The following is a 72,089-nucleotide window of genomic DNA, read 5'->3' as shown; positions in this document are numbered from 1 at the left end:
CAAAAAGTAAATTGTGCGATCCAATTAGTCTTGTACGATCCAGACGACTTGTGCGATCCGGTTGGGTTGTGCCTGGATATTGGGCTTTAAGGCCCAACAGTCCGATTGTTTGTGTGTGGCCCAAGCCTTGTGCGATCGGCACTGCCTTGTGCGATCCACAAGGTCTTGTGCGATCATGCATAAGCTGATTGTACACGGTGCTTAGAGTGACTATACCCAGCTTGTGCGACTGCACTTGTGCATCTGGCACTCGTGCGACTGGGTAACTTGTGCGATTAGTTTAATTATTTCTAAAATCTTGCAATCAGTTTCGTGGTTTCCATTTAGGGAATTATCAATCAACAACCAATCAGTTTTAGATCATGCAAATTCTCGATCAAACAAAGCAATTGCCCTTTAATTCATATGAACCCTAATATCATAGACATGAACAACATTCAACCATTCAATCCGGATCATCAAATTTATGAACTTTTGTATCAATAAGCAAACCCTAACCATCATACAACCACCTCGACAATTAAATCACAACAGCCGATTATCAAGCACTCGGATCTGGATCTATAGTATGCAAATCCGATTAATATGAACATATTCCAGTATACACATACGAGCCGATTTCATGAACACTAAGAATTAACATCATAATCAATCATGCTAACAAGAACCCTAGATCATCATGCAAGATTATTATAGCACCCACATCACAACATCATCAAACATGTAATCAGTAAACACAAACACTAACCGATTAGAGAAGAGGATGATCCGAATCAAAAGCTTCGAGAGAGATGGGGGTGTTCGCCGTCGGCTTCTAGAGAGAAGGAAAAGAATAGGGTTTGTGTGTGTTGTGTGTTTTGCAACTAATGAGGAGTATACCCCTCCTCCTAAGGTTATGCGTGCAAAGGAAGTGGGCCGAACCCATCATGGGTTGCCCATTGGTTTCGGTTTCAAAGAAAAGAGTGTAGGCCGAGAGTAATAAGGGACCAAAGCCTAAAGGCATGTGCGATCGAGTTGTTGTGCGATCAGTTTGTTTTGTGTAATCCAACTACATACATACATGCACATATCGTAACGGCATAACATCTCATTAATCATCATAGTTCACATAATCATATAGGGTCCATATACGTTACATTAAACACAAAAATGGGTTCTGAAATACGAGTTGTCACATTATCCCCAAGTTGAAAGAAATTTCGTCCCGAAATTTGGTACGTACTCACTGAGGAAGCTAGTTAAGTTGCATGGTTTTCCTAGGGTGTCACACGTTGTTCTTTGGGATAGGCTATATTAACGCGTTGGATTCTTGGGTTTGAACATATTGTTACACCGTTTCAGCATATTTGTAACTTGCATATGGTTATTCACGTTGGATATGAGCCGTTAAACAATTTTAATCTATATTATGCTATGTATGAAAACTTGTATACTCGCCAACTTTGATTGACTGTATTTTAATACATTTTGTAGGTTTGATAGACAAGATGATGCTAAGTGAAGAAACAAGATTTAGGTGGACTTAGAAACACACTTAGATTAATTTATTTGTCAATGTATGTTTGAAATAATGTAGTTTACGTTTGATTCTTGTATGACATTTTTAGCAATTTATGTAATTCAATTTAATTTACATTGTCACATAGTGTTATGAAGTTTTGAGCAATTTGTTCGTCTCATCCCGATGTTTCCACCATCGGTTGGGGTGTGACATCAAGTCCATAGTTACCATCTCCCACTTCCATGTGGGAATTTCAAGCTGTTGTAGCACTCCTGACGGCTTTTGATGTTCGGCTTTAACCTGTGAACACGTCAGACACTTAGTTACATTGGTGGCTATGGATTTCTTCATACCCATCCACCAATAGTTCCTTTTTAGATCTTGGTACATCTTGTCACATCTAGGGTGAACTGAATATTTGGAATTATACGCTTCCTGGAAATTAGATCTCTAAGTCCTCCAAAGTTCGGAACCCAGATTCGACCATTGAATCTGAGGATTCCATCATTCCCAGGTGACAATTGATCAACAGTTCCACCTAATCCTCCACTGGGAAGGTTTGCCTCTAACAGGGCTTGTTTCTGTGTATCTAACAGCTTCTCATTCAAGCTGTTTCTGAGCTTAATGCTCTTGGCGTTAATCCTTATAGGTTTAACCCTTTCCTTGCGACTAAGCGTATCAACGACTACATTCTCTTTGCCAAGATGATAGTGAATCTCGCAATCATAATCATTTAGGGGCTGTTTGTTTACCTCTTAATGAGGCTCTTAATGGTTCAGACCTCTTACTGGTTCAACATTTAATGGTTCAGACTGTTTGTTTCATGAGCAGATATCTGAATCGTTCAGACATTTGCCTCTGAATGGTTAAGCATTATACTAAGTCTGAATGGTTAAGACCTCTAATCTGAATTGGTCAGACATTTGCCTCTAAACGGTTAAGCATTATATTGGCTCTTAATGATTCAGACCTCTTACGGATTCAACACTTAATGGTTCAGACCTCTTATTGATTCAGCACTTAACCATTCAGAAGTTGCTAAACAGCCCCTTAGTGTTTCCATCCAACGGCGTTGTCTCATATTTAGATCTTTCTGATTGAACAGATGCTGGAGACTCTTGTGATCAGTGTATATAATACACTTCGTTCCATAAAGGTAGTGTCTCCACAGTTTCAGTGCAAATACAACGACACCTAGCTCCAAGTCATGGGTGGTGTAATTCCTTTCTTGCACTTTCAGTTGTCGCGATGCATAGTCAATTACTTTGCCTCTTTGCATAAGCACACAACCCTTGCCAGTGTGCGAAGCATCTCAGTAGACAACGAATTCCTCAATGCCCTTGGGCAGAGTTAGCACTGGAGCGTTGCTCAATTTGTGCTTAAGAATCTCAAAGGATTCTTCTTGTTTCGGACCCCAGTTGAACTTACCATTCTTACGGGTCAATGTAGCTAAAGGAATGGCTATCCTCGAAAAGTTCTCAATGAACCTCCTGTAATAACCTGCCAGTCCTAAGAAACTACGAATCTTAGAGGGTGTCTTAGGTGCTTCACAGTTCATAATAGCCTCAATCTTAGCGGGATCCACTTGGATACCACGCTCACTAACCACATGTCCAAGAAATTGGACTTCACGAAGCCAGAACTCGCATTTGGAGAATTTAGCATAAAGTTTCTCCTGCTGTAAAAGCTCAAGGATGCACCGAAGATGTTTCTCGTGATCGGATTGATTACGAGAATAGATAAGTATGTCGTCTATAAGACAATGACAAACTTATCTAGATACGGCTTGCAGACTCTGTTCATGAGATCCATGAATATTGCACGTGCATTTGTGAGCCCGAAAGGCATCACTAAAAACTCGTAGTTCCTGTATCTTGTTCTGAAGGCAGTTTTAGGAACATCTTCACTTCTAACCTTCAGCTGATTATATCCTGACCTCAAGTCGATCTTTGAGAAGAAACTTGCCCATTGCAGTTGGTCGAACAGATCATCGATCTTGGGCAAAGGATAACGGTTTTTGATCGTTACCTTGTTCAGCTCACGGTAATCAATGCACAGACGCATTGAACCGTTTTTCTTCATCACAAACAAAATTGGAGCTCCTTAAGGCGATGAGCTAGGCAGAATAAAGTCTTTCTCCAACAACTCGTCCATTTAGGTTCTCAATTTTTTCATCTCGGTTGGTGCCAAACGATAAGGAGCTCTTGCAACTGGTGCAGCCCCAGGTAGGATGTCGATTCTGAACTCCTTGTTACACCCTCATATTTATTCTAGAATTTAATAACTATTTTATACCAAAAGCCGATAGTTGATACATAAGTTTCAAAACTTTTACTAGTTAGCCTACTAAAAGCAAAAGTAGAACGTAATATTGTTGTTTAAGACTTTGATTACAACAAAAGAAACACTGTTTAACAAGTTCAACATAGCGGAAGCTTCGAAGTGGAGTGTTCGGTTCATTCATCTTGTCGCTTGATCGCCATCCTTGACTTCTAATTACCTAAGAATCAACAATTAGATCGTTAGCTCTTGATGTTTAAGAATGATAAGGTTTAAAGACTTAACTCCCCATTAAAAAGAATAAGAATATAAAAGTGTTCCAGGCTCCACCGTAATTTACGGTACCACCGTAAATTACGGTGAGTGCTGGAAATTCCTGGTTGCACCGTAACACAGGAGAAAACCACCGTAAATCAAAACCCTCTACCGTAAATTACGGTGACACCGTAATTTACGGTAGCACCTGGGAATTCATGCTTTTGTTTGATTTGAGCATTTCAACCAAAATTCCAACTTTCGGGTTTCAACATCCTGCATTATCAAAGTAGTAAAGGTCTAATATTTCTAGTACATCATACTATAGCCACTACATACATCAATTTATCATATTCGGAATATAGATCATGTTTACTTGATTGTTTGACCCGTTTGGCTTGCCTATGGAATTTCCTTCCTTCATGGCAACTACCAACGAGCTAAATTCGTCATTCATACTAGTATTCAAATACGACAACGCCTTCGCTCCAATCCAATTTAACTAGAAACTTGATAAACAACTACAACGATCTAAATTTACATAATGTAACGAGGCAAGTTACATACCTTTCAAAGCGAGCCCTTCAAACGAGCGTCCACACCGGTTTGTCCACTAGATGCCCCGGCTTCTTTTCCTAAAGAGTTCAAGCACTTTATGTTTAGAACTCCATGTTTTACTCACATAACGCACGTTCGTGATACTTCGTATTTATGCGTTTAAACTTTACAATTCAGTTTTCTTTTAAAACCTTCTTTGAGGCATTTCAACGAACATTATGGAGGCAGAATTTCTATTTCATTTGTTTTCATGTTTATAAGTTGCTAACTAGCCAACTTAACTTCAATTAAGCTATCACATGTCATGTAAACATCACCTCTTTCCTGGAACTATCTTCTAAGGTCAATTTTACTAGATTAACCTCTAAGAACCCTAGAATTCATCATCACCTTGTAAAACCCACAACCCACCTTCAAGGTATTCATGGAGTTTTCTGAATTTAGTCATGATTTCACATGTAATTGGTTGAATTTAACTTCTAAACACCAAATTGATTCTAAATTAACCAAATAACACTCATGCAACAACAATTTTCCAGATTTCATAACATCATGAGAAATTCAAGCAAGAAATTAACACAAGTTTTTACATACCTTAGAATCCCTTCGTGATGAGGATCGCTAATCTATGTTTAGATTTCGTTTTAGAACAGATTTGGGCTTTCAATTTGAGGTTTTTGAGAGTTTAGGGTTTTGGAATGGGGTGTCGCCCCCTTCTTCTGTTCTGATCGACCAACACTCCAAAATTTGGGGTGTTTGGTTACTAATGGTGATTTAATTTTAGTTTTGACAATTCCAGCCCTTCAACTTTGTTCCACACTTTATTTAATAGGTTTTAACCTTTTATGAGTTATTTCTAGTCTATCAACTAACTAGGTTAAAGGTTCCTAGCTAGTAAATTCCCGTTTATTAATAATTTATAACTTTAACATAAAGTTTTATATTTTCGGGGTGTTACAAGTCCACCCCCCTTAAAAGGGTTTCGTCCCCGAAACCGAATTACATACCAAATAATGTAGGGTGGAGTCGCCGCATTTCTTCCTCGGACTCCCATGTAGTGTCTGACCCTTTTCTGTGCTCCCATTTTACTTTGACTTGACTTAATATCTTGTTCCTCAAACTTTTCTCCTTACGATCTAAAATCGCAATTGGTTTTACCGCATAGTTGAGGCTGTTATCCACCTCGATGTCATCGTAGTGGACATGAGCAGTTTCGTCGGCCAAACATTTTCGAAGATGTGATACGTGGAATGTGCTATGAATTCCACTCAACTCTTCAGGTAATTCAAGTCGATAAGCCACTTTACCGACCCGTTCAGTGATTCTAAATGGCCCAATAAATCTCGGGCTTAACTTCCCCCTTTTTCTGAATCTAATGATACCCTTCCATGGGGAAACCTTTAACATGACCATATCGCCAACCTGAAACTCAATTGGCCTTTTTCTTTTATCTGCGTATGCCTTTTGCCGGTCTTGAGCCGCTTTCAAGTGTGCCCGAACTATATCAATTTTCGCGTTTGTAGCTCGGATTATATCGGTTGGCGCTAGCCCCCGCGGACCCACTTCTCCCCAACATACCGGAGTCCGACACTTTCTCCCATATAATAGCTCATACGGGGCCATTTTAATGCTCGCGTGATAGCTATTGTTATATGCGAATTCGACCAAGGGTAAATGGACATCCCAACTACCCCCAAAGTCAATAATGCAAGCCCGCAGCATATCACCCAATGTTTGTATTGTTCTTTCGCTCTGCCCATCCGTTTGTGGATGGTAAGCAGTGCTAAGAAACAATTTAGTCCCCATCTGTTCTTGGAATTCACGCCAGAATTTCGAAGTAAATCGAGTATCTCTATCTGACACAATGGATATCGGTACCCCATGCCTTGCTATGATTTCATTGGTGTAAAACTCGGACATTTTCTCAGACGTATAAGTCTCGCGAATCGGAATAAAGTGAGCACTCTTAGTTAACCTATCCACGACTACCCAAATAGCATCAAAGCCACGACTTGTTTTGGGTAGTTTGGTCAATAGGTCCATCGTAATTTGCTCCCATTTCCAAACCGGGATTTCTAACGGTTGAAGTTTACCATATGGTTTTTGGTGTTCAGCCTTGACTTGTAGGCACGTCAAACATTTCTCCACGTACTTCACCGTGTCCCGCTTCATTCCGGGCCACCAATAGTTTTGCTTCAAGTCATGATACATCTTGGTCGCTCCCGGGTGAATGGAATAACGGGATTTATGAGCTTCATCGAGTAGAAGCTTTTTAACCCCACATGTGTTAGGGACCCAGATTCTATTAAAGCGAGTCTTCAGGCCGTGACTGCCCACCTCTAGGTCCTTAACTTGGCCGATAATTCTTTCCTTTTTCCAGTTTTCTGCCTTTACAGCTTCATCTTGTGCTTCTCGAATTTGTTCAAGCAAGCTTGAAGTCACAACCAGTTGCATTGATCGTACCCGTATTGGGGTATAATCCGATTTGCGGCTCAGCGCATCGGCCACTACATTAGCCTTTGATATCGTATTTCACAATCATAATCCTTCACCGTTTCTAGCCACCGCCTTTGTCACATATTTAACTCCTTCTGATCGAAGAAGTATTTCAAACTCTTGTGGTCGGTGAATATGGTGCACTTTACTCCGTACAAATAGTGCCTCCATATTTTTAATGCGAATACTACCGCCGCCAACTCGAGATCGTGCGTAGGATATTTCTGTTCGTGTATCTTTAATTGCCTCGAGGCATAGGCTATGACCTTGCCTCGTTGCATCAATACACATCCAAGTCCCGATATTGAAGCATCCGAATAAACCTCCATGTCATCAACTCCGTCCGGTAGTGTTAGTACCGGAGCTTGAGTTAATTTTTCTTTTAGCGTTTGAAACGCTTTCTCTTGTTCAACACCCCAGATGAATCTTTCTGTCTTTCGGGTCAGCTTGGTTAGTGGCGACGCAATCTTGGAGAAATCCTGAATAAATCTCCTATAGTATCCCGCAAGTCCCAAAAAGCTTCTAATTTCAGAAGGGTTCTTTGGGGAATTCCATTTTGACACCGCCTCGATCTTTGACGGATCCACCAGTACTCCGTCAGCACTTATAATGTGGCCAAGAAATTGTACCTCTCGTAACCAAAAGGCACATTTAGAGAATTTTGCGTATAGCTTCTCTCGTCTAAGGGCTTCTAACACTTCTTGTAGGTGATGTGCGTGTTCAGCTTCACTTTTCGAATATACCAATATGTCATCGATAAACACGATGACCGACTTATCCAGCATTGGTTTGCAAACCCGGTTCATGAGGTCCATGAAAGCCGCGGGTGCGTTTGTTAGCCCGAATGACATCACAAGGAATTCGTAATGTCCGTATCTCGTGCGGAAAGCCGTCTTCGGCACATCTTCTTCTTTGACCCTTAATTGGTGATACCCCGATCTAAGGTCAATTTTGGAAAACCAGTTCGCACCTTGTAACTGGTCGAATAAGTCGTCTATCCTCGGGAGCGGGTATCGATTCTTTACCGTGAGTTTGTTTAACTCCCGGTAATCGATACACATGCGCATACTCCCGTCTTTCTTCCTCACGAACAATACCGGTGCGCCCCAAGGAGACACACTCGGCCTTATGAATCCTTCGTCAAGCAGGTCTTGGATTTGGGACATCAATTCTTGCAATTCTGACGGCGCAAGTCGATACGGGGCCTTTGCTACGGGTTTCGCGCCCGGAATCAATTCGATCCCGAACTCTACTTCCCGTTCTGGCGGTATCCCCGGCAAATCTTCCGGAAAAACATCTTCATAATTTCGTACTACCGGTACATCTCCAATCTTTCGTAATTCTTTTTCGGGTTCATTTGCGTATATCATAAATGCTTTGCATCCTTGCTTCATTAGCTTGTGAGCTTTCAACATTGAGCATACAATGGGATTGCCTCCTTTTTCGCCATAGATGGTGACGTGTTTCCCGCTCGGAGATGTCAGTTTTATCTCTTTACGGAAACACACGACTTTTGCGTGGTATCGAGATAGCCAATCCATCCCAACGACGACTTGAAATTCTCCCATTGACATCGGGATTAGATGTATCAGATATTCTTCCTCGTCAATGCTCAGTTTGCAATTTTCACATACATTGCAAACAATAAAACTTTTATTATTACCTATCTCTACTTCTAAGGGCACAGGTAATTTAGTTAGAAAAAATGAAGGATGTCGAATAAATCCATATGAAACAAAGGATTTATTCGCACCCGTATCAAATAACACACGTGCAGGAATCGAGTTTACAGTAAATATACCTGAGACCACGTCAGGTTCAATCTTTGCTTCTGCGGCGGTTAGTTGAAAAGATCTTGCCTTTGCTTTATGGGCTTCACCCTTCTGTTCCTGCCCACCCTTCTTTTCAACTAACTCCGGGCACTCTGCTTTCTTATGACCCGTTCGATAACAATTGTAACAAACCGTTACCTTCTCCGGGCATGATAAGGCTATATGTCCCGTTTTCTTGCATATAGGACAAGGCTTATCCTTGTAATGACATTCGCCTTTATGGCCCTTCCCGCAAATTTTGCAACTCGGTGACCCGCCTTTCGTATCAGACTTCTTTGAGCTCTCACTTGTTCATGCCTTTTTAGTAGGGCTGGGATTTACATCAGGTGCCCTCCGTTCACCCCTTTCGATACTCTTTTTCAGCTCTATTTCCCTTTCCCGAGCAGCATTTATAATCTCGGTAAGGGTCTCGTATTTGGAAGGGGTGATAAACTCCCTATACTCGGCACTCAACATGTTATGATAATAATATATCCTTTGTTCTTCGTTTGTTACAAGATCATCACAAAACTTCATTTTATCCATAAACGTTGCCGTGATCTTGTCTATGGTCTCGTTTTTGTGCCTGAGCTGCATGAATTCTTGCTTGATTTTATTCATAACCGCTTTGGGGCTATGATGTTTCAGAAATGGCGTCTTGAATTCATCCCAAGTCATGATCTTAACAGCTTCAGCACCGATCTCTCTCTTCTTGTTATCCCACCAATCTTTTGCTTGATTTCTTAGTTGACCCGTACCATAGGCCACATAGTCATTTATATCACAATGGGTTCTCTCGAATACCCCTTCGATATCACTTAGCCATCTTTGGCACACTATTGGGTCAACCTCCCCATTGTATACCGGTGGTTTACAAGCCATGAATTCCTTGTATGAACAAGGTTTTCTTCCTCCCTGTTTTTCCTTTTCAAGTTTTGAGTCGTCTTCTAATTTCTTGATTCTATCTTCTACCATTGATAGATCTGTATTTTGAATTCTATCAATGAAGCCTGCCAGACTATTTTCGATTGCCTTTCCAACCTCTTCAGCAATCGCCTCCCTGACTTGTTCGGTGACTCTTGGCACCGTATCATCGTTACCTTTATCAGCCATCTTCGTTTCTGAAATGTTTACACAAATTGTTAAAACATTCCATTTATAACACATGCCGTTCTTGTTTGATTCTATCAAGTTCATAACTTGATTTAGTCATTCTTGCTGTTGATTCAATCAAGTTCACAACTTGATTTGATCGTTCTTGCTGTTGATTCAATCAAGTTCACAACTTGACTTGATTGTTCTTGCTGTTGATTCAATCAAGTTCACAACTTGATTTGATCGTTCTTGCTGTTGATTGAGCTTACTTGCTCATTTCATGCATGTGAGTTCATTTCTCATTCTTTACATAATATAAGGTTTATTAACTGAAATTAGTTCTTACCGGATGGTCGATCAAGCTTGAACCGAACACTTATTGACAACCGAGGCTCTGATTACCAACTTGTTACACCCTCATATTTATTCTAGAATTTAATAACTATTTTATACCAAAAGCCGATAGATGATACATAAGTTTCAAAACTTTTACTAGTTAGCCTACTAAAAGCAAAAGTAGAACGTAATATTGTTGTTTAAGACTTTGATTACAACAAAAGAAACACTGTTTAACAAGTTCAACATAGCGGAAGCTTCGAAGTGGAGTGTTCGGTTCATTCATCTTGTCACTTGATCGCCATCCTTGACTTCTAATTACCTAAGAATCAACAATTAGATCGTTAGCTCTTGATGTTTAAGAATGATAAGGTTTAAAGACTTAACTCCCCATTAAAAAGAATAAGAATATAAAAGTGTTCCAGGCTCCACCGTAATTTACGGTACCACCGTAAATTACGGTGAGTGCTGGAAATTCCTGGTTGCACCGTAACACAGGAGAAAACCACCGTAAATCAAAACCCTCTACCGTAAATTACGGTGACACCTTAATTTACGGTAGCACCTGGGAATTCATGCTTTTGTTTGATTTGAGCATTTCAACCAAAATTCCAACTTTCGGGTTTCAACATCCTGCATTATCAAAGTAGTAAAGGTCTAATATTTCTAGTACATCATACTATAGCCACTACATACATCAATTTATCATATTCGGAATATAGATCATGTTTACTTGATTGTTTGACCCGTTTGGCTTGCCTATGGAATTTCCTTCCTTCATGGCAACTACCAACGAGCTAAATTCGTCATTCATACTAGTATTCAAATACGACAACGCCTTCGCTCCAATCCAATTTAACTAGAAACTTGATAAACAACTACAACGATCTAAATTTACATAATGTAACGAGGCATGTTACATACCTTTCAAAGCGAGCCCTTCAAACGAGCGTCCACACCGGTTTGTCCACTAGATGCCACGGCTTCTTTTCCTAAAGAGTTCAAGCACTTTATGTTTAGAACTCCATGTTTTACTCACATAACGCACGTTCGTGATACTTCGTATTTATGCGTTTAAACTTTACAATTCAGTTTTCTTTTAAAACCTTCTTTGAGGCATTTCAACGAACATTATGGAGGCAGAATTTCTATTTCATTTGTTTTCATGTTTATAAGTTGCTAACTAGCCAACTTAACTTCAATTAAGCTATCACATGTCATGTAAACATCACCTCTTTCCTGGAACTATCTTCTAAGGTCAATTTTACTAGATTAACCTCTAAGAACCCTAGAATTCATCATCACATTGTAAAACCCACAACCCACCTTCAAGGTGTTCATGGAGTTTTCTGAATTTAGTCATGATTTCACATGTAATTGGTTGAATTTAACTTCTAAACACCAAATTGATTCTAAATTAACCAAATAACACTCATGCAACAACAATTTTCCAGATTTCATAACATCATGAGAAATTCAAGCAAGAAATTAACACAAGTTTTTACATACCTTAGAATCCCTTCGTGATGAGGATCGCTAATCTATGTTTAGATTTCGTTTTAGAACAGATTTGGGCTTTCAATTTGAGGTTTTTGAGAGTTTAGGGTTTTGGAATGGGGTGTCGCCCCCTTCTTCTGTTCTGATCGACCAACACTCCAAAATTTGGAGTGTTTGGTTACTAATGGTGATTTAATTTTAGTTTTGACAATTCCAGCCCTTCAACTTTGTTCCACACTTTATTTAATAAGTTTTAACCTTTTATGAGTTATTTCTAGTCTATCAACTAACTAGGTTAAAGGTTCCTAGCTAGTAAATTCCCGTTTATTAATAATTTATAACTTTAACATAAAGTTTTATATTTTCGGGGTGTTACACTCCACTTGCCTCTCAGGCGGTAAACCAGGTAGTTCATCAGGGAAAACATCTGGGTAATCAGAGATTACAGAAATATGTTCAATCTTAGGTTTCAGATCATCTACCGTCACATGTGCCATGTAGATGCCACATCCGCTCTTCAAACACTTGGATGCCTTAAGTATAGGCACTTGTTTAGGCAATCCATAGTGTATATCTCCTTGAATAGTGATCATCTCACCGGATGGGGTTTTAACTTCGATGAGTTTCTTATCGCAAGCGATATGAGCTTGGTTATGCAATAACCAATCCATGCCCAAAACGATATCGAACCCCGCCAATTTCATTGGCAGAAGAGAAAGGAATAGAATGATTCTTATTGGATAGAGAACATCCATCAAGAATGAAAGATGCGGTATCTAAAGTTCCGTCAGCAAGTTCTATCTCATACGTAATATCTAGAGTTCTTATGGGCAAGTTTAAAAGTTTACTAAACTTAAGATCTACAGATGATTTATCTGCACCTGAAACAAATAGAACTCTAGCATAGACATCATTGATCAAGAACGTACTCGTTATGACATTATTGTCATTCACGGCCTCTCTGGCGTTCATTTGGAATGCCCGTGCATTTCCTTTCTTAGCCTCTCCAGGCTTCTTGGCATTCTTAGGGCAATTGGTCTTAATGTGGCCCTTCTCACCACAACCATAACAGATGGCGTCCTTAAGATCCTTACAATCTATAGCCTTGTGACCCGTCTTCTTGTAGATGCCACAGGGTTTGGCCTGTTGATCTTGTCGACACTGTCCCCCGTGTTTTCGATTACAAGTCTTGCAGACAGGCCTATCATCAGACCCCTGGTGGTTCTTTTTATGGAACCCAAACTTTCCTTTCTTCTTCGACTTCTGAGAGTTTTCATCCTCCCTCTTTCTTTTTCCGTCAGTCTCAATTTTGGCTTACTTATTTCTCAACACATCCAGTGTGAGTGACAGAGATAGATCCACAGCGGATCTATAAGATGTAGGCTTTAAAGCCTTAACATGCCCTTTGATTTCCAGTGCCAAACCACCGATGAAACGCGCAATGCGTTTGGGCTCAGGAGTTATAAAATATGGTACCAACCTAGAAAGGGAGTTGAACTCGGTCACGTATGTCCGACAATCCATGTTTTTCATCATGAGAGTCAGAAATCTGACTCCACCTTTTCCACCTCGTGTTGAGGGCAGTAAGTCTCCTTTATCAGGTCCACGAACTTGGACCATTCCAGGTTGTAGAGGGGAATCTTTCCCGTGGATTGTATCATTGCTTTCCACCAAGTAAGGGCCTCACTCTTGAATGACTGTGATACAAACTTCACATTATCTTTATCAGCACAACCGCTGATATCAACCACTATCTCCATTTTATCGAGCCATCTCATGGCATCGATCGCCCCTTTTTTACCATTAAAGTCTCTAGGCTTGCAAGAGATGAAGTACTTATACGTACAACCGTTCGTAGAAGAACGGGGTTTCCATCAAACACTATTTTCTTTGGTTCACTCTTTGCAGTCGAAAAGTGAACAGAGCTCTCTTTGTGAGCTGATGAATGTGGCTTTGAATGGGACTTTGAGCGAGTAGCACTCGACTCTCTTAATTTTTCCATGATATTATCCATGGCTTTGCCGACTACTGCGTCAATTCAAGCTTGGAGATCATCTCCATCGGCATTTATATCTACAACATTATTATCGCTAGTATTGTTACGACAGCTGTGAGCTTCATCAGAATTTGCCATTTCAGGAGCTTTGGTACTAAACACCAAATAACAATTGCTTAGTTGCAATATAACAATTAGTCATCACATTGATGACTTAACAAGCCATGGTATCATTAAACCATATAGGCTATTTGGTTATAACATTTCTATCGAATGTTTTCTAAAAATAATTCAATATATTTAGCCTAGGTCACAAAAGAACCATCAATGGCATTGAAAATAGGACGTAGTCCATTACTTATTAGACAAGGGATCATAAAATCACAACTATCATTGTCGCACTAACAATATTAAATAGCTTAAAGGCTCATCTCAAAGGACATCAAAATACGGCACATAGGCCTGTCACGAAGGACAAATAGATACGGCACAAAAGGCCTTGTCACAAAGGACATTTAAATATGGTAAATAGGCCTGTCACGAAGGACATATAGATACGGCACAAAAGGCCTTGTCATAAGGACATCTATATATATATATACATATATATATATAAGTCACGATCTCATTCGATCAGGGGCTTTAAGGCTTGAACATAGTTCACTACCTTTGGACAGGGAGTCGTAGACCACAACTGTCGTTGTCATTAAAAGACGATATATTATGGCCCGTATGCAAATCAATTGACATCACAAAAGGATGTTAAAATAATAATCATCGCACTGATGATATTAGTCATGATCGCATTGATCATATAGACTATGAGGCTTGGGCATAGCCCACCACCTTAGACAGGGAATCGTAAAGATTACAACTGTCAACATCTCAAATGGACAATATAGTATAGCCCGTAGGCACTTCATCACTAAAGATGTTAATAATATGATCATCGCAGTGATGATACTAGCCATGATCTAACTCGATCATATAGGCTATAAGGCTTGGACGTAGTCCAAATACCTTGACAGCTAGTGTGGCTCCTCAAGTCACACTGCCAGGAGTATTAACATTACCTGAATGTTAACATAGAATAATTGTCTTAATGGTTAAACAATAAAACCATGGTCGCATTGACCATAAAGGTTTGGAAGCTTGAACATAGTTCACCACCTCTGGATAGAATGGATAATCTTCCTTAACTATCATGATAGAAGGGCTAGTCATCCTTAACTACCAAAAATTGCCAATTAATGTGGACTTGCCACTTGGCGGGGGTAAACCATTAAGAAGATCTTTTGGAATTATTTAGCGGATCGATAAAGTTCGATTTAAAATCAAGACGGTCGATTGAACAAAGGATGTAATAATATTTTCCATTGAATGACAGGAAATTACAATACGTGCCTTAAACAAGACTTTTAAGTAACTTAAACTAATTTATCCACGCAGGGACTAAAAGGAAAAACAAGTCCACGCAGGACCTAAAGGAAAGATATGTCCACATAGGGACTATAAGAAACAAATGTCCATGCAGGGACTAAACAGAAGTGACATGTCCACGTAGGGACTCAAAGGAAAATAAAATACAATGAAAGAAGGATTCTCCAATGCCTCCTTTGCTTCATTCCAGTTGTTTCTCTTCTAGGTTCACCGCACGCAGTACTGACACTGAAGGTTTCAGTGGATAATGTAAGTCTTCCAAATTGGGATCCGTTGTAGAAGTAGAATCCAAGGATTCAATCGTTAAAGAATGATATGGATCACGGATTGGGTTTTGACTAGAATGATCCAAGTTTGGGATTCCAAAACTTGGAGGTAGGAAACAAGGATCATCAGCATCCACTATTATCGACTTCAAAATTTGAGCCTCATGGACCTCCGGTATGGACTCTGAAGTCTGGTATGGTATCCTTTGGTTTGGTTTTGGGATAAGGTCCATAAAGGTCTTTCCTCCAAACCGATCGCACGCTTATCCTTGTCGTGGTACGAAGCTTCGCATTCCTTGGCTTCGGACGAGGAGAATTTCTATTAACGGCTTCTTTGCTTGGCGACATGTTCCTGAAATTCATAAAATCGAAAACAATGTATACTTAATAGGGATGAGAGCATTCCTATGTCACGTCTAGACTCAGGAAGTCTAAGGAATATAGTACTGTGTAATTTGAGATTAAACATAAAAGGCTAGTGTTTAATTCACTCAAACGTTGGCTCTGATACCAACCCGTCACACCCCGCTAATTCAACCACAATCTCGGTGGGCTCGGGTGGGGAGTATCGTGACGTAAGATTGGTATCATCATAGTCAAACAATCACATATAGCACAGCGGAAGTCTTGGAGTAAAAGTATTATTACAAACATAAGCGTCCAAAGTTCAAAAATAATTAAACAGACTTGTTTGTAATAAAATCCACAGGTGGATCTAACAAATGTACAAAGGCGAGATCAACAAACTAATAGGCTTATGCAAAGGAGTTGCAAATTCCTCTTCTAGCATTACCGAGCAGCTTCCAGCCTATTTACGTATTTGTACCTGTAACTTAGTCTTTTGAAAATACGTCAATTTTCACTGGTAAATACAATTAACCGACACATTTTGAAAACATTTCAAAATTGACTTAAGTGCACGAGGCACATGTTTTATAAATAACTTGGGACAATTCAAAATGATCATCTATACAGTTTTACATGCCTGTTAATACATATGGGGCCCAGTACTAAACACCGAGACATGATTAACCGACACACCACTTAAATCCACAAAGGGGTATCCCCTGATCAATGGGTACGAAAACATTTTTATATGCGCATTAGCATCTGACGGGTGTATGCCTACACCTCATGCTCAGTCGTGGCCATTATTAATTTAATGAGTCGTGGATATCCAGGACACGATCGCGTTAACCTCCAATGTTTAAGTTATCAGACAAAACGTATTAAAACGGGTTATGAAGATTTTGTAGCCACAATCTGGCATATCATACCATACCCGAACAAGCGGTAGTAATTTACCGTATCCCAAGCCCATATAGGGAAAATAGGTTAAGGTATTTACCTGAGCTAATACTTGTCTTATAAATGCAAGGTTTATAAATAACTCAGCCGTTTAATCAATTGATAAGTATAGGTAGCAATTTACTGAAAGGCTCTAGTCTAGAATGATGGTACAAATAACCAATTAGCATGCTAACGGGTCTTATTCAAGTCGTAGACTTAGACCCGCTAGCTTAAAATATAAAAAACGGTATGACCAGAATAGAGTGTAGTTTAAACCCAACAAGTACTAAGACTTGTATAATATGGGTAAACAAATAACATTCTGGAAATTGAGATAAAAAAGATAAGGTTAAACCCGTTTCGGTAAATTTATGTAAACTAGTTACATAAGCATAACTGTACACTTATTAGTGATAACGGGTAAACGGATGAGTCATGAACAAGTTCTTTATGCCAATATACTTTAAACAAGTTATAATATCAGTAAGATATCAACTTGTATACTCGTTAAGGTTTTAAAATCAAACTATTCTTCATAAGGGCGTTTTAATCATTTAGCGATGTATAAAAGGAACTTGCATATAAACTGATGTTATAAACATAATCATTCTGGAAAAATACTTTATTTGTGATATAATATCAGTAGGATATCAAACATATGTGTGTTTTATGATTTAAGACCAAACCACCGTATGGGCATTTTGGTCATTTCACACGTAGTTTGAGAACTTATTTGAGAATCTGAGTTATAAACATGTACCTACTGTAAAACATTTTAAATAAGTTATAAAATCAGTAGGTAACAAGTCTTGATTGATAAATATGGTTTAAAACCATATTATGCGCCAAAAGGGCGTTTAAGTCGTTAAATGACGATATTTCGATCTTATGTCAAAACAGAAGTTATGACCAGGTTTATACTGTTGATATATGTTATTTAATATAACATATCAGTAGGTAAAAGGTTTTGTATAAAAATTATCATTTAAAACCATTTTAAGTGCCAAAAGGGCATTTTCGTCATTTAAGGACATACTACAAGAACTTATACATAAACTCAGATTATAAACTGACTTGATATCCCAAATAATTCAAACTATGATATTATATCAGTAGGTAATGAGTTTTATATGAAAAATTATTGTTTAAAACTGTTCTATGTGCCGAAAGGGCATTTCGGTTACTTTAAAGCATAATTTACGACATTATATGAAAACTCAGTTTATGATCAGTTTAATAACATCATTATAAGTTAATTACTTTAACATATCAGTACATAAGTCATTTGCAAGTTCATTAGTGATTTGTTTTTAATGGCATAATAACGGAAACTTGCATAAAACTCAGATTACTAATATGATCATGTAATATAACCTCAGAGGGTTATGCTACATTATATTACGATCATAATGGAACCTTAAATCAGTAGCAAACTATTCTAAATCAGGTCAGAATCGAAAGTCAAAGCAGAAGTCAAACTTTGCGACTTTCGGTTGCAAACCGACCCTAAGACTGGAATTGACGAGCCAAACATGTTTACACATGTTCTAATAATTATTACCAAGTTGTTTAAGTGTTAAAACATATTTTAGAACACCTCTAAACTCAGATTATGATTATTTCAAAAACTGACCCGTTTGACTTTTTAATATTAGAACTTTGACCCGTCAATTGACCAAGCAAACGTGATTTTCAGGAGGTGCCCTTTTGTGGGATTAACACCTATCTAATTATGACCATGTAGCCATGTTCGTTGCGAACAATGGTTGGACTATTAAGGTCTAAACCGAAAGTCAAAGCGTTTATCGAAAACGCTTGACTTTTGGCTTTAAAAGCCTACAAAATGAAAAAAAAAGATGAGAAAGGAGCACTTACATGTGATCCAAGGGACTGATTAAAACTCAAAGGGAAGCTCCCAAATACTCAGGAACCTCCAGAGGAGAAGTATAGAGAGGAAACAAGAAAAGGTACAAGTTTCACAATGAACACAAGCACCTATTTATAGTTTTTGAGGATTAATCTGCTCATTTTAGGTGTTGAGAGGGCTTAGGAGATGATAACACATGTCCTAATACATGTATAATGCAGCCATAATGCCTATAGATTCGAAAATGGTGGTTTGGCAGCTTTGAGTGGGTTGCAAGGCCAAAATTCGCAGCTGTGTAGGGCTTACGAACCTTATGGTCCCAGCCCCTGCGGTCCGTATGGGTGTCCAGCCAGCTTCAATACATAAATGTATTATCATAAATGGCATACAAAGCCCTTCTTGGCCAATATTAGGCACACCCGAGAGTATGACCGAATATCATAAAGCTCCCGATTCGTTAAAGGTCACTCAGAGGTATATATTAACATGTTGACGCTTTTAACCCTCCAACTAACAAACTTTCAAACAATTTCCGCAAACGGTTCCTCTCGTCCAAAAAGTGGCTCATTTGAGAATACGGACACCGTATAAGGTCACTCAGAGGAATAGTTTCAGCATGTTGACACTTTTAGTCCCTCCACATTCATACTTTTCACATTTGGCAAATATAGTCCCTCCTAGCCAACATTAGGCATAATTAGGAATAAGGACACGTGTCATTACATTATTGGACAGGATTTTACGAGGTGTTACATTTCTTGATTAGAGCTCATTTCGTAGTCGAAAGTCAAACAGTTGACTTTTACTTTGACTTTCGATTCTGACCCATTTGGTCAAGTTTAGGACCTGATTAGGATTTATTATATGACTACAATATTGTAGGGAATAACCCTCTATGTTTATACCTTCTGGTCATGTCGTTTGATAGGTTTATTGACGAGCCAATATTATATACTTTTATAAATGTGAAAAATGCCCTTATGGTGTAAAAATGGTTTGACAAGGAGCCAAACAGCAAACATCTGTTTGTTTGCTGGTTTCCTATCCATGAATGAACCTTTAAAGTATCAAGATGCTCTTGAAAGTAATAGTTGGGTAGAAGCCATGTAACAAGAGTTTCTTCAATTTAAGAGGTAAGAAGTATGGGAACTAGTGGTGGAGATAAAGAGAACGATGAGTAGAAATATTAGGATTAAATCTGTAACTTATAAAGATTCCCATGAGTTTTGTAACTTTCCTTTCAAATGCGAAAGGATTGTGAATTCCATTAATTAACTTTTTTTTCAATGAATTACATTAGATGGTCTTGTTCACTAAAATGCCAAAATAACAAATTACAAATAAGTGGCAGGTAAACTGGTAACAAGTTGTGCCGCAACCCCCTTTTTGAATTGCAAAACCGATCCTACCAAAAACGAAGCGACCCTTAAGGGTTGAGATATTACTATTCACAACCCGCTGGACCCTGTTTAGGAATTCCACAGCCTTTGGGGCTAAGGAATCAAATGTATCAAAAGCAAATGGGATAAACACGTGTTGATTCTCTAAACAGGCCTTCTCGTGTTTAGTGACCTTGTATGATTTCGCCTTCAACGCGACATGGCCAGCAACAAACCTATTATCCCTGAGCCCTACAAGAGGGGACACTCTTGTAAGGTCTACACAAGCGTGTTTTCCCATGATCCACCCAAACACAAGAATATCAGCTGGTTGAAGAGTAGACTTCCCATCAAGCGGATCCATCAGAAAGTTCAGCAGAGCCTCTTTTTTTTACCGAAATCCCTGCCCGCTTTAGAACATCAAAAAGAGTATCCCTTACCAAATCATGCCTTTATTTAAAAACAGGTAACTCCTTACAATGGACCGCATGCTCGCCAAAAGTAACTAAACAAACCTTGCGGCAAATTGGGCAGGGCTCATAACCGGAAACAGGGGGATCAATAGCCGGTGCTTAGGAATTGCCCGGTATTCCACTACCGACATATGTTGGCCTAGTCCTTCAGTGGGGATGACTTTCAGGAAATCCTGAGCATGAGGATTCCGAAGACAATCAAACACGACTTTCTGACGAGGGGATAGACTAAACCTCTCTCCCAAACTCTGGAATTGAATTAAATATTCCATTTTCTTCTCTTGCCCAACCAAACATTCAAAGGAATGGAATTTAAATTCCAATTCCCATGGATTCTTATGAAATCTATCAACCAAACAACACCTTAGGGGGTGTTTGGTACACTGAATGTTTTGGAATTGGAATTGAAATTTGTATAGGAATTAGAATTTGAAGGAATTGGATTTGGAATTTAAACATTCAAATTGGAATTAGAATTGTTGGAATTGGAATCTCAATTCCATTTTTGATGTGTTTAATTGTCAAATGAATTGGAATCCATCACCCCAGCACCCACCACCCTCGGTTCGGGTTGAAACGGTATGGGTGGAAATAGTATAGGTCGAAATGGTTCGGGTGGAAACAGTGTGGGTTGAACGGTTCACGTTGAATGGTTCGGGTCGAAATGATTCTCGTTGAAACGGTTCGGGTCGAAACGAATCTCATCGAAACTGTTCGGGTAGAAACACTTCAGGTCGAAACAGTTGGAGTCAAAACGATACGCGTCGAAACGGTTCGTGTCGAAACGGTTCAAGTTGAAACAGTTCGGATTGAAACAGTGCGGGTCGATACCGTTCGGGTCGAAATAGTACAGGTCGAAACGGTTCGCGTCGAGACGGTACGGGTCGAAATGGTATGGGTCGAAACACTACGGGTCGAAATGGTTTGAGTTGAAACGGTTCCGGTTGAATGAAACGGTTCGAGACGAAACGGTTCGGATTGAAACGGTACAGGTCGTAACGGTTCAGATCGATACGATACGGTTCGAAACCGTTCGGGTCGAAATGGTGCGAGTTGAAATGGTCGAAGATTACAATGAATTAATTTTAATTCCTTTACATATAAGATGGATTCTGAATTCCTTTAGTTAAAGGAATTTGAAGGAATTCATGTCAAATTTCAATTTCAATTCTATTGTGAACCAAACACATAAACAATGGAATTGAGATTCCAATTCCATCAAATTATGTGACCCAAACATCTTAAAATATGAAATTCAAGTTCCAATTCACTTAAATTTTATTAAATTCATGCTAAACAAATGCAACCTTAATATTTGAATCTTATCTCTCATATCTTGTTGCACATAACTAATTTGGCAACAATTCTCATTATTCTCACACCTATTAAAACTCCATAGATGTTTATCTTCGATTCAAAACTATTTTTATAATTAAAAAAATAGCACATTACATGAGTTTTTAGTTTTAGATATTTTGTGTGACCAACAATTTGATGTGGTCTAAAATATACATATTTTTATATAAATATTCCTACGCATTTGAATCACTTTAGGGTTGTTTTCATTAAATTCTACTCGTTTCTGGTTCATAGCTAAAGATTGATGGTTTTAAATGAAAACGAAACAAACAGCGATTAATTTATCTATAAAGAAAAAAATATAAATGTGAAAATATTACAATTTGCAAAATCAAGTTAACAATAATTGTTGATTAAATTTAGTTAGTAAATGATATCAACACTACAAGAAAACAAAGAAAACAAATGCATTCATTAAACGTTTATGACTCAATTTATTATTGCCATGATAAAAGAGTTAATTCATTCTTTTGTTTCTTTGTTTAGTAGAAAGGATCGAGAGCTGGTGAATAAATTCATATATGAGCCATCATTAATTTACTTGCAATCAGAAATGGAGCTTGGGTTTAATTGAATAAAGAATCAAAGGGGATTTATCATAAAATCATTTGGGCTGAAGTTAATTGAGTTGAAGTGGGCCACGAAAAGCATAAAACCCAGCCATGTTACTTTCGAAAATCAACAGTGGGCCGAAAAGGAGAACCAAAGTCAGCGACTTTGGTAATTATTTCTGTGGGTTTGTTCTTTTAGAAGATACTAGGTTACAACACTTTGTATTACACGGGTTTATAAATGTAATGTTATATACTTAATAATACAAAACAATGTTTTAAATAAAACAGATGAATTGCACTGTTAAATAATAACTGAATAAAGTATAATATAATTTGTTAACATATAAATTTGTCAAGATATGTATTTAAAAAATGAACATTGATGTAACAATTATAAATTTTGTTAAGTTTAATTTTTAAACTCGTTAGCATGCATCAGCCCAAGAGTTTGTTTGTCCGCAATATATCGGTGGTCGTAAGGGTTTGCATCGGTTTCAGAAGGGATTCTTTAATTTTTTTTTGTTTATCCTCCTTTAAAAACAAAACAATTACAATTACAAAACTAATAAGGAATCTTCATAAAGTTTTTTAATTATTGTTAATGGTTAGATATAATGCTTGAGACTCGGATAGTTAATTAAATGAGTTTATTTTGGTTATATGTTACTAACAAACGGAAGGAAAATAAATAAGTAAAAAATAAAATACAGTGAATCAAGTTATATAAAATAAACATTATCTATAACTTATGGAAAGTTTATATATATATATTTTTTTTTGAACGGCTAATTTCTTTAATACTCTATCGTTTGTGGACTTGAACCAAAGACCCCCCCCCCCCCCAATCCCAACCTTGGTGTTTTAAAGGCTTTTCTAATCCTACCAATTTGCCAACTTTCATAACCAACTTAATTAAAATAAAATAGTAAATCCTTATCTAAATAAGTAAAATACAGTCAATCAATTTATATAAAATAAACCTTATCTATAACTTATGGAAAATTTATATATTTCGAATCATACCAATCTGCCAACTTTCATAACCAACTTAAAAGAAAAGAAAATTAGATATACTTAAAATAAAATAGCAAATCCTTATCGTCACTAACCAACTGTTAGATGGAATTTTTTATTAATTATTTGAAAGTTAATATCAACTTTGGAATTCGTATGAATTCTTATTAGATTTGATTAAATATTACTGATAATAAAAATTTGTATCAGATTAGATTTTAGATTTGATTAAATATTATTAATAATAATAATTTGTATTAATTTAGATTAAATATTATTATTATTATTAGTATTATTAAAAATTTTAATCAGTTAAATGAGAGAACGACAAGTGTCCCAAAACAGGTTTCTTTTATTATATAGTATAGATATGTATAATATTATAAAACCCTAAAAAAAAGACATCGAACAAAAGATAACAGAAGAGGAACAGTTTTTTGACGGCAATTAGGGGCTGTTGACGAAAGAAGACGGGAAGACCATCAGGATTGAGAAGAAGAAAGGAAAAAAGAATTGGTTCGAGGCTTCAAGCCGCGATCAAGATTCACGTCCGGGTTTGCAATTTATTACTGTTCAATTTTAATAACTTTGTGTTTTTTTAAAACTTTTTTTGTTTATCGTTTGAGACTTGTTCCTTTTTAGCGACTATGATCCTTGGCTAGTTCTTTCATGCTACTTGGGTTTAGATGAACTTGATGATTGTAATGCGATTTTGACATGATTATGGTTATTTGATGTGATTTACATAACTTTGCCTTGTGATTGATCTTGATATTGCATGTTGGTGTGTTTTGATTGATTATTAGTTGTTGAATTTAGCGGTTTAGGCACATAGAAATATCCCCTAGACTTAGAGTTTAATTTGAATCGTTGATCTTAGGGTTTTCGGTTTGAGTATTGAGTTGAGAAATTGATCAATTCGATTAATAATTAAAATCAATATACTAAAACTTGCATCCTCATCTTGTAACTCAAAAGACGATTAAGGTGAGCTAGGTTATTAGCTAATCATTGGTGGGTAGATTGGGTGACCGATAGCTCGGGCTCGTTTATTACGTCGTGGTTAAGGTTTCCTAGGATTTCAATCTTCAAGGTTTGGTTTGGTTTGCTTTGCGTTTTGAGAGTTTTGGGGGTAGAGTTACTTTCATTGCATGATTCTCGTAGGATTTGGTATCGATAGGTCGAGCCGGTTTGTTCTAGCACTTCACATTTCGTCTTTATCTTTCGTTTGATACATCTCTAGCGGGGGGTTAATCGAGGGAGTAGGATATTTAACCATTGTCACTGTTAGAGTAGCATTGCATGATTCTAGGGATTCGACACCTAGGTAGTCCTTATCTCATATATATTTGGTCAAACTTTGCTCTCGTGTTGTATCACGTTGTTTGTGGTGTCTGCCATCTTCTTAGTCATTTAGTTTAATTAGTTAAAACCTCAAATCCAAATCACAAATTAAAACCAGTTAAGTAATTAGTTGAGGCAGAGTCTAGTTTAGCGTCGCTAGTGTCTCGTGGGTTCAATACTCAGACTTCATTAGGCTTTACTACGTACGATAGGTACACTTGCCTGTCAGTGGTCTAGCATTTAGAGAGTCTTAGTTTATAAATTTAAAACTAGGTTTTCTAGATTAGGTTTAGTTTTTATAGACCACATTTACCACATCAAGTTTTTGGCGCCGTTGCCGGGGACACTTAGGCGATTGCGTTATTAGCTTTGACTGATCTTACTTGTTTAATTGGTCTTAGTTGTAGTTTGAGTCTTAGGGTTTGTGTGTAGTAGTAGTGTGTCTAGTCGTCTTTATAAATATATTTTTTTCTTAGTTAATTTTTTTATATTTTTTTATCATGTGTTTGATCTGTGGAGGGCCCCATTACACTAAATATTGTCCAAATTCATCGGGGTATTCCACATATTACTCTTCTAACTCATATTCACAGCCACAGTCATATCAAAATTCCTATCCTTCACCATATCAGAATTTCTATGCTTTACCATATCAATCACGCAACGAAAACGAGCCCCCACCTTATTTTCAGACATTGGTGGAATCATGTCACGTCTTCGCTCAGTCGACAGCAGCACTAGAACAGATGTTGAGGGAAAGCAACAATCAACTCATGGATCCATTTTGTCGGGGTTGCGCTGGCCCGCACGAGTATGAAGATTGTCCGGTCGCTTTTCAAGGGACGATGCCTTCAGATTCAAAGGAGATACCATTGGAGGATACTGAGATTACAAATGAAAATGATAAGGTAGAGTGGGAAGAACGAGAAGAGAAGAATGGTAAGTTTATAATTGATTTTTCTTGTGGTGATGAGAAGATAGATGCGCAACTGGCTGAATATAGGAGATTAACGAAAGAAGAGATTGAAGAAGAGCCACCTGGTGATCCAAAGTTATCAGATGTAGAACCAAAGACGATAATGGACGTTGAAGTCCCACCTCCGGTTCAACAAGTCGTTAATTCCAGCTATTGGTGTCCCACGCCATGGAATATCGATGATGGCTTTTGGAATGATGATGAGGTGGTAGTAGAAGAGGCAGAGTTAGAGGTGCCAGACTACACCGCAGTTGAAGAAGTTGAAAAGGAGCTACTTGACAAGATGGAATATGAGAAAGGTGAGCATGTACCATCTTGGGAGGAGGAGTTTGGTGATGAGTTGGTAGGTTTGCCAACTCTTGAAGATAAAGAATTTAACCCGGTTGGTGATCTCGCCTATCTAGAGACATTACTTGTAGAGACGCCGACCATGGAGATCAAATATACACCGAACGTAGAAGAGAAAGTGGCTGAAGAGTTGGATAGCCGGCCCGTGGAGAAGCTAGAAGTTGGATCGCCACCACAACTAAAAACACGGGAGAAGGCACGAAAGAACTTGGATCGACAAAGTTTGAGGATACAAAGATGGTGTAAAAGGAAGTTCAAGGCAACACTAAAGTGCAAAGACGACCATCCTCCTTACTACATATCTCGTATCAGGTTTGACCCAGGTAAATTTAAATATTGGTGGTCTGACCCGTTCAAAATTTTTAAAATATTTTATTATTCCACCGATAAATTTTTGATTATCTTTGAGGACCGGGTGGAATTAAATGGGTTAGATAAGGTCCAGATCAAAGAAAAACCTCCTGATTAAATTTAAGTGTGGGGAGGTTTTGTAGAGTTTGTTAAATTTATTTATTCGGTGGATTTTTGGTAGTTAGTAGAGTTTGTATATTGAGTCGTTTATTTTGTACCATGAGTCTAATTTAGTAGTTTTGAGTCGTTTTTTTTTAGAGTCGGTACTGCTTTGGTTTTGCTTGTTTTTGTTTATGCAGGTTTGAATCGTACCACCCGTACTCAATCGCCATTCGGGTGATTTGGAGCTGCTTTTCGAATATCAGGCATTTACCAAGTATGCCAGTCAGTGTCAGAGCCGATCGCGAATGGAATGCTATACGATCGAGCTAGATTGGACGAGAGTTCTGAAGCATACGCGTTATTATAACCAGCTAAGTCCTTTCCAATTTGCCCTTAGTCTTTTATTTCTTATTTATTTTAGTTTTTTGAGTCGGTTTCCATCCTACATTGAGGGCAATGTAGAGTTTAAGTGTAGGGATGAGAAATTGTCGTTTAGGTCTTAGTTAGTGAGTTTTGAGTCATAAAAATAAAGAAAATAAAAAAATAAAAAAAATGACTTTTGAATAAAGAAGTTTGCTAAATTAATACGAAAAATGATAGAAAAGATGGGTTTTTGTTCGGGTTCAAATAATGATAATATGAGATTAATTAAGTCGAGCTTGTGTCTAGTTTGGGATATGTGAATAGGCCTGGTTTGGTTTTAGGTCCCTTTGAGTTAATATTACCTTAATTGTCGGTCTACTAGTGGGTTTTCATCTAGGGAAAATGGGAAATTGAAACCGCCAATAAGAGTATAAAGAATGTCGTTATAAGTTAAAACCGTTAGAATTTGTAATCAAGAAAAAAATAGAAAAAAAATGAGCTAGAAACTGAATGAAAGTAGCGCATGCCTATGTAATCTTGGTTGGGGATAGTGACTTTACAACCGGAATACCTCTAGGATGTGTGAAATCGAACTTGCAAATAAAAAAAAATACCGAAGCCTAAGTAATCCGAGTTGGGGTTAGCGACTCTACAGCCGGAATGCCTCTGGGTTAAGGAAAACAACGTCTACGTTCATTAAAAGAAAAAAAAAAGAATGAAAAGAAAGAACAAAATAATCCTAAAAAAAAGAAAAAAATATTCGATTTTAAATTCTCTTGGTTTTGATATAAGACGATTGGGAATTGGTCCAGTGATCGTTCCTTTTGTTCTATAAGCTTGAGGCGGGATTAGGTGGACCGTAGCTTCTAGCGTGAGACCCTAGGTAGATTGACCGCACTTGAACTAAATTTGCATGATAAGGGGCTTAGAACTGAGTTTGGGTTTAAAGGGACAAGCATATTTGCAATCGCGGCTAACTCAAGTTTTGATTTTAACAAGTATAAATAAGTTTTTGACCCGAGTATTTATCCATCTCTGATTCCGTTTGCATAAGTTTTTTTCAGGGACGAAAAAGGGTTAAGTGTGGGGATATTTGATGTGGTCTAAAATATACATATTTTTATATAAATATTCCTACGCATTTGAATCACTTTAGGGTTGTTTTCATTAAATTCTACTCGTTTCTGGTTTATAGCTAAAGATTGATGGTTTTAAACGAAAACGAAACAAATAGCGATTAATTTATCTATAAAGAAAAAAAATATAAATGTGAAAATATTACAATTTGCAAAATCAAGTTAACAAGAATTGTTGATTGTTGATTAAATTTATTTAGTAAATGATATCAACACTACAAGAAAACAAAGAAAACAAAAGCATTCATTAAACGTTTATGACTCAATTTATTATTGCCATGATAAAAGAGTTAATTCATTCTTTTGTTTCTTTGTTTAGTAGAAAGGATCGAGAGCTGGTGAATAAATTCATATATGAGCCATCATTAATTTACTTGCAATCAGAAATGGAGCTTGGGTTTAATTGAATAAAGAATCAAAGGGGATTTATCATAAAATCATTTGGGCTGAAGTTAATTGAGTTAAAGTGGGCCGTGAAAAGCATAAAACCCAGCCATGTTACTTATATCATTTGGGCTGAAGTTAATTTAGTTTTTATAGACCACATTTACCACATCGCAATTCTAATAATAAATATTTAGAGTAAACTTTTGTTTTATTTCCTGTGGTTTGGTCATTTTAACGGTTTTGCCTCAAACCTTTAAAAATAGCCATTTTCCTCCGATAATTTGCTATGGTTTTTCCATTTTGCTCCCCGCCTCTAACTCCATCCATAATGTCTGTTAACTAGAAGGGCACTTTGGTAATTTTAGGAATAAAAGTAAGGGCATTTTGGTAATTCACTTGTAAAGATATTTATATGATATATCCACACTCATACACACACTCTCTCCTCACTCTTCTCTCTCTCTCTCAACATACAAATTCATCTTCATTCTCCATCACCATAAACCACTACCTCCACAACCATCATACACCATCACCACTGTAACCATTATGCACCATCACCACAATAAACCACTCCCACTACATTGCTCTCTCTCTCTCTCTCTTTCTCTCTTTGTTTTTATACCCAATCATCGCTGCCACACATTCCAAACCCTACCACCACAACGGCACTGCCCCGTCACCTCTCCGAGCACCACCATTACACCACCTCTGCCACCCATAAAAGTCCAACACCGCAAAATCGAAATCACCTACACCAAACCCCATCCGCATCGAACCAACCACCCAACTCTCGATAAGAACCTTCATCGCCATCGTGTTTGAAACCCTAATCGAGTGGCTAGGGTTTGAACGTTTAGATCCGAACGTTTACAACGGAGAATCGCCGGAGCCGCCGGAGTTCTTACTCGTCCCGTCGGAAAAACAGTTAAATCGCACACCGGTAATGTTTCAATACATCATTGAGTTTGGTTTCCTCAGGGGATCAAAACCTGTGACAACTGCCAAATTTGCATGCATCCGTACAATTAATTAATCTTGATTAGTGCTTAATGACTGTGCTCAACTATACTTAACTGCTTTCTGATTACTGCATCATACTTGCATGAGCATCACATATTTCATAATGTCACATCATATTGTATAATCCTACAAAAAGCAACTTAGGTTGCGTTTACACACCATCACAACGTTCCATTTAGAGCCACCGTTTGATTTTCAAAACCCATCGTTTCATTTAAAGGAACCATTTGATTTAACAACCGGCAAAAGATAACGGTTTTACCGATTGCTTCCCACCGTTTGAACTTAATTATACAAGTAACACCTGCCTCCCTTCCGTTAAATAAACGCACTACCAACCATCACAAAACCTTAAAGCAACCGTCGCATCTCCTCTGAACAGGCATCAATCCCATCATATATATACACAAACTCACGGGGACGGTGGAAATCACCAGTAAATTTTCTTTACCAGAAAATTTTCAAAAAAGTAGATGAAACTGGTAGAATAGATGTTAACCACCAATTTAAAATGATAACACAGCGGCGGTGGACCTCGAGGGCTGGCGCGGCTGGGTGTCCGACGAGTACGAGGCAGAGGACGTGTCTGCATGTCTCGATCTAAACCATGTTTCGGTGGCATAAAACGAAGCCGAGATGAGCCCGGTGTAGATATAGGGCTTCGACGCTCCGGCGACCATGGATCTGGACATGATGGATCGTTTCGGAGGATGCAATGGAGATGTGACGGTGGCGATGCCGTGGCGGGTATGGAGGTGTAGGGATCGGTATTTGGGTTTAACAGAATTACATGAAGAGATAATTTTTCATATTTGGGTTTTTGGGTTTGCATAAAATGGTTTCTCAAACCTGTTGTCTTTCCATTTCTGAGTTGATAGCTTTGCCTTTACGCATCGAAGAATACAATTATTATTTTATCAATAATACATACAAACGGACAAGAACATTATTAATATTATAATTGAAATTGAAAAATTACCTGATTGATTAATATGAAATAAAAACACATTATTGCTACAATATAATGCATTTTTAGTAATAAAAACTAATTCAGGCATTAAATATGATCCCATTTTTTATGTGATTACATCTTCTTATTCGAGTTTGTAGAAGAAAAGTTATGGATAACTAATCCATGTATTATTTTTTTTTTCAAATTTGATCTTCAATTCTATATCAGATTTGCTTTATTAAATCCTACATATTTATAAAAAGATTGTCATTCAGGTTTTATCTGATTTTGTTTTCTTTTGATTTCTTGAGGCCCACTTCAATTTTTTTTCATATTATTAAAGACAAAATATTCATATAGATTATTAATGCCTCAAATTTAATAATATTTTGTAGTAAAGAGATATACTATGTAGTAATGCATGCCACTTATTATATAAACTGTTATAAGAAACTCTTATAATGTGAATGAATACATTAAAACGTGCAAGAAATACATCATATAATATAATATAATATGTTGTGTTGGAAAGTAAATACATATATTATGTTATGGAGGAAAAATTATTATACACAGTAGGAAATACATATATTATGTTGTGTAGGTAAGTAATTACATATTAATGAGAAGGAAATAGCACATTCGTTGGCACATGACTGAGGAGAGGGAAGCCGAACAACACAACACATTAATGATTATTTAGTTAATATTATTCGTTATTTAGTTAAAGGTAAGGAAACAATACTTCACGAAATAGCCTTCTATTAACCAAATCCAAAAGTTTCTCGAATAATAATAATTTTTATAACGAAACAACACATCTATATCTATCTATACTATATAATAAAAGAAACCATTTTTGGGACACTTGTCATCATATTAGGCCATGTCTTACGGATAATTATTATTTTAGTTTAATCTTTTCTAATTAATTATAGATAATCCTCCGACAAAATATTATTTAGTTTAATTATTACTTTTATATTTATCTACTAGTCTTAACCTACCCGCGTTGCGGGCCAGTGGGCATAAAACGTGCTATCAACGTTGAGGAGACGGGGACGTAAAATCATGCCAAGTAACATCGAACAAAGACCAAAACCGGGTAAAGCGTAAAAAAAACACGAATGTCCAACACAGAGTGACTTATGTGACGTAATACGTAGAAGGAGTCGAATTTATAATGATGTGTATTAGAAAGTGGAGGGGGTAAAAAAACTTAAAAGACAAAATGTGACCACCAAATACGAATGAAAAAAAAAAACCTGAGTGGTCAAATGTGACTATCAAACACTGTGCTAAATAGCAATGAACGACGAACAAATCCGAGAAAAAACGTAAAACAAAAACTAATAAAAAAACTAAAATTATTTAACCTTTGTGACACAAATTATATAAAACTAAAGTTTTGTTACAAAACGAAAAATCATAATGCCCAAAAAAAAGAAAAGAAAAAAAAAGAAGATAAAAAGACAAAAAATATACTATTCCTCCGTATGTTATTAAAATGAAAATTGAGAGATTTAATAATAATAATAATAAAGATAAGAATAACAAAATATTTTTATATAAAATATTAAAACTGAAATTAAGAGATAATAATAATAATAATAATAATAATAATAATAATAAGGATAACAAAATATTTTAAACAAAAATAAAAATATAATTATGAAGTTGAAGGAGAAATTGCCACGTGGCATTAACTGTAGTCTTTTATTAATATTTAGATTTACTTTAAATTCAAACTTAGTTATCTAATTTGATATTAGAGTAAATTACGATTTTGGTCCATGTGGTTGTATCATTTTTACCCTTTTAGCTCAAAAAGAATTTTTTTTTAACATCTGAGCCCTCAACGTCTTTTTTTCTAACCCTTTTGAACCCCAACGTCATTTTTTCTAACCCTTTTGGCCCCTAAAAGTAAATGGATAGGGTTAGTGGTTGGGGCCAAAAGGATTAGAAAAAAAGACGTTGGAGGTTCAGATGTTAAAAAGATTCATTTTTTTACTAAAAGGGTAAAAGTGATATAACCACAGAGGCCAAAATCGTAATTTCCTCTTGATATTACCTATATATTTGAACGTTTTGTTTAGTTTGTATCAAATAGATTTTACGAAACTTAAAATAAAATTAACTAATATTATTTATTATTTCTACATTTACAAGTTTTAATAAATGGTTAAATTTATTGAGACTTCGTTACATTCACAAGTTTTAAATAAAGGGTTAAATTTATTGAGACTTCGTTAACAAATTTTAGTACAATGTAATAATCTATTTCTATCAATCTAAATATATATCTATACTATACTATATAATAAAACATTAATGTGTGACACCTATCATTCATTGTAAGAATTTATTTTATGATTTTCTCGGTTCACTTCCAAACTTATCTTATATTAATCAAATAAATAAATGAATAATGAGCTAATATTAAATTTCATCCTACTTTAAATTTTGAATGCCATTCTTCTATTTTTCTAATAAAATACTATTCTAAAATTTAAATTGTTAATTTAAGATATCTTTAAATAAAACAAAATATTTATCACGAAAACCAAACTTTGTATTAATATATGAAATATTTTTATTTTCATTACTAAAAATATTATTATATCAATTTTATTACATAATTTATAAATCAATTTGTCGGAATTGATACCAACATTTTATCACTCAAATAGATGCTGATTTGCTTCTTGAATAACATATATTCTTTTCAAGAACCATCTTCACAATCCCAATATCCATCACGTATCAAATATTATCCATTAGTATATTGAAAGATATGACTTTTTTTATTATTGGTATATAAAATTAGATTTATTAAACCCGTGTAATACACATAGTTTGTTAAAGATATACCTTTTTTTATTTTACTATACAAAATTGCATTTATTCGACCCGTGTAATAGATGAGGTTTTTTTAAGATGTAACCTTTTTATTATTTGATATATAAAATTAGATTTATTCAATTCATACAATACACGGGGTTTTTTAAGGATATATATTTTTTATTATTTAGTATAGAAAATTACATTTATTCAACCCGTGTAATACACATATTTTTAAATATGTAACTTTTTTATTATTTGACATATAAAATTACATTTATTCAACCTGTGTAGTGAATGGGGTTTTTTTAAAGATGTATTATTTTATTATTTGGTAAACAATATTACATTTATTCAACCCGTATAATACACATGGTTTTAAAGATATAACCTTTTTATTTAGTATATAAAATTATATTTATTTAACCCGTACAATATGGTTCTTATAGATATAACTTTTTATTATTTAATATATAAAATTATATTTATTCAACCCGTGCAATAAAGGAGGTTTTTAAAGATATTTTTTTTTATTATTTAGTATATAAAATTCATGTGTTCGACCCGTGTAATACACGGGGTTATAACCTAGTATTATAATAACTTATTCCTTAACTAAAGAATTTTTGCATCTCATATAGCGATACTAATGGTTTTCATAATCAACAACCTGCCGCAACGCGCGGGTAGCGTCAACTTGTTTACATACAAACCATATTGAAATAAATGATGCACAGAGCACAGCTAGCATAGTTAGCGAATAACTCAGAAAAATGCTGACGAGGTTCAGTACATAGACAGACAGTGTTTTGAGACCCAGTATGAGCCAGAGACAAAGTACTACACTAGTATGGTGTGTACGGAAGTAAGGACCACAAAACTGCATGCCTAAGTGATAGTTTAAGTGATGGAAAATGCCTAAAACCCACTTAAAGTGCTGAATTCAGCGTAAATCAGCAAAAATCAGCTTTTTAACAAGTTTGTATCATGCAAAAATATGACTAAATGGTCCTGAACGCTTTACTAAGTGTCGGGAATTAAAAGTGTCACAAAAGGGTACATAAAGAACACTAAACGGTATAGTTTGACACTTTAACGAACCAGTATCTAACCAAACAACCGAACACTACCCGAAACACCAAAATTATACTAGAAGCATTGTTTTAATAATTATGAGCTAGTTATGGGCCCCGAACACCCTAAACCACTATATAACACATCATATGCATAAACACTAAACATCACACTTGAAATCTAACTAATATCTCTAACTTACCATTAAACCACAACCAAGACACCCCTTCCAATTGACGGTCACAAGTGGGTCCCCCACTTGTGATTTCTTTTGATCTTATGAGATTTGATTAGAGATCTTGTGTGTACTTAGGGAGCACATTGTCCATTGGGTAAACTCTTAATATGTGTATAAGTAAGATATGAAAGTTCATAATCCTCTCATCTCTCCCACACTTAACACACACCATCTTTCTTCCCTCCCTTGCTCCCATTCTTGGCCGAAACCATCCACCACACCACCACCTTCATTCAATCTTGTTCATCCATTCCATACACTCACACACTCACAAAGGTGCTAGAAGGTCTACAAAGAAGCTTGGTGGTCTTCGAGATTGAAAGACCTCTCCTATTTGCTATTAACCAACACATTTATCACCTTCATCTTCAAGTGATCTTCCGTAGCCTTTCTGCTAGTAGTAAGCTTCTTGTTACTTGATTTTACTTCATATTTAGTTGGTTAAAAGTTGTTATGTAAGATGTTAATCACAAGAACACTAAAGAAAATAATCATGAAACTTTAACATAAGCTTAAAACCATATGAATACATGTTGATTTGTGTTGATTTGCTTCTTGATGATTGATGATTTGTGTTAGTGATGTTAGACATCATAAAAAACCTACTAGATTGTGATTAAACACATGATCTAGTAAGTTGAGGTGGTGATCTTGTGAAAGACTAAGATCATCATGCTTTATGTTTTCTTGAAATTGGAAAATGAAAATGATTTTGTGAATGATGAAGTATGTTATATGTTACTAGTCATAAACTTGGATAATTTGAAAACTAGTTTTTTCAAGAAACTAAGTTAAATCACAAGATTTACATAAACATTGTTTTTAAAGAAAGTAACCATGTTTCTAGTGGTGAAACAAGTATAAGAATACATTGTTAACAAGAAAAATTCAAAAGAATGATTTTTGAAAAAATCATCTAGTAAGTTGTAAAAGACTAAACTTTACAAGAATAAAATTTACAAGCAAATAACCACTTTTTAAAGGGTTACTAAACCTACTAAACACACTACCAAGTTACTACAAGTTTTTATGAAAGTTCAAGTTCATGATCGTTATAAAAATTGCACTTGGTAAGTGTAGATTGATTGTTGATTGTTGTGATGATTTTAAAAAGAAAATGATATGCTTTGATAGCATGGACACCTCCATTTTTAGGGAAAACTATGGCAAAATTTTCTAAAAATATAAACACTTAGAAAAATGTTTTCTAACAAATAATTACAAGTGTATTTTAACTATGATTTTCAATATAAACTTTGCCATAATTTTTGTAACAAAAATACAAATATTGGGGGTTGGTTTCTGTAAATAAAAATAACTAAATATGTATTTGAAAGGTATATATTTAGAAGATACATTGTGTGTGATTATTTGTATACTTTGTGTAATAGTTATATTATTTTAGGGTTAAAGTAATATAACTTAACATATACCAAGAATTTACAATCCAAAATGTTACCAAAAATCATAAGGAATAAATACACAAGTTACACACATAATATTGTGGAACCGAAAGAAAGAATGTAACTTACAAATATTCCGGAAAAATACATTTATGAGCATATTTTTGGTAAATACTATTTTGGATACGAAAGAAATGAAAATATAAATTTTACTATTATTACAAAGTATATCCTAATTTCGACAAGGAGAAAATATATTATTTTTGGGAAGTAAAGATATATTTTCTTAGAATATTTAGAAGATATATGATTTTTGAGAAAAATATATATTTTCTTGAAATACATTATTTTTTTTGGACAAAATGAGTTTATTTTCCAAGTAAGACTTGAAAATATATTGTTTTGGAAATATATATTGGATATTTATTAAGAAAATACGTACACACCGGAATACAACGCCAATACATGGCAAGATATACAAATACAAGAATATGAATACACATGTATGAGATACCCCCATCCTTGGGAAGGAAATATAAGTATAAATACTTGAGAAGTATTGTTACAAAAATATTGTTTAACAATTATTCCATAATTAAATATAATTTAAAGTTAAAATAATTATTATTTTAACAAGTAATTATAACTGGGAATAATATTAAAGGCATAAAAGAAACGTAACTCAAACAAGTAAATGCTAAGGCAAGGCACGGCCCGTTCGTCTAATAGACCCTAGTACATTGTAGGTAGTCGTGTTTGCTCAGGAGATTTGAGTTACGAGTACCAAAGACGCAAGACTATGATTTCATGTTCCCCCTTTTTCTTTTAACTGTTTTCAGTTTTATAACTTCGGGGGTGAAATACATGTTACAATTATTTACAAACGCTTTATACATGGTATGGTTAGCTAAGGAGGGTTACTGCTTGATCATGTGAAAGGTGGGTGCAACACTTAAGGCTATTAATCCTCGTCGTGGGACCGAGGGAATGAGTGATAGTTCTATTTGGGTGTAGCGAGCCAACACCCATGAGGACCACAGTGACCCATGTGGTGACTATGTCCACATACTAATGTCGTGGCAAAATCCGCTAGGTTTGAGTTTTCCTGCACCATTTCACACATACCATTGGCCTTGCAAACCATTGGTGATCTGTTTTTCCTTATTGCTTCATACCAGGGCTTACATACATACAGACATACCTTAAAGGTTTATACATACACACGAACAATCGCATGATCTCCCTCAACTTTTGTTGATGTTTTTCAAATTACATGTATTTCAGGGAACTAAGTGGACCTGGCAGGTGTTTGCATGTTTTCAAGCTGCTTCACAAATAAAAGATGTCATCCAAGTCATTAGAGTTTAGGAGATGTATCTTAATCCTGGACGAGATACATGTTTCTAAACTCGGGTTTAATTAAGATCTTTTGTCGAGTCTTCGTGAACTCATTAAAACATGTTGTGGTTTGTAATTTGAATTTGGTGTCTATGTCTCAGACAATTATGTTGTGCTATTTTTCAAACTTAATATATGGATGAACATCTTACGGTTTTTATCATATAGCGTTATTATGATTGAATGCTATGGTATTAAGAAAGTCACACCAATAATCACGCTTCCACAAAAGTCAGGGTGTGACAGCTTGGTATCAGAGCTTCGATCGTAGCGAACTAGGATTCTTTCTCGAGTCTAGACTACGATCATTAGGGCTCTCACGAAAATGTTTTCAAGCATGTTTACATTGCATACACAAAACGTCTAGATCCAGGGAACAAACATTTTTACAAACAAAAGGCACAAATCATATTTCAAGGATATTGTTCAGTTTGAGAAACTGGGAAGTTAGTCTGAGAGACTGGGTAGTTCAGTTTGAGAAACTGGGGAGGATTAGTCTGAGAGACTAGGTAGTTCAGTCTGAGAGGCTGGGTGGGATAGTCTAGGAAGACTAGGATGAATACATGCTTACATTGTTACTACCTACATGCTTATTTGATGATTGTTGATATATGTGCATATGTTGTGGTTGTTTTGATTATAGACACTATGTCCTCATCTGAGAGTGAGCTGTCAGATACCGTAGACCCTATGGCCATAGTTTCGGACGATGAGATTGTCCCGGACCCTGAGGTTTTCACCTCTGACACTGAGAGTAGCGATGACGATTATTTCCAGTCGTTTGCTTTACCCGATTTTGGCGACGACATACCGCATGCTAATGGTCTACCTGATGAGGATCCATTTTTCATTCCTATTCCTAACCAGGATCTTATCATCCTCGGACATCCCGACGATGAGCAGGTCGTGGTCCCGATCCTCGCCCCTCTTCCTCTTGCGGTTTTTCCTCTCGAGGATCTGCCTTTTGATGCCATGTCTGACGATGATATCGATCTTTTTATTGAGGGTCCCCCTGAGGAGGCCCAGGGTGATGGAGCTCCAGTCGACGATGTCGTTGCTGTTCCGCTTATTGAGATTCCTATCATTGAAAGTTCATCTGATCATTTTGGTCTTGATTCATTCAAGTCTGTGTCATCTACTACTTTGCACGCACTGGGATTGCAGCGTTATCCCACCAATTTTGATTCTGAGACAGCTATGTCTGCCGCACCTGTTCCTCCATAGGACTTTGAGTTTGATGATGAGTTTGATCTTGACTTTGATCCTGAGCATGAGATTGACTTTGTTCCCGGCGATCAGCCTTTTGATGCACCCGCTATTCTCGAGTCGATACCTGTTGATCCTGAGCTAGCACCAGCCGACCCTGAGCCTATTCTTGCACCCGAGCCTATACCTGCTCATGATCCTCTGCCTGATCATGACCCTGTACCTGTTGGCATACCTGTTGTTGCACCACTTTTACCGGACCCTATACCTGCACCCGCTGACCATGCTCCTTTTGCTGCTCAGATAGATCCCCATTACGCATTCACCCACAATGGGTGGATAGAGGACGATGATGATGTGCCTCCTTTTGTTGAGCATGTTACTCCCCCACCTGCACCTACACATGCACCTGCTGACGTTGCCCCGTTTCACCCACACGTGTCTGATATACACCGCACTGATCTGCCAATCACATTCTTGTAGGATATCCCTCCACCCTGTCCAGGGGAAGGACCGTCTAGCCAGCCGTCTGGCCATGTTCCACCCGTGTCAGCAGCTTTTCCTTTCATACCTCAGTTTGCACATACTGCTCCTTTCACTTCTGCACCGTCCGGCGAGCCACTCATATGGATTCCGCCGAACACTATGTTAGTTTCTGATCCATACCATCCTTCACACTACACTGGTTACACGAGGGACGACTTACTCCTGTCTTTGCAGCTTCTAAAGGAGATTTTGTGTCGTAGAGTCATGGATCTTGAGAGGATTCCACGTCCTCCACCTTGTACATATCAATAACCTTTTGCGACTCCACCTGCTCCTCTTCTGCCATACCCAGATTTTGACGTCCGATTTCTTACCATGAAGCAGCAGATTAGTTCTCTGCTACGTACCGTTTATGCTCTTGAGGAGGAGTTAGCGCATGTGCACAGCTTGCTTTTCGTTCCTCCTCCACCTCCTCTTCCTCCACCATCAGCATAGCAGGTTTTTGGTTTTATGCAGGTCGCTTACTTTTAATGAGAGTGTCGCTATTGAGCCCAGTTTGCACAACCTTTTGAAGACCACTTTTTTATTTTATGACTGTTGTAGTTTGATAGACGATTTGGACAAGGGTGATGTGACCCTGTAATCCCTTTTGATGTATGATACATTGTAGAACATGTAAAACCGTATTTGTGGTCGATGATATATGAAAGCTCAATCGCAATATTCTCATTACATGCATTGTTGAAATTACTTGTTTGTGTTATGATTGGGATGTTATGTGCTTACTTGCGTTGATAAATGCTATTACGTGTATATGTCATGTACTTACTATACTTATTATGACCTGACTGATACGATCTTCTTATAGAAGATGCTCCCACGAAGAGAAACTCGATTGCCCACAACAGAGGCTGAGTTACAAGAACAGATTTCACAAGCGATAGCACAGCACGAGGCTCTGCGCTCTGACCATAGTGGGGGTACCTCAGGAAACAACCCACCTCATGGCTGTACCTACTGGCAGTTCCTTGACTGCAAGCCTCCGAATTTCGACGGCACTTGAGGTGCCATAGCATTTGTGAAATGGACCGAAGATATGGATTCTGTTTTGCAAATGAGCAGATACGCCAGAGCAACAAGTCCCATATGCGTCAGGATCGTTTCAAGATGGGGCCTGGTTATGGTGGAACTCTCAGGTTCGATTAACGGGCAGAGCTGCTACAAATGCTTTAACATGGGGTGAGCTGAAGGAGATGATGTGGAAAGAGTTCTGCTCTCAGATGGCGATCCAGAAGCTGGAATTCGAATTCTGGAAGCTAAAGATGGAAGGTCCAAAAGTGGCGGAGTACGTGCAGAGACTTCACGATTTGTCGCGAGTTGTTCCGTACCTAGTGGAACCAGAGTTGAAAAGGATGGATCCATTCATCTGGGGACTGGCGCCTCAGATCCTACGCTTAATGACGGTATCAGCTCCGCCAACAGCTATCGATGCGGCCGAATTAAGTGTGGCACTTATTAAAGAAGCGGTTAGACTGGAAGAGCTTTCAAACCCTGACGAGAAGAAGGAAACTAAGGAGGATTCATCCGGAAAGAACAAAAGGAAGCTCACTGACTTCCAGGAGGATACCCAAACGAATAACAAGAACAAAGCCGAAAAGGGAAAGGAATACATGGGCATCCTACCTAAATGCGATAACTGCCTACTTCATCATGCTGGGTCATGTAGGTATGGAAGAAGTGATGTCTGTGACAAAGTAGGGCATGTCGAGGAGACGTGTCGGGTCGGAATGGGACATGGAAACGAAGGACAAGTTGGTAACGGAGATCACGAAGGAAGCAACGTTAACGACGACTATCAAAAAAGGACCAATGATGAACAAAAACTTGCTCAAGGTTGTTTCGACTGCGGCGACGGGAGGCATTTCAAGAAAGATTGCCCTAACAACAATCAGGCCGATGTTAAGATTTACTTGGGAGCAAAGCCGAGAAGTGATAAATGCAAGTATCACCACAAATGTCGATGTCTGAAGCCTAAGTGCAGCAGGTGCGGAAAGAAAGGGCACAACAAGGATGCCTGTTGGGCGAAGAGTCCCATAAAAGGAGGAAATGATGGCAATAACCAAGGCGGAAATAACAATGATAAAATACCGGGCTGCTACAGATGTGGGAACGTGGGGCACGTTAGGAAAGAGTGCCCAAGGAGGATTAACCAAGACCGAGAAGGGGCATCCAACATCGGAGCTCGTGAAGTGTGCCAGGATCCAAATGTGGTTACTGGTACGTTCTCTATTAACCAAAAATTTTGTATCTATGTTGTTCGATACCAGTGATGACCATAGCTTCGTATCTCGTGAATTTAAGAATGTACTTGGTTTAGTAAAGGGTTAAGTTAGATAACCCGCACTCGATAGAACTAGCTAATAGGAAGCCTCGACGTGGTAATTGGGATGGACCAGTTGTCGAGCAATCAAGCGGAGGTTGTTATCCGCCTCCTGATGACGAACGACGAAGCAATCATGACTCATGAAGTAGGATACGCCTCTACAAATTACTAGTGTTTGAAGGCACGGAAGTTTTCGCGCAAAGGATGTGCTGCCTTCTTGGTTCATATCATGGACAAGGGAGCCGAAGAACCAAAACTCAAAGATATCCCAGTTGTAAAGGAATATCCTGAGGTCTTCCCCGAAGACTTGCCAGGATTGCCGCCGCCGCGACAAGTCGAATTCCACATTGACCTAGTTCCAGGTGCTGCGCCTGTAGCTATGGCACCTTGTCAACTTACACCTTCGGAGATGCAAGGATTATCAGTATAACTTCAGTAGTTGATAGAGAAGGAAGTTAACAGACCAAGCTTCCCATTTTGAGTAACCCCAGTTCTGCTCATCATGAAAAAGGACGATGATTTTCTAATAAACATCAACTACCAGGAGCCTAACGAGCTAACCAACAAGAGTTGGTAACTCTTGATGAGGATTAACGAATTATTTATTTAACTAACTATGAGGACCCAACTACTATTTTAAGATTGACCGATGATTGAGCGTCATTATATGTGAATTCAGGAAGAAAGTATACCGGGGAATTGTGGGACAATAACTTGTTTTAAACCTACACAAAAATTGTGTTTCCTGCGCAATGCGCAAAACAGTTTTACACAGAATACAAGACTTTGAGAACCTAGAAAACATGTGCTTAATCCTTTGAGAACCCAGGTCAAAACTCGTAAAGGTTGTCACTTGGGAACCACACCTGTTAATTCAAGCAAACCCCATTATCCTGTCATATATGACGGGTGGTCCATCGGACAACCCTTTATGATGTTAAAAGACAAGTTTATCCCTCATTTAATTGTGTAATTATTTGGAATTAGATAACTACGGCTGCTTATGTTTAGGTGCGGTTCGGGAGCTTAAAGTGGATTAAATGTAGCTTTAGAGGGTTCGGAGTTGAACGGGTCGAGTGTGGAGTAAAAGATGAAACAAAGAAGAACAATCAGCTTCTCATCGTAAATTACGGTCCTACCGTAATTTACGGTGGACCTGATTTTGGCCTGGATCTCACCGTACCTCAGACAAGATGCACCATAACAACATCATGTCCACCGTAACTTACGGTGGAGCCGTAAGTTACGGTGGAGGCTGCGTGAAAATTGTAACTGCCATCATTTATGCAGTTTTATGATGTATTTTCATGTATTCTCATCATTGGTCGATTGGAGAACAGCATAGGGGCGATTTTGGGTGATTTTGCTTGGCTTGGAACAATTTCTAACATTCGGTTTGTGATTTCGATTTGTATGAACATTGAACTACTTGTTATGATGAATCACCAAGCTATGTGTGGCTAAAACTCTCAGTGATCATCTTAGGTGAAGGTTTATCTTGAACTTTTGTGTGTTTATTTCTAAATTTCTAGAATGATAACTTGCGTTGCTTGAATATCATGGTGTATGCATAATTGTTTGTAGTTTGTTAATCGATAGTGCAATTTCTAGTCTTGATCGTACGTTCTTGGTGCCGTTGGCAATCAAGATATCACGGGAAGGGTTAGGGTTGGTTGTTGATTAATTGATCATCGGGAAACAACCTCGCATTTATAAATCTGAGTACTTTGTTCCCTTTTATCACTTCGATTATGTATGTACGAGTTATGTCTATGTAACTCTTTCTAGTTGAAATTTCACACAATTGTTAAAGGAAACTGAATCCTAAGATGGTCATTGCTCTCCTAATCTGTTAAACAATCAACTTCTATTTGCAATTAGTTATTAATTTAGTTTTTCTAAAACAACAATCCAAATCATTGAACTTTATTTTCTACAAATTAGGTTAATTGTAGTTAATTCGCAAAGCTATTAAATCAACACACTTTCCACATACTCCCTGAGTTCGATACCCTTTACCACTATCTATAGTTGTTATTGGGATTAAATTTGCGTGTACCACGACAAGCACGTCAGTTAACCAAACAGAAAGTACTCAAATTTCTTTTGTTAAAATCTCCACTTTCGCTTCTAGCAAATGGATGTTTGCATCTCTACTCCCCTTAATGGTAGTTTCATCGCGTTAATTTTCTTCGCTGAGAGAGAACACACATTGCTTCGATACTTGGTCATTTCTTCATACCCATTATTTCAGTACTCGGAAACTTATATGTCACACATGCACCATTTGCTATGCATGTGATTTCGCTTCGAATAAACGCTTCATTAAAGTTCAAATGTTATTTTGCTAAAGCTGACTATTGGTTAATGATTCGAATAACCTACATTCTTGTGACGGTTGGCTCCTTTGTTATCAAGTCAACACACTTTCTTGAAACTTCTTTTCTTTCAAGTTACATTCATGGTTTATCTTCGTAACCATGTTGAGATTCCCTTGTTGATACATATGTTTATTGTCGGGTTACGCTAAAACCAAGTTCAATTGCTTGAACTTATCCATTTTGCATATCCAATTTAAGACGCCATATGATGTATTGAGAGCATCATATTCAAACATTTTTGCAAAGGTTCTTTTGTTTCGAGTCGTAGTAGACTTGATTGGTCTACGACTCCACGAAATCGCTTGTTGGTTTCGATACCTTGCGGTGATACTTTCACAAAATTGAAGCTTGTGCTAATTTGGTTACGCACCTCATACACGGATTTATTGTCTATTTATTTGTTCTAAATCCGTTTTGTTTATCACAATTAAAGCGGTCTCAACACAGTTGTATGCTAAGACAATGGTACCTAGATTCATTTCATACCACAATGTACCTCCTAACGATTCTTTCGTTATAAATTGAATACCTTGTAGTGTTTATTGCTTTCCATCTTCAATCAGAAACAGTAGTTCTTTGATGTTCCATAATCGATTGAAAACTCCATGACATTGTGTAATTCAAATCTTTAGGTTGTTTTAGTACACTTTCATTTGTTTACAAACACGGTGAACTTGTTTGGTCACCGCTATTATTGAAATATGTCAATTACGACACCTAGTGGTGTCATTACAAATTTGTAGCTTGTGTTAATCATGGACAATCGTTTCACACAAAACTACATATACTTTTGTTTGACTTGTCATTTAAACATTCCTGATGCAACTACGAATCAAGACAATGATATACCAGATTCGCTTGTATTTCATTCGGTGTATTTTCGCAATTCAAGAATGTCAACACACTAATCCTTACCATTTATTTATTCGAAAGATGACGGATCATTTTCATATCTAAGTTGTTGATTTTGAGTTCATATAGCGGGTGCTATGGTTCGTGAAAACTCATTTGCATATTGTGACCGATTGTTTAAGAATCCATGGGTCAAAACTCCTTTGTTACACCTCTGTTAACTAAGTTACCCTAGATTATAAAGCTATACATCTCGTGCCCTTTGACATCAAATGCTAGAACACATACCTTTTAATCATTGGGTTCTTGTGTTGAGATATATCCCTGGAATCACCTGATGTGAATAAGATTTGATTCGGTTTTGTGGTTATCTACCTCAATATTATCCATATACGTACACGCATAATGTGACCCTAAGGAGTTAAGGTAGTATACATTTCGAGGACGAAATTTTCTTAACAGGGGAGAATGTGACAACTGCCAAATTTGCATGCATCCATACAATTAATTAATCTTGATTAGTGCTTAATGACTGTGCTGAATTATACATAACTGCTTTCTGATTACTGCATCATACTTACATGAGCATCACATATTTCATAATGTCACATCATATTTACATACAAACCATATTGACATAAATGATGCACAGAGCACAGCTAGCACAGTTAGCGAATAACTCAGAAAAATGCTGACGAGGCTCAGTACATAGACAGACAGTGTTTTGAGACCCAGTATGAGCCAGAGACAAAGTACTACACTAGTATGGTGTGTAGGGAAGTAAGGACCACAAAACTGCATGCCTAAGTGATAGTTTAAGTGCCAGAAAGTGCCTAAAACCCACTTAAAGTGCTGAATTCAGCATAAATTAGCAAAAATCAGCTTTTTAACAAGTTTGTATGATGCAAAAATATGACTAAATGGTCCTGAATGCTTGCCTAAGTGTCGGGAATTAAAAGTGTCACAAAAGGGTACATAAAGAACACTAAACGGTATAGTTTGACACTTTAACGAACCGGTATCTAACCGAACAACCGGACACTACCCGAAACACCAAAATTATACTAGAAACATTGTTTTAATAATTCTGAGCTAGTTATGGGCCCCGAACACCCTAAACCACTATATAACACATCATATGCATAAACACTAAACATCACACTTGAAATCTAACTAATATCTCTAACTTACCATTAAACCACAACCAAGACCCCCCCTCCAATTGACGGCACAAGTGGGTCCCCCACTTGTGATTTCTTTTGATCTTATGAGATTTGATTAGAGATCTTGTGTGTACTTAGGGAGCACATTGTCCATTGGGTAAACTCTTAATATGTGTATAAGTAAGATATGAAAGTTCATAATCCTTTCATCTCTCGCACACTAAACACACACCATCTTTCTTCCCTCCCTTGCTCCCACTCTCGGTCGAAACCATCCACCACACCACCACCTTCATTCAATCTTGTTCATCCATTCCATACACTCACAAAGGTGCTAGAAGGTCTACAAAGAAGCTTGGTGGTCTTGGAGATTGAAGGACCTCTCCCATTTGCTATTAACCAACACATTTATCACCTTCATCTTCAAGTGATCTTCCCTAGCCCTTGTGCTAGTAGTAAGCTTCTTGTCACTTGATTTTACTTCATATTTAGTTGGTTAAAAGTTGTTATGTAAGATGTTAATCACAAGAACACTAAAGAAAATAATCATGAAACTTTAACATAAGCTTAAAACCATATGAATACATGTTGATTTGTGTTGATTTGCTTCTTGATGATTGATGATTTGTGTTAGTGATGTTAGATATCATAAGAAACCTAATAGATTGTGATTAAACACATGATCTAGTAAGTTAAGGTGGTGATCTTGTGAAAGACCAAGATCATCATGCTTTATGTTTTCTTGAACTTGAAAAATGAAAATGATTTTGTGAATGATGAAGTATGTAATATGTTACTAGTCATAAACTTGGATAATTTCAAAACTAGTTTTCTCAAGAAACTAAGTTAAATCACAAGATTTACATAAGCATTGTTTTTAAAGAAACTAACCATGTTTCTAGTGGTGAAACAAGTATAAGAATACATTGTTAACAAGAAGAATTCAAAAGAATGATTTTTGGAAAAATCATCTAGTAAGTTGTAAAAGACTATACTTTACAAGAATAAGATTTACAAGCAAATAACCACTTTTTAAAGGGTAACTAAACCTACTAAACACACTACCAAGTTACTACAAGTTTTTATGAAAGTTCAAGTTCATGATTGTTATGAAAATTGCACTTGGTAAGTGTAGATTGATTGTTGATTGTTGTGATGATTTTAAAAAGAAAATGATATGCTTTGATAGCATGGACACCTCCATTTTTAGAGGAAACTATCGCAAAATTTTCAAAAAATATAAACACTTAGAAAAATGTTTTCTAACAAATATTTACAAGTGTATTTTAACTATGATTTTCAATATAAACTTTGCAATAATTTTTGTAACAAAAATACAAATATTGGGGATTGGTTTTTGTAAATAAAAATAACTAAATATGTATTTGAAAGGTATATATTTAGAAGATACATTGTGTGTGATTATTTGTATACTTTGTGTAATAGTTATATTATTTTAGGGTTAAAGTAATATAACTTAACATATACCAAGAATTTACAATCCAAAATGTTACCAAAAATCATAAGGAATAAATACACAAGTTACGCACATAATATTGTGGAACCGAACGAAAGAATGTAACTTACAAATATTCCGGAAAAATACATTTTTGAGCATATTTTTGGTAAATACTATTTTGGATACGGAAGAAATGAAAATATAAATTTTACTATTATTACAAAGTATATCCTAATTTCGACAAGGAGAAAATATATTATTTTTGGGAAGTAAAGATATATTTTCTTGGAATATTTAGAAAATATATGATTTTTGAGAAAAATATATATTTTCTTGAAATACATTATTTTTTTTTTGGACAAAATGAGTTTATATTTTCCAAGTAAGACTTGAAAATATATTGTTTTGGAAATATATATTGGATATTTATTAAGAAAATACGTACACACCGGAATACAACGCCAATACATGGCAAGATATACAAATACAAGAATACGAATGCACATGTATGAGATACGCCCATCCTTTGGGAAGGAAATATATGTATAAATACTTGAGAAGTATTGTTACAAAAATATTGTTTAACAATTATTCCAAAATTAAATATAATTTAAAGTTAAAATAATTATTATTTTAACAAGTAATTATAACTGGGAATAATATTAAAGGCATAAAAGAAACGTAACTCAAACAAGTAAATGCTAAGGCAAGGCACGGCCCGTTCGTCTAATAGACCCTAGTACATTGTAGGTAGTCGTGTTTGCTGAGAAGATTTAAGTTACGAGTACCAAAGACGCAAGACTGTGAGTTCATGTTCCCCCTTTTTCTTTTAACTGTTTTCAGTGTTATAACTTCGGGGGTGAAATACATGTTACAATTATTTACAAACGCTTTATACATGGTATGGTTAGCTAAGGAGGGTTACTGCTTGATCATGTGAAAGGTGGGTGCAACACTTAAGGCCATTAATCCTCGTCGTAGGACCGAGGGACATGAGTGATAGATCTATTTGGGTGTAGCGAGCCCACACCCATGAGGACCAGGGTGACCCATGTGGTGACTATGTCCACATACTAATGCCGTGGCAAAATCCGCTAGGTTTGAGTTTTCCTGCACCATTTCACACATACCATTGGCCTTGCAAACCATTGGTGATCTGTTTTTCCTTATTGCTTCATACCAGGGTTTACATACATACAGACATACCTTAAAGGTTTATACATACACACGAACAATCGCATGAACTCGCTCAACTTTTGTTGATGTTTTTCAAATTACATGTATTTCAGGGAACTAAGTGGACCTGGCAGGTGTTTGCATGTTTTCAAGCTGTGTCACAAATAAAAGATGTCATCCAAGTCATTAGAGTTTAGGAGATGTATCTTAATCCTGGACGAGATACATGGTTCTAAACTCAGGTTGAATTAAGATCTTTTGTCGAGTCTTCGTGAACTCGTTAAAACATGTTGTGGTTTGTAATTTGAATTTGGTGTCGATGTCTCAGACAATTATGTTGTGCTATTTTTCAAACTTAATTTATGGATGAACATCTTATGGTTTTTATCATATAGCGTTGTTATGATTGAATGCTATGGTATTAAGAAAGTCACACCAATAATCACGCTTCCGCAAAAGTCAGGGTGAACTCGTTAAAACATGTTGTGGTTTGTAATTTGAATTTGGTGTCGATGTCTCAGACAATTATGTTGTGCTATTTTTCAAACTTAATTTATGGATGAACATCTTATGGTTTTTATCATATAGCGTTGTTATGATTGAATGCTATGGTATTAAGAAAGTCACACCAATAATCACGCTTCTGCAAAAGTCAGGGTGTGACAAAACCCCTCTCATAATTTCATTGAACGTTAACTGTGATATCTGAATTTATTGATTAAAGGAATAGGGTTTCCGGTTTGGGTTTGGGTTTGGGTTTGGGTTTGTTAGAGGAATATGAATATTTAGGTTAATAAGAAACAGAAAATTAAGTGGTGGAGGATGGTGGTGATGGCAGGTGGTGGCAGCGGGATGGTGATGGTGGTCGATTAGCAGCAGCCGGAGGTAGGAGTGGTGGTGGTTGATGGTAAAAGTTGGGGTTTGATTCTAGATTCTGAGCAAAAAAGCACTATAATTTTTCTCTGTCTTCATGTAATTCGGACTCTAAATCTGAACCGGTTAGAAAAAGAGGAAAAAAGTGGTGGTTATGGTGGCATGTGGTGATGGCCTAGGGTGAGAAAGAAAGAAAAAGATGAGTGGGTTGAAGGTATACATATGCACAGATGTTGGGATGATGATGATGACTATGAACTTTAGTTTTTTATTTTAAATTGTTTTGATTAAATTACTAATATCAATAAAAACAGAAAAAATATATTTTAGGAATAAATAATTAAAATAATTAAATATTTATCTATAAAATTACTAAAATATCCCTCATTGTAACATACATTTTGGATGGAGTTAAAGGCGGGGAGCAAAATGGAAAAACCATAGCAAACTATTGGAGGAAAATGACTATTTTTAAAGCTTTGGGGCAAAACCGTTAAAGTGACCAAACCATAGGGAGCAAAACAAAAGTTTACTCAAATATTTATGTGTATATTGTTTTTTTTTTGTAAATTACAAGTTTACAAAGTATTCAATATATATTTTATTATTCTTGTATAACTTAGAGGCTGTTTGGCAATTTCTGAATGGTTAAGTGTTGAACCAGTAAGAGGTCTGAACCATTAACATGCAGTATAATGTTTAACCGTTCAGGTAAATGTTTGATCAATTCAGATTAGAGGTCTTAACCATTCAGACTTAGGGGCTGTTTGTTTACCTCTTAATGGGGCTCTTAATGGTTCAGACCTCTTACTGGTTCAGCACTTAACGGTTCAAACTGTTTGTTTCACAAGCATATGTTTGAATGGTTCAGACATTTGCCTCTGAATGGTTAAGCATTATACTGAGTCTGAATGGTTTAAGACCTATAATCTGTAATGATCAGACATTTGCCTCTGAACGGTTAAGCATTATACTGGTTCTTAATGGTTCAGAGCTCTTACTGGTTCAGCACTCAATGGTTCAGAACTCTTACTGGTTCAGTACTTAATCATTCAGAAATTGCCTAACAGTCCCTTAGTGTAATGCTTAACAATTCACGAAACAAACAGTATAAACTGTTAAGTGCTAAACCAATAAAAAGTCTGAACCATTAAGAGGTAAATAACTCAATCCCTTAGTAACTTCTAAGTAACTTTTATGAATAAAGATGTTTTTAAACCAACTACATTCAATATATATTTTATTTATCTCCTATAACTTGGCAACTATAATAAATAAAGATATGTTTAAACCAAATACAATTTTCATGATCAATCTTAATTTTCATACCGAATATAAGACCAAAAATACTATCAATTTCTTAAATTTTCAACGTCATTTATATAAGATCAAAAATACTATCAATTTCTGAAATCTTCAATGTCATTAAAAAGAATTTATATCATTCACAATAATCATTAAACAAAATTTCTTTTACAGGTTCCTGTAATTAAATCATTTTTAAAAAAAAATCTTTACAGGTTTTCATAAAGATATTTATTCTTCTTATAGCTTTATTAAAACTTTAAGACCTTGAAATCGATACCATCAACGTTTAAGCCCAAACCAGGAAGATATGACCATCCATAAACTATTTATTATGCACGAGTGAATACCATATTATGCGATTAAAATTAAAAATGCAAAATACAATAACAGTCATGAAATAGCACCCAAGTGTATGGTCTCTGTAAGGTCTATAGAAAAAGTTTAAATTCTAACATTGCTGGTGGTACTACAGAATGGTCATGTCTCCCCCTACAGTTACCATGTTCCGAAAGCCAAATAAAAAAAAGACTAAAATCTCTGTGAACTCGTAGTAAACACTGATTCGCGTCGGTCGGTCATCATGCAAAAGCAGACAAAATGTTCTTCTTGAGGGTGAACTCATCAGCCTTCACAGGGCTAATCGACTGCAACAACAAAAACCCATCAGATATTTTACACGTAAAAGATGCTTCATTTCAAAGTTCAGCTATGATTTCGAAGTTTATACACGCATAAATATAGATCTCTCTGTGTGTGTGTGTGTGTCTTGAGGGAAGAAGTATCGACTTTTACCTTAGCGAGCATACGTTCTAGACGTTGGATCTCATTCTTTGCGTAATCGCCGCCTTTGCTCAGACTACTCTTGGCGGCCTTCACATAAATCTTGCCGTATCTAAGATGCACATTCAAAGGCAAGTGTGAAAATGTATACCACAAGCATTTCAAGAAAAAACACAACTTATGAAAAATAATCAGAAGAATGTATCCGACAAGCTGAATAGAAAGATAACCTAGCAGCAGAGCCCGTTAGCTTTCCGGCCTCCTCCTCAATCTTAGCATATAATGCTTTCTTTTCGTCATCACCAGCGGTTACAAACTCCTTCACTAAGGTATCCAATTCTTTGACTAAACCAGCCTACATTGACAAAAAATTAATAAAAGAATAAATATTAGATTCATAACGTGAACAATATCGTGTTTAACTAAAAAATCATAATAGCAAATGTTTAACTCAAAAATCATAATACCAAATACTAGGGGTGAGCAGAAAACCGAAAAAACCGAACCCAAAAAAAACGGAACCGCACAAAAACCGAATTGAAACTTACGGTTCGCTTACGGTTTTGCATTTATGAAAACTGAACTGGATAACCTAAAAAATCATTTTTCAAAGTATTTATAAAAGAAAATGTCTTAACAAAAACTTTGGAGAAACATAAAGATAGATTAGAAGGTTAAGTTTATGTGAACAATAGTTTTGTAAAAGATAAATTTATTAACTTTTAATTTTAATAATTGGGTATAATTAACTTAAACTTATTATTGCAAGTTTTTAGGGGTATGTATACTTTTTGGTTAAAGCTAAGATAGGGCGCTAACGTTGGAAGTGAGTTGCCCCTTTGCGTCACGACTAGTACCACACTTTTCATTAATAAAAGTCACGAAACTATCAATATCACGTCCGCCTTCATAGTCTTCACCATCTTTGTTATTCTTTGGGAAGAACTTTATGGTTGGGAAACCGCTCACGCCATACCTACAAGATCCAATTAATACTATAAGTGACAAAAATTAACCCAAAAACCTTATATTCTATGGTTCTTGTTTTTTAGTCATATAGCAATAGTTTCATGTCTACAAAGAGCCAAAACTATCTGGTTACTTACTTCTCTCCAATATCCTTATAATTGTCGGCATCAAGGTTGGCGATAACTACATCTTCCTCATTTTTGAATGCAGCTGCAAGACTTTCGTAAGTCTGTTTAAAATAAAAAAGACAATTAGTGTGCTGTTTTTTGTACAATTAGGGTCCAGTTAACAAATTAATATTAGGAGCTCAGATTCATACAGGAGCGAGGCTCTTGCAATGTCCACACCTGTAACAGGACACAAAATATCAAAATGTAAGTCGGTAATAACCGGTTAACTTGTCAGGAATAAACTACATATGCTATAAATATGCTACTTTGTCACATCAACCAACTTTAGCCCCTCAAATTTGGCCTTAACCAACTTTAGCCCCTCAACTTTAATGAGATGTTTAGCCCCTCAACTTTGGTAAGGACATGTTTAGCCTCTTAACTAAACAACTTTAGCCCCTCAACTTTCATAATAAACAACGTTAGCCCCTCAACTTTAATAATAACATGTTTAGCCCTTCAATTTAATACTGACATGCTTAGCCGCTTAACTACATCAAAAAAAACTTTAGCCCCTCAACTTTAATAATAACAGCTTTAGCCCCTCAATTTTAATGACATGTTTAGCCCCTTAACTAAAACAACTTTAACCCCTCAATTTTCATAATAAACAACTTTAGCCCCTCAACTTTAATAATAAACAGCTTTAGCCCCTCAATTTTAATGACATGTTTAGCCCCTTCACTAAAACAACTTTAACCCCTCAACTTTAAGAATGACATGTTTAGCCCCTCAACTTTAATAATGCCATATTTAACCCCTTAACTAAAACATCAAACAACTTTAACTCTTGCAGTTTATTTATTTTTATCTACGTTTCAAACCCGCTGCAGAGACGCTCTGGTGATAACCCACTAGTTAGAAATTAATACAATTAAAGGATCACGGAGACCGTGAAAACTGTAACTAAACCAAAATGACTGACCATGGTGCATAGAACTCAACCAAGACATCCTTTTTGCCATCCAATACAACTTCATCAAAGTTGTCAGAATTTAGCACCACCACACTTGAAGGAACTGTAGCTATCTTTACATTGGTCCCTGAAAATAAAACAATATCGTGACGTTAAACACAACTAACTTCAAATGTACAAATGAAAAGTTCACAGTTTTACTACAAAAAACGGATAAGGTGCGGATATGTTTATGGATAATGATTACTTGATATGTAAAAGAAACCAAGTTTATGGATAATGATTACTTGATATGTAAAAGAAACCAAGAAAGAGAGAAAAACATAAGGTGTGTGTATATGTGCAGTTTTCGTTGTAAGTAGTATATAGTATATGCGTAAGTCATTCATTTACAAATATACGAAGTAAAAACAAGAGGAAAGAAAGAAAATCAATGATAAAATAACTACGGTAACTCATTACCTCCTTCAAGATTTACAAACTCAACAAGTGCTTCAGCTGTACGGGCGCCTTCATACCTAAGGAAAGATTTGAAATTTGTGTTAGTGAACTAAAAAAAAGCTGTATTTAGGAGAGATAATGAGTGCATTATAATTGATGGTAACTAATTAGTATTTAGTAGTGAACAATGCAATGCAATGCAATGCAAAATTAGATATTCTTAAGGATAGGAACACAAATAAAAAATGTAAAATTAACACCTACTTTTTGGGTTCCAAAGATCCCTTAGGAAACCACTGGATGGTAGGGTAACCAGAAACACCATATTTAGTACAAATACTCTTATGCTCGTCACAGTCCACCTGTTTAACAGACAAGGTAAAGATACAATAGCATCGACAGTCATAAGAAGGATAGACCATCTAGATTAAAAAAAACAATAAAAAACCAGCCATCAAGTTCCTAATGTTAACAATTATGGTATCTATAGCAGTTGAGATTCAAAATCATTAGATGGAATTTCTACATAGTGTAAAATCTTGTTAAAAAAAGCAAGCTTATTATAACAATAGAGACGGTTCAACAAAAGGCTGATAAAAATATATGTTTCAACATCAAATTTCACTATTTTATTTTTGTATAATGGATTGAATGTCTTTTTGGATAAAGAAGTCACAAACATATGTGACTCGGTGCACACAGTGAGTTATACCTGACTGACCCAATTCCACAAGTAGAGAAAAATCATTCTAATGCAATTATTTGAATGCATTATAATATACACTATCAGACAATTCCAAGAGAAAAAAAAAACAATATGCAACATCACCAGTGGGTTTACATAGGGCTAAAACTTTAAAATAACGATAGCCAAGTAGTATACAGCAATCATAGGTTATAGATTTAGAACAGGAAAAGAAAGCAATGAAACAGCAAATTCTTGCTGTGTGAAAATTAACATCATGGAAAACTTATCACCCAAACATACACAAGAACCTCAAAGTGTTACCTTTCCGATCAAAACAGATTTGGATTTTTTGAAGCTTGCGCCGAGTTTTTCATATTCAGGGGCAAGCTTTTTACAGTGCCCACACCTGCCACAAAAATAAAACGAGTCAAAACTTGAGATTCACTGTTATATTCACATATTGTGATAGAAAAATCTTAGCAAACATTTCAAGAAAGGAAACCTAAAATCTTGACATACATCTTGTCCACACATATGACTTAACCAAGTAAAGCTTCACTCGGTATTTAAGATTAATGAAATGTTCCAAAGTTGTTCAAGATTATACAACACATAATGAAGATACAAAGAAGATATTACAAAAACTACAGTACATTTCACTTATGAAAAAAACCATATAACCCTACCAAGGCCGGCCCGGAGGGGGTGCGGGGTGGGCGACGGCTCAGGGCCCAAACTCTCCGGGGGCCTGAAAATTTATTTATTTTTAATTTAATAAAGTTACGCTATAAAACATAGAATATATAAATACTGAATTGGAAAATCACATGATGAGGCACATCACGCATGGGCTGATGGTTCCCATGTCACTTTATTAGCATGTAGACCTTGGGTTCTAATCCTGATAACTTTATTTTTAGTTTATTTTTTTTTCTTTATGTTCATTACCTATGCATTAAATGCAAATGACATTAATTGACTAATTTTGTGTTACATTAAATCAAAATGGGAATCATAGCTACTTCTCAAATCTATTTTAAAAATGATTATTTATGTTAATTTCTTAAAATATTATTCAATCTACAATTAGTTTTATGTGTTCCATTTTTTATGAAAAAGTCTTATTTTGTTTTTTTTCTTTCAACTCTATGTATTTTCTAAATAAATTTGGATAGGTTACAATGGTTTTACATGATCGTAAATAACGATTTTTAAAGTTACGACGTAACTATTCCATATTTCCTGAATTTACCCTTACAACGTGTTTTTTTTTACGTTTCGTTGTCCATATGCGCGTGTGATGTGCTTTTAATCTACGTTTCCACGTAAAAAGAGCAGCCCGCCGCAACATGCGGGTGATTCCACAAAATTTTAATTCATTTTCATATATTTAAAACTTTTTCTGTATATTCTTTTTAAAGACTTTATATTTTAGGGGCCCGTATTTTATCTTCGCATGGCCCACGGATTTTCGAAGATTTTCAGAGACGGCCCCGAACCCCATACACCCAAACAACAGTCAGTTTAGCTATATAAACCCGCTACCAATGAAGTTAAATTCAGGATTTCCTTGCTAACTTTAGCTAGGCATACAAAACAAACCACATGTATGTAAAGTAAAATAAATAAAATCTATATATCAAGAGATGGCACATCTTTAACATGCTTATGGTTAAACAGAGAAAGACAGAACAAACATAACTAAATTAAATGCATAACTGTCACAACAACATACTAAAGTTACCTAATTATTGTTTCATGGCACTTTCATTTTAACTTCCACATAGAAAAGTTAGGTAGCTTGCTAGAACAAATCAAACAACTAACATGGATCAGCTAGCCTAACCGCCAACACCACCTCAGATCACTCAACCTAACACGGATCTAGGTCAACCACATACAAAACACAAAATACAAATCATTCACCTAAACAGTATATGCAAACATTTCATCATCAAACACACTTCAAACAGCAATACAAACACTAGAAACCGAATCACAAACCTAATTCACCAGAAACAAAAACAGTAAACATGAAAACAACGCTGCTAGCCTGTGATTCAATCTATCCTAAATTCAACAATAACAAACATTTTAACTAATCAGATCGACAACATAAACAGTTAATAAAATATAATCACTTCAAAAAGTCGTATAAACACTAGAAACTGAATCTCAAACCTAATTCACTAGAAACAAAATCAGTACAACACTAAACCAACGATGCTAGCCTGTAAAACGATCTATCCTAAATTTCAACAATAACAAACAATTCAGCTAATCAGATCGACAAAATAAACAGTTAATAACATTTGATCACTTCAAAGAGCCATATAAACTTAATAAAAAACCTAACACACCAAAAACAAAATCATACACCACGAAAATAACACAGATAGCCAGAAAATTGATCTATCTTACATTTCAACAATAATAAACGATTCAACTAATCAGATCGACAAAACAGTCAATAAGATGAAAACACTACAAACCGCCATATAAACACTAGAAACTGAATCACAAACCTAATACACCAAAAACAAAATCAGTTAAACACTAGAAACTGAATCACAACGCCGCTAGCCGGTGAATCGATCTATCCTAAATTTCAATAATAATATACAATTCAGCTAATCAAATCGATTAAAAACACAATTAACAAGATGCAATCACTTCAAACAGCACTAGAAACTGAACAGAAACAAAATCAGTTAAAACGTGAATCTCAACAATCAGATCGACAAAACAAAATGAGTTAAATTACCAAGGCGCGTAGAACTCGACGAGAGCGCCGCGATCTTGACCGACTTCCTTCTCGAAGTTATCTTCCGTCAAAACGACGACGTCGGCGGCGGCCGGCGAGAGGAAGAAGACGAGAGCTAGGGTTGCTGCTAACGTGAGCCAGATCGGTGATCTCGACATGATGATATATTATTATTTGATTTGCTGAAATGAAATGAGGAGAGAAGGGTTTAGATCGTATGGATTTAAAGTGAGCGTGGGCTAGACTGAGTCTTGTATACGTTAAGGTTTTGGTTGGATCCAAATTCACTTTTGACTTTTTTTATTGGTCAATATCTTTCTTTTCAAGATATGTAATGTAATAGCTTCCAGAAAAAATATAAAAAGAAATATTTACGTAAATGGTTAGATGGTTTTGGTTTAGGTTTAACATTTAGAGATCTAGAAGGATGGATCAAGATTTGAATACATTATTTATATGAAGTTTGGCCTGGACAGCACAAATAAAAACTAAAATTACATAGTATTTGACCAAAATGAAATCATCCTCCCGAGTTGAATGAGTTGTTTATGTCAATCATGTAATTTTATTTTCTTGTACATGAGATTGTTCATCATCTTCTTCGGTTTAACTTCTACGTGATTTGATTTTCAGACTGTTCATCATCTTATTCGATTCTATGTGTATTCAACTGATGAAAAAGGTAGAAAGAGCATATTATTATCTTGGTTTTTGGTTACAAAGTAGGTCATAAATAATGTCAAGCCAAAGGTTTGATACGATAGTTGTTCAAAAGAATCAATCCAATCAGCTCTAGAGCTAGGAGTTCTATTGGCTACTCTTTGTGTTCCTATGCTATTATTTGATAACCAAGATAAACAGGACTGATTCTACAACTCCTTCACACAGGGTACGGAGATAGGATATCTAAAGAGAAAGTTTAGAGTTCTCACTTCTAGTCTTTGTTGCTTCACTTTCCTAGGAAGGACTTTACATTTCTATCTTATAAATTTAATACAATTTAGAATTATTTCTCTTATATTTTCTAATCTACTTGTCGCCTTCCCGAGGAAGGACCAACGTCCTTTACAGGATCATGGTTTCAGCCTCGTTTTCTAGAAGTAGGTTGCCCTTTCATGCCCTGCCCTTAACCTTCTGAATTAGGCGACATGTTAAGACATTTTACCAACCGCCAGAATTACCCATCGAATCCAAGCATGCGGGCATTATGCAAAGAGGACCCACTAGTACTTCTAAGACTCCGACTTTTGTAATGAGGCCCTTCATGAAAACCCTTATGACCAAGGTAAGCCCTATTGGTAGGCCTAATTTGCCTGAAACGAGGTAAAATACTAGTCCAAGAAGCTGGTGAGAAATTGTCATTTAAATTGATCATAAGTAATCGAGCTTAAAAACACGTTCATTAAATTGAACTTTTGAGTCAAATAGACCACAGTAGGCCCTTACGGAACGTGTGGGTAAAACAAAGCATATCTTACGACGTGTGACCTACTTACTGGTCTCGGAATAATTATGGACCATGAAGGGTGACCGTGGTTGGACTTTACGACTCGTTAACCAAAGTGGGACAACCTGGTCAACAATGACCTCTTATGGACCGTGAAGGACAGATGGATTCGACCTTTACGGTCCGTAACCCAATTATAGAATCAGTTTGAATTGAAATCCCAATACTGGTCGTGAGAGTCCAAATGGGTTATGGCTTATGGTCCATAAAGGACCCCGAGTCAACAGATTGACTTTTGACTCACCAAATTCAATTGATTAGGAACTTGATATATAACACTAAGGTTACAAGGACATAACTTGTCACACACTGACTTTTGCGGAAGCGTGATTATGTGTGATGTTGGTGCATCCGTCTGTCGACTTCGTCTTGTATCGAGTCTTGTATTTGTTTAGATAGATCAGGGCACGCAAAACGAGAAAACATGTCAATAGGTTAATTTCGCACGAAATAGGACAAGTAATTTCACACGAAATTACTTGGTAATTTCGCACGAAATCTAATTTCGTGTGAAACATGATTTCGTTTGTGTAGGTTCATGCGAAATTACCCGGTCTATAAATAGCCTTGATTTCGTTTCATTTGTAACTTTCCGGCTTGAGTACCGAACTGCTGCCGAAGTGTCGACTCGCTGTAAATTGTTGTCAAATCAATCAAGAGACAGTTTAAAGTGTATATCTAGCTGAATTGATCTTGATACGACTGTTTCCGCCTTTCGTATCAAGCAAAAACTCTTCAGATCGACTCGTTCGGGTCAGAAATCGATCCTACAAGTGGTATCAGAGCTCAGGAGGAAGAGTTCATACCAATTCAGCTGCAAATTCTGATTTCTACACCTTCTTTTTCACAATTAAAAAGTTTTCACGGACAAAATGCTTTGAATTTCTCACATTATGTGCGCAATAGTGTTTTAACAAACCCTTGAAAGCTTCAGACTTAAAATCGGCTTAAAACTTGATCAATTTGACAAAATTCATCTCGAGATGATGACATCAGCATAATTTCGCACGAAATTAGGGTTTAATTTCGCACGAAATTACCTTATTTCGCTTCAGATTGTAATTTCGTTTGATAATTTCGCACGAAATTATCTATTTCGTTTGAAAGTTTGTTATTTCGCGCGAAATTAGGGTATTTCGCATCAAAGCTGCTATTTCTTTTGAACAGAGTAATTTCGCTTGGAAAGATATTTCGCATCAACGTGGTGATTTCGTTTGAACAGGATAATTTCGCTTGAAAGGGTATTTTCGTTTGAAGGTTAATTTCGCTTGAACAGACTGTTTGTGAAATTTTGAAAACCGAATCATGGAAGAGGAATTTTATAACGCCTTTGCTACTCCGATTACCATTACTCAGCAAGCAATGTTAGAAAATGAAACGGGCACCATGCAAAAACCACCAAAGCTCATGAATATGGAGGAGTATAAGGGTTGGGAAGAACGATTCGAAAATTGGGTGCAAGCAAATTATTTGGATGCTTGGGAATGTGTTGAAACAAAATATGTTAGACCGATGAATGATGATGAGGAGATCATTGCAATCAAAGATCTTAGTGCCGAAGAGAAAAAGAAATACAAAGATGAGAAAATGATGACGAGTTTATTACATCAAGCTGTGAAGGAAGATATCTTGGTTTTATTGCAACATAATGGAACTGCATATTCTATCTGGAAAGTATTAAAATCAAAATTTGTTGGAAGCAAAGAAATGATCAAGAACAAAAAGTCACTTTTGAAAAAGGAATTCGATCTATTTCGAGGTTTGAGAACTGAAAGTACAAAGCAGATTATCGAAAGATATTGCAATCTGTTAGTCAACATGAAGAGGGTGAGTATCACAAAGGACAATGAAGAGTTGATTGAGAAACTGGTTGATGCGTTGCCACATGAAACATGGGGTACATACCTCATGATGTTGAGAAACAAGAAAGATTTTAGTAATCTAACACTGAGTAAGTTCATTGAAAAGCTTGAAGCACAAGAGATGGAACAAAGAAAGATCTCAAGAATGAAAGATTTTGACGGTGAACAAGATATTGGGTTGTATTCCAAAGCAGGGTTGAATAATAAAATCAACATGTCACCAAAGGTTGAGACTGCATTCAATGCTAAGAGTTCGTTTACAGGGTCATCTAAAGGATCAAACAGCAAAACAAGTTTTTCTTCATATCCATCATTTGATCCAAACTTGTCAACAACAAAGAATGGCAAAAGGCTTCAATGCAACATTGTATTGAATCTTGAGAATGATCAGGATTACTCAGAAGAAGTTGCAAAAAGTCACATGTCTTTGTTGGGAACTGTGTTAGAATCATATGGGAGCTTAGTAGCAGGAAGGATCGGGAATCCAATGCTGACAAAAGAGGATTACGATCAGATTGATGCTGGGGAGATGGAATTGATGGATATAAAGTGGTGTTTGGCAAGTGTGTTGAGGAGAGCTGAGAAATTCAAACAAATTATGGGAAGAGATGATTTCTGTGATGCAAATGTTTCTACTTTAGGATTTGATAAATCTAAAGTTACTTGTTTTCGTTGCAGGGAAAAAGGACACTTCAAGAGGGAGTGCACAAACCGCGAAGCAAGTGGAGCTCAAAATCCGTTTAACAACAATGACTACTATCGGAAAGTTGTTTATCATCAAGTTGCTCAACAACAACAACAACCACAAACTGCTCATGCCAGGAAGGAGATTGAAGAATCATCAAAGAGAGCTTGTATGGTGAATCAAGAAGATAAAAAATCATCAAAAGGATTCAGTTGGGACAAATATGTTTCAGCCGATGGTAAAGCATGTTTGATAGATCAAGATGATGAAAAGTTACCAGAAGGGTTTAGCTGGGAAAATTTCAGTTGGGATGACTATGATCCTAACAAAATGTCAGATCACAAAGCTTTTGTTGCTCGTGTTGCTGAAGACAGTGATAATGATGATGATTATTATGCGAGAAGAATGGAAGAGCATTTAAAGATGATGGAGGAGAGTGACAGTGATAATGAGAAAACTAAAAATAAAAAGAAGAAAGTTAAAACACCAGTCAGCAGTGATGATGAAGAAGTTCCGGTGATCAAGAGAAAGGTAATAGAAGTTCCAGCTTTCAAAGTTGAAGCAGAAGCTGATGCACAAAAGATTCCGGTGATATGTGAAAATTGTGAAGCAGTGAAGAAGCAAAACAGTACTTTGATTCACAACTTGAACAGATTAAAAGAGTCTTACGATGTTCTGAACAAGGTAATGAATCAGTACAATCAAACAAGTAGTGAACAAGCAACAACAATGAAGACACTTCAAGGAGCTTTCATGACAAAGCAGAGAGTTGTCAACAACTACTTTGAAAAATGTGCTGTTTTTGAACAGAAACTGGAAACTCAAAGGATTGAAACAGAAAGAGTTAATAGGTTGTTAAAAAGTTATTCATGTACTTCTTATGTCATTGACAGGATTTATCCAACCGTTGAAGGCATGAAAGCTTTTGAAGAAGAAACATTTGAAGAAAAGAATTCTGAAAAGAAAAAGGATACTGAAGTAAAGACTTCCAAAACAAAGAAGGATACTGAAGTGAAGATGTCTGGTAAGAAACAAGGTGTCAGATACAACAAGTGTCCACCCCCGCTTGAAAATGGATATTCGCCACGAAATCCAAATTTAGAAAGAGTCGAAAAGGCAACCAACTTACAGTGGGAGTCTGAGCCTTCAGTCAATTTGCCAGAAAATATTGATGTCACGTTTACATCATCTGACACTGATCATGAGTCCGAGTTAACAAAGAAAGTGATCGATCAGGTGTTGGATAAAGATGAAACCGAGGAGTCAAAGTCGGAGTCAAAATCAGAGTCAAAGTCTGAATTCGACATGTCAAGTTCAAAAGTTAAACAGGGCAAAAGAATTTACAATAAAGAATTCTTGTTATCAAAATCTAATTTGAATAATGAAACGTTCAAAGTGGCATATACTTTGAATGATTCTGACAAATTATATTTTGATGAGGAATTTCCAATAAGAGGTGTCAAAACTAAAATGATAAAAAGGGTTTTCAAACTAACAGAAATCAATATTTCTGAAATAAAAGATGTAAATCTTTCTGAAAAACCTAAAAAATACACCTCAAGAGTACAACAAAGAGAAAACAAGAAAAAAGGTTATAGTTCCGGTTCTGGTTATCGAAAGAAACCAAACCATAACGGTAATTTAAAAAAGAAAGGTTTAGGGTTTATTCCACCAGAAAATTATAAAAATGAGAAAAATTTTAAAACAAATACTGTATTTGTTTCAGGAGCAAGCTCCGAAGAAGAGGAGAAGAGTTCATTCTGGAAGCAGACAAACAGAGAATTCCTTGCGAAGAAGCAAGATGAAATAAAGAATGAAGTTGTTCAGAAGAAAGAGACGAGAACCTGTTTTCAATGTAACACAGCTGGGCATATTGCCAAGGATTATTCCAAGGCAATTCATTTAAAACAGGAAGTGTCTCGTAAACTGAAAGAAAAGATGGTTGAAAATGAACCACCAACTAAACCGTTTATTGTTTTCAAAAACGTTTGAAGTTGGTGAATGTTCAAAAAGGTTTTATAAGAGGAAAGCGAACCTTGACAACCGAAAATGGGTTGTTAAGAAATCTGATGATAGTTCTAGCAATGATTCTGATTCGTCAAAATCAGAGGAGCTATCTTTTGGCGATGAATCTGATTCCACAAAGTCAGAGGAGCCACAGGTTGATTTAAAAAGTGAAAAATCAGTACCTCCAATGGATGATGCAAATTTTCCACCATTAAGGGCTGAAAATTTTAAACAAAAAATTGGCAAAGTTGAGATTTCAAATCAATTCTTTTCTGAAAAGAAAGAATTTGATGTTGAAAAAGCCTTTAACCCCAAAGTGAAACATATTTTTGGTAAAATGATTGATGGGAAAGTAAAAGGGGTAAAGGAATATTATGAGAAGAAGATGAAAGGAAAGAAACCGAGTGTTGGTAACTCGGAATCTCCCAAGGTCTGTCAGGCTTGGGAAGATTTCTTTAACTGAAAAAACCTGACTTCCTGGAACTCCCAGGTTGGTAATTGGGGAGTAGGAATCGGCATCTTTCTTGAGAAATTCACAGGTTGGTAACTGTGATATTTCGATCTTCAAGTGGTAAATCAGGGATATTAAGTTGTACTTGATTTTCTACAAGTGGTATTTGTTGGTAGAATTTAAAATTGTTAAAATTATTCCAAGTGGTTGAAAGAACAATGTGATGAATTAACCCCAACCTATAAGTGGTAAAATCAACAAAACTTATTTTCTGGAAAAACCATTTTGATTAAAACAAACTTAAGTGTTTTGAAATCATAATGGGAAAATAGTTTGTTGTAAGGGGGAGTTCTGATTGTTTAAGCCAAGTGGATAGCGAATTGAAGCTTAAAACAACAGTTGTCACTTTACTTGTACAGTTTGTTTTCAAATTTCTTTAAATGTTTTTGAATTTTAGGGGGAGTAAGAATTTCAAAAAATCCAAAAACATTAAAAAAATGAAAATGAGTTTTGTTGTGAAAAAGAGGAAATGATAGTACATCAGTGGACTATCACAACACGCTAAAGAATTGTAAAGTCAAAATGTGATAAACGATCTCACTGCAGATATGCCAGTAGGTTTTTATATATTTAGTAGATTGTTTTCGAGATATAAATATAAAATCAAACTTACTTATATCGTGGGGAACATCTCTCGGATATATGGGTAACCCCCGAAATCTTGTTTGAAAGATTTTCTATTTCTGACATACTAGGTCTTTGTGCATGGTGATATATGGGGTATTATACCAGGACTTCTGATTTTACGGGAGCAATAGCCTAGTGCTCGTATAATGCTTTACATAAGCTTTAAATCTTAAAGCCAGCCCTCAGTACAAAATATGATGAAACGTTGAAAAATGATAATCATGTGCTGTTGAAGAAAAGATCCCCAAACGGGACACACCTTAAAGTCGAGCCGTCATCTCTCTGCACGAACAGAAGTTCTGACCTGAGTTCTCACGGTCTCGCATTACCCGTTTACAGATATCATTAGTGTACATTCACCTGTAAGACTGAATATAGAAGTCTGGATACGGGAGTATATTCTGAGGTGGTACACACGAATAAGTTTAAGTCATTAAATCACTAATCTCGTATCTCGAAACAGTTGAACTTTGTGTGAAAATTTAAGTGGATTAGTATACTGACAATCTAAGTGAATTGTTTAGAACTTAAAATGTTTAAAGCTTAACGGTGTTTGTGATTTGTCTCAAAAAACTGATATGATCTTCTTTCACAAACTCACAAAAATATTGTTTGTAAATATTTCCTTATTACATTGTATTTCTTTATAATCAAAAACCCAAAAAGATTTTAGTTGTGTTTTAGCATAAAATTTTGAAAAATACAAAAAGATTTTCAACAAATGGTGTTGAAGAGCTGATGTTCAAAATTTCAAGTGCTAAACATGATGAACATTTTGTGAGGAGGAGTCTATGTAAAAAGAGAAAAGATTTGAATGTTTATTTTTCAAGTGGTCATCAGAAGCTGTTAAATGTTAAATCATTCTAATTTTCCTAGTGGTACATCAGAGATTAACATTGTAAAATCATTAATTGGTTAATACCTGCAAGTGGTTTTATTTCGTATGTTGTATTCATCTGTTACAAGTGGTAAGCAAAGAAAAAAAATTTGTCAAATTTTAAATTTGTGAAATTTATTGTGAGGTAGAGAATGTGCAGGTATGCCAGGTTTTCGATTCCTAAAGAGTGCTAGGTGTAAGGACTCTCAAATTTTCCTAAAAATACCCGTATTTATAAACCAGGACCCCTGAAACCCTAAACCACATTGAAAATAAGAAAAAAATAAAGTTTTTGAGTTTCAGGCGGGCCGCGTAAAGAGTTAGCATAGCCTTACGCGGGCCATGTTAACTAGGAGGTTATCAGAAAGTGTTTAAGGGTCTCAGACGGGCCGCGTAAAAGACAATCCATGTCTTACGCGGGCCGCGTCAACTTGGGGTTGACCGGATAAGTATGCCGGGGCCAGGTGTTGACCAGCTGGGGGACCTACGAATGACCAATCAAACCTACGCCTAGACTGGGCGGCTAGGCGGGCCGCGTAAGTGTTACATGAGGGTTTACGTGGGCCGCGTAAAACCCTAAATTCAGCTATAAATAGCCTGTTACATGCACAGTTCACTGGTGTCGATCAAAATTATCAGTAAACGAATTCTCACCACTTTAAAGTCGAATTTTCAATTAGTATAGCGAAGCGCTGCCACGATACCGGGTATTAACTCGATCGCTATTACGATTCAACGTCCGATCGATTGAAACTATCCAACGAATGTTTAAGTACTGCTCAAATTAGGGTTTATACTTTGTCATTCGTCGTGATTTCGACAGGATGTTTGAGTGCTGCCCGAACTCGGGCTATACTCTGTCATTCGTTGTGAATCCGCTGGATGTTTAAGTATCGCACTTTGTCAATCGTTGTGAGGGTTTAATCTCGTGAATTGTCGTAAATGCTGTATTAGTTACTAACCTAGTTGTGTGCATTGTTATTTAAATTAGGTTAAACAAGGCTAATCAGTAGGCTTATACACTGCTCGTTAAATCTGCAATGTGAATCATTCTCTTTTTATCAATAGTATTTTACAATACCTCAAATTATTTTCAAAGTTATAATTACAGTGATTAAGTTTATGTAGTCTTCAATTACAGCCGGTATGTGGGGTTTTGTATACATTACTTGATAACCGTCACCATTGGACAACGGGTTAGCCAATGGGTCATATGACCATAGTCACAGACACCATTGGACAATGAGGTTACCGATGGTTGGTCGAGTGACAAATACTGTGGGTAGTTGGTTGAAATATAGAAACATTGTAATCTCTCTTAATACTGTAAATTATAACAAATGTGTCTTTTTCAGTAAACTGAATGATTCACTCAGTATTTCCCCGCTGACAAAAATCTTTTTCAAACATGTTTCAGGTGATCTGTTGTGAGCAAGAAAAGTGCCATAAAGCACTACAAGCTTAAAGAAGTGGCTCCATATAAATAAATAAAAGAAACATGTTTTGAGAAATAAAAGGTTTTCCAGGGAAATCACTTGATTGTATATTACAGGGTTTTATCCCTAAATTATGTAATAAAGTAAACGGGTATTTTATTACTAAAAGATCCTGTGTTAAAGACTTCCGCTGTCGCCTAAATTAAATACCACGGGATTTCCTGCCTCACGACTCTGGACCGGGTCAAATCAGGGCCGAGGGCCGTGACAGGAAAAGGTGGTATCAGAGCCACTGATTTAAGCTTACTGATTTAAGTTTACTGATTTAAGTTTACTACTAACTTAAGCCTATTAAAATATTTAAGGAAAACTTAAAATTATTAATTGCCATTCTGTGATTATGTATTTTTATTAATTGATTATTTGTTAGTACAGTATGGGTAAACAAAGGCTTTCTGCTATCTATCACAAATTAGATATTGCAGCTAAAGAAAAAGGAACCTCTTCCTCAAAATACCCAGCAAATCTGGAAGAAGGGATCTTTGTCCGTAAGGCACAATATGAGAATCCTCTTACTCCAGAGAAAAGAAATTCGATTATTAGGAAAAGTCAGAAACCCCAATACAAGAAAGTGAGGTTTAATCCAAAAATCCAGGAAATAGGCAATAATCCACCTTGGGAAGACAAATTAGATGAAAAATTGGCAGATCTTTATATGTTAGCTACTGTAGTAGAGAATGCAAACCTCTAAACTACCAATAAGCCTGATCTAGTATTAGCAGCTCTATCCAAGAAAAACACTACTTCGTAAAAAAAAAAAAATCCTAGTGTGTTTTAAATTTCCCGTTATCCTTTGTAAAATTAGTCTTTCGATATGCAATAAACGGAATGTTTACTTAAATTTCCTTATAAGATTTTAACTTAGCATTTTTGTGCATTTTGCATATATGCTAAACAGCATGAGTGAGCTATCTGAAGCATTTCAGAATCTCAATCTCTATCCAGTACCAATCGAAGTCTCCAACGACTTTACTGGTTACTTTGCTGATGTGGAAGAACCTATAGAATTCCAAGCTCCACCTCCGGAGAAAGCAAAACCTAAAAGAAGAAGATATGTAGGATGGAGGAAAGTACGTAGGAGGAAGCCAGTAACTAGGAAACTTCCAAAGATAGAAAACCCTGTGGATAAAGGAAAAAGGATCGAGACTGGAGAGAGTTCTAGGCCAGCAGGGATAGACATCGGGGAAAATTTTAAGCCAAAGGGAATAGAAATTGGAGTAAGCTCTAAACAAACTGAAGAAATAACATTTCAAGAAGAAATAGATCGCCTACTGGCAAGTTGTGATGTCATTAGACCGATCAACAACAATATCTACCCTTATCCTGCCGAAACCCAACTCCCTGTGAATTTAGAACCAGTTATTCCAGACCCTCTAATCCACACCCGACCTTTAGGAGAAATGGAAGATTGGTGGACGAACGACTGGCAGTTCCAAAACATAATCAATAGTCCTTATACCTTTCTCCCTCAGTTTGATCCAGAACCTATCCCCAATCCGCCAATGAGCAACGAAAACTTAGCCGAACTCCGCCAGTTTGGTGAAGAACTGATAGGTACAGGGAATAGGATCCGGGAAATAGGAGAATAAATTTCCTAGAAATACGACGAAAGGGAGCGTCGCTACTGACATGCCAGTTGACAAAGAAATAGTGGGTTACGAAGCGATGGTTGTATAATAACAAGTAGTAACAAACATTTAACACTGTAAAATAGAAATAAAACGTTGTAAGATAAACAGTGTGTAAGGGTGCCTATATAATCTATAAAACTGAAAGTCGAGAAATCGACAATTTTGGCTATATATATATGTATTGTAAAATTTTATGTGTATATGTGTAATTATTTGTTATACCAATTATTGATATTAATAATTTACATTTATAATAATTACCAGATGGAAAACGCTAATGAACCAGTTAATGAAGTAAACCAATCTGAGCAAAATCAGGAAAATCAATATATGACTAGGCAAGATATCGAGAACATTGTTGCTCAAGGGATAGCCAATGCTATTCCAGCAATCATGGCTGCTGCTCAGAAACCTGCTGAACCTCAACAAATCATTCCTAGTAAACGTACTCCGGAAGATAAAGGCAGTAATAGCATAAATGGAGGTGGCAATCATGACGAGAATAATCCACGGCAGGCCCCACTTCCTAAGAAAATGAAAGCTGCAACGCCTGGTTGCACTTACAAAGAATTTCTTGCTTGTAAACCCACTGAATTTGCAGGCAACGAAGGAGCAACTGCAGCACTGCGTTGGTTAGAGAAAACCGAAGCAATAATTGCGATAAGCAAATGTGACATGAATGATCAGGTCATGTATGCGTTAAATTTGTTCAAATAAGGGGCGCTAGAATGGTGGATTACGGTACTTCAAGCTAAAGGAAGAAATGTGGCTTATGCCATGAGTTGGGAAGAATTTAAGCAGTTAATGGAAAGAAAATTCTGTCTCGAATATGAAAAGGAACAAATGGCAAATAAGTTCCTAACCCATCGCATGGTAGGCATAGACTGTCGAGGATATACTTCGACTTTCTTCGAATATGCGAGAGTGGTGCCAACACTGGCTTCGCCAGAACCGGTGCTTATTTCCTGTTACATTTGGGGATTAATTAGAGAGATCCGTAACATCGTTAAAGCTGCGAGACCACGCACTATTGACGATGCTGTGGAATTAGCAAATACCTTAACTGATGAACTGGTGCGCACAAGAGAGGAAGATCGAAAGAAGGATTTGGCTCAAAAGATTACTCAAGGATTTCGTGTAGGTAATACTAAGAAAGGAGAAACAGGGCAATCCTCATCTCCTCCTTTCTGCAGAAATTGCGGAAAGAAACACTTTGGAAGATGCAACGTGACCTGCAATTTTTGCAAAATGATTGGACATCGTAAGGAAAATTGTAGGAAAAAGACCAGGATCTGCTATAACTGCAGAGAAGCTGGGCACTTCAGAACCGAATGCCCCAAATTGATTAAACCCACAGACAACAAAGCCAAGACGGCCGAAGGAGCTACTAAAAAGAATGCCAGAGCATTCCAATTGACTACTCAGGAAGCTGAACTAATTCCTGACGTCATAGCTGGTACGTTTTTAGTTCATGACGTTTATGCAAAAGTATTATTTGACTCTGGTGCAAACCAAAGTTTTATTAATACTTCATTCTGCCAAACTCTTAATTTACCTTTAACCACCCTTAGACAGATCTTTACGGTCGAAACGGCAGATGGGAATTCCGTTAGCATAGATAAAGTTTTTCAAGAAGGAAAACTAGAACTTTTAGGCCATAAGTTTTCTACAAACCTGTTACCTATGAAATTAGCCGGATTCGATGTGGTGTTAGGAATGTATTGGTTAGTAGCCAACCATGCTCGAATCCTTTGTGATAAGAATTCTGTAGAAATTCGTACCCCCACAGGAGAGATAATTTCAATTACATGAGATAAACCTCGAAAGCCACTGAAATTCATTTTAGTAATGAAGTTGGCTAGTTATTCAAGAAAACAAGAAGTAGTGTATATGATTTCCATAATCATTAACACTAAAAGTAAGGAACTTCAAGACATCCCTGTAGTCTCAGAATACCTAGATGTCTTTCCAGAAGAATTACCTGGATTACCATTCGATAGAGAAGTAGAGTTTAGAATTCATCTAATTCCTGGTACTACACCAATAGTCAAAGCACCTTATCGGCTAGCACCTACTGAAATGCTAGAATTGAAAAAGCAATTAGATGAATTATTAAGCAAAGGATTTATACAACCTAGTTCATCCCCTTAGGGAGCACCAGTGTTGTTTGTGAAAAAGAAAGACGGATCAATGCGAATGTGTATTGATTATAGGGAACTGAATAAGGTTACAATTAAGAATCTATATCCATTACCTAGAATTGATGATCTTTTCGATCAACTCCAAGGAGCTAGGTATTTTTCTAAGATAGACTTACGCTCCGGGTACCACCAGTTGAAAGTACAAGAGGAAGACATACCTAAAATTGCTTTCAGAACTAGGTATGGTCATTATGAGTTTACGGTCATGCCCTTCGGATTAACGAATGCACCCGCAACATTCTTGGACATGATGAATCGGATCTGTAAACCATATTTGGATAAATTTGTAATTGTCTTCATCGACGATATACTTATTTATTCCAAAAGTCAGGAGGAACATTGCGAGCACTTGCATGCACTCTTAACTTTGTTAAGAAAAGAAAAGCTTTACGCCAAATTCTCGAAATGTGAATTTTGGTTGCAAGAAGTACAATTTTTAGGTCATATGGTAAATCACGAAGGCATTCACGTAGATCCTGCTAAGATAGAAGCAATCACCAAATGGAAAGTCCCACAATTAGCTTTGGAAGTTAGAAGTTTTCTAGGCTTAGCTGGATACTATAGACGATTTATTAAAGATTTCTCTAAGATAGCTGTACCCTTGACTAAGCTGACCTGTAAAGCAATTAAGTTTGAATGGGGACCTAGACAAGAAGAAGCTTTTAAGATTTTAAAGCAAAGGTGACAAATGCTCCAATTTTAGCTTTGCCAGAAGGAACTGAAAATTTTTAAGTATATTATGATGCTTCAAAATTAGGATTTGGATGCGTGTTGATGCAACGCAAGAAGGTAATTGCGTATGCCTCCAGGCAATTGAAGAAACACGAAGAAAATTATACGACCCATGATTTAGAATTAGGAGCAATAATCTTTGCCCTTAAGATTTGGAGACATTATCTGTACGGAAGTAAGTTTACCGTATATACAGATCATAAAAGTTTAAGGTACATATTTGGGCAAAAAGAATTAAACATGAGGCAAAGAAGATGGATGGAAATCCTAAGTGACTATGACTGTGATATTCAATATCACGAAGGAAAAGAAAATGTAGTTGCAGATGCTTTAAGTCGTAAGTATCATGAAAAGAAAAAGCGAGTCCGTGCTCTTAGATTAAATCTACAGTTAGATTTAATGGAACAATTAAAGAAAATTCAAGAAACAACAAACAAAGACGAGGCTGAAGGTATGAAAGGATATATAAAGGAACTAGAGCAAGGAAAGGATGGAATTTGGAAATTCCATAAGAAAAGAATTTGGGTACCTAAGC

At 36.3% G+C, this 72,089-nt stretch overlaps 2 protein-coding genes and 1 long non-coding RNA gene across 4 annotated transcripts; all 3 read right to left on the bottom strand.

Annotated features, from left to right (window-relative positions):
• Nucleotides 1-3,899: 3,899 nt before the first annotated feature.
• Nucleotides 3,900-11,326, bottom strand: LOC110882251. The gene is made up of 3 exons (XR_002560031.2): nt 11,257-11,326; nt 4,604-4,671; nt 3,900-4,001 (listed from the first exon to the last, which is right to left on the bottom strand). It is a non-coding gene; the product is annotated as an uncharacterized LOC110882251 (long non-coding RNA).
• Nucleotides 11,327-12,480: 1,154 nt separating this feature from the next.
• Nucleotides 12,481-13,589, bottom strand: LOC110882217. Its single transcript, XM_022130295.1, has 2 exons — nt 13,384-13,589; nt 12,481-13,117 (listed from the first exon to the last, which is right to left on the bottom strand). The coding sequence occupies exons 1-2, from the start codon at nt 13,587-13,589 to the stop codon at nt 12,481-12,483; spliced, it is 843 nt and encodes a 280-aa protein (XP_021985987.1).
• A 37,445-nt stretch (nt 13,590-51,034) lies between these two features.
• LOC110885456 (probable protein disulfide-isomerase A6) lies at nt 51,035-57,742 on the bottom strand. Of its 2 annotated transcripts, XM_022133150.2 has the most exons (11): nt 57,419-57,742; nt 54,976-55,060; nt 54,231-54,328; nt 53,988-54,043; nt 53,535-53,652; nt 52,759-52,786; nt 52,577-52,668; nt 52,290-52,446; nt 51,701-51,825; nt 51,483-51,582; nt 51,035-51,334 (listed from the first exon to the last, which is right to left on the bottom strand). In XM_022133150.2, exons 1-11 carry the CDS (start codon nt 57,574-57,576, stop codon nt 51,269-51,271), a joined length of 1,083 nt encoding a protein of 360 aa, XP_021988842.1. In that variant the 5' UTR covers nt 57,577-57,742; the 3' UTR covers nt 51,035-51,268. The 2 variants fall into 2 exon arrangements, with proteins under 2 accessions (XP_021988842.1, XP_035834368.1); XM_035978475.1 differs by lacking the exons at nt 51,035-51,334; nt 51,483-51,582 and having other exon boundaries at nt 52,259-52,446.
• Between the last annotated feature and the right edge of the window lie 14,347 nt (nt 57,743-72,089).

The sequence above is a fragment of the Helianthus annuus genome, chromosome 10 (assembly GCF_002127325.2).
Source record: "Helianthus annuus cultivar XRQ/B chromosome 10, HanXRQr2.0-SUNRISE, whole genome shotgun sequence".
NCBI classification, from domain to species: domain Eukaryota; kingdom Viridiplantae; phylum Streptophyta; class Magnoliopsida; order Asterales; family Asteraceae; genus Helianthus; species Helianthus annuus.
Note: the sequence above shows the minus strand (reverse complement) of the source record. Positions and strands in the feature narration are given on the sequence as shown.

Bases quoted from the DNA above. Each gene is read 5' to 3' on its own strand.
- LOC110882217 (XM_022130295.1), bottom strand. From the start codon at position 13,589: ATGGAGATAGTGGTTGATATCAGCGGTTGTGCTGATAAAGATAATGTG. The intron at 13,118-13,383 runs GTCAGATTTCTG...TGACGGAAAAAG, and splicing joins CACGAGGTGGAAAAGGTGGA to AAAGAGGGAGGATGAAAACT.
- LOC110885456 (XM_022133150.2), bottom strand. From the start codon at position 57,576: ATGTCGAGATCACCGATCTGGCTCACGTTAGCAGCAACCCTAGCTCTC. The intron at 55,061-57,418 runs GTAATTTAACTC...TTTTTGTGGCAG, and splicing joins GTCGAGTTCTACGCGCCTTG to GTGTGGGCACTGTAAAAAGC. The intron at 54,044-54,230 runs GTAGGTGTTAAT...ATCTTTCCTTAG, and splicing joins GGATCTTTGGAACCCAAAAA to GTATGAAGGCGCCCGTACAG.